Source organism: Triticum aestivum, chromosome 6D, assembly GCF_018294505.1.
Source record: "Triticum aestivum cultivar Chinese Spring chromosome 6D, IWGSC CS RefSeq v2.1, whole genome shotgun sequence".
NCBI classification, from domain to species: domain Eukaryota; kingdom Viridiplantae; phylum Streptophyta; class Magnoliopsida; order Poales; family Poaceae; genus Triticum; species Triticum aestivum.
Genome location: NC_057811.1, coordinates 10,009,559 through 10,081,647, shown reverse-complemented (window position 1 = coordinate 10,081,647; position 72,089 = coordinate 10,009,559). Strand labels below are relative to the sequence as shown.

The 72,089-nt window shown below is 46.7% G+C and overlaps 1 protein-coding gene and 1 pseudogene across 1 annotated transcript; both read right to left on the bottom strand.

The window, feature by feature from the left end:
- Positions 1-32,961: 32,961 nt before the first annotated feature.
- LOC123143033 (transcription termination factor MTERF8, chloroplastic) lies at positions 32,962-35,748 on the bottom strand. Its single transcript, XM_044561795.1, has 2 exons — positions 34,236-35,748; positions 32,962-33,360 (listed from the first exon to the last, which is right to left on the bottom strand). Exon 1 carries the CDS (start codon positions 35,609-35,611, stop codon positions 34,451-34,453), a length of 1,161 nt encoding a protein of 386 aa, XP_044417730.1. The 5' UTR covers positions 35,612-35,748; the 3' UTR covers positions 32,962-33,360; positions 34,236-34,450.
- Positions 35,749-49,112: 13,364 nt separating this feature from the next.
- On the bottom strand, positions 49,113-54,997 carry LOC123143032 (transcription termination factor MTERF4, chloroplastic-like; annotated as a pseudogene).
- Positions 54,998-72,089: the final 17,092 nt, after the last annotated feature.

The window sequence follows — 72,089 nt, the reverse complement described above, 5'->3', positions numbered from 1 at the left end:
TTGTGGGGGAACACCTACGGGTAGGCCCACAACTACGAAAGGCCAACCTAAGGCCCATGCCCATGAAGATTACTGCCCGGGAAGATAAGTCAAACAAGGGGTGTCTCATGAGCTGCTAGTGCCTACAGTCGGCTTCGGTTCCCTAGTCGGGCAAGTGTCCTTAGAACATCTCTAGCAGACCCCTTATATCGCCTCGACCCACAAAATAACCGCCAGTCTACGGTTTCGGGCAAAAAAAGCGACCCAAACAGAAACCTTAAACACGTCCGACCCTTAAAATTCTTTAAGGGGCGCGGTACATTCCTCCCACCGACTTGCAATTACACAGCCCCCCCCCCCCGGCATCGATGCCTTGTTCCAGCGAAAGCGGTTGGCGGGGGGGAGGGGGGAATTTCAGTGCGCACGCTCCACACATCCCCTCCCACAGCCGCCTGCCACCGTCGCCGCCAGCCCGCCCCTTGCGATTCCAGTCATTTCTGCCAGCCGAATCAAGCCGTCGAGCCGCACTACGCCCGGGTCCACTCGCCGGCACCCTAGATCCGCCAAGCTGAGCCGCCCCCGGGTCGCCGCCGCCACGAATCGACTGTCGCGGAGTCATCGCTCGCCCTGTATTCGCCGAGCCGCCCCCGGTGAGCCCCTTTTCCGCCCCTTGTAGCTCGACCGCAGGTGAAATTTCGTTGATGCGAGCTCGGATGCGGGTTTTTTAGATGGCTTTGAGCCTTTGCGAGCAATTTTTGCTCGAGGATTCATCCTTGTCCGATGACTTGGACATAATCAATGCTCGAGCACCATCGGCAGCAGATGGTGGTGGCGGTCCTAGCCGTGAAGGAGGTTGAGGATCGAAACCGCAAGAGACGGCGAGGATCGACCGTCGGCCGTCTTTGCATTGCTCGCAACCGCCATCTCGGGAACATGATGTTGATGCAAGACTACTTCGTCGACAGTCCTACCTATCCGCCGCACCTCTTCCGGAGAAGGTATCGAATGCGCCGATCTCTCTTTGTAAAAATTGTGCAAGCTTGCGAGGCCAATTCTCGGTTTTTTACTCAAAGGAGAAACGCCGCGGGCTTGTTGGGTTTTAGTGCATATCAAAAAAATCTCCACAGCTATGTGGGTGATTGCATATGGCATTCCGGTTGACTATGCCGACGAGTACCTTCGCATTGGCAAAGATACTACAATTGAGTCAGTGCGTAGGTTCCCGTCTTTGGTCATGTCTATCTTCGTGCACCCAACGAGGAAGACACAAAAAAGTTGATGGCAGCAAATGAGAAGCAAGGTTGGCCCGTCATGCTAGGAAGCGTTGATTGCATGCATTGGACTTGGAAAAACTGCCCGAAGGCATGGCATGGGCAATATTGTGGCAAGTCTCGTGATGCAACAATTGTGCTAGAGGCCGTAGCATCCGAGGATTTATGGATTTGGCATTGCTTTTTTTGGTAAATGTCGGGTACTCTCAATGATATCAATGTGTTGCAATGGTCTCATTTGTTTGCTAGACTTGCTAGTGGTGATGCTCCTGCTTACAACTTCACGATGAATGGGCACGAGTCACAAAGGGGTACTATCTTGCAGATAGTATTTACCCTTCTTGGTGTACATTTGTCACGAGCATCAAAAATCCCAAAACTAAGAAGCATATTGAATTTGCAAAGGTACAAGAGGCTTCCCGAAAAGATATTGAAAGAGCCTTCGGGGTTTTGCAATCTAGATTTGCCATTGTTCATGGTCCTTCTCGTTTTTGGGACAAGCAAGCTCTGAGCAACATCATGACATGTTGTGTGATTCTTCACAACATGATCATCGAAGATGAGAGGGACATGAATTTGGAGTTCTTCTACGACAATGTCGGTAGCCGTGTGAAGCCAGTTAGAGACCCTGACCGCATAGAAGCATTCCTTCAGACATACCGACAGATTGAAGATGCAAACACCCACCATCAGCTTCAAGAGGATCTCATTGAGCTTCATTGGCAAAGGCATGGCCAAAGGCATTGAGCACCATTGGCAAAGGCACCGGCCAATTTTACATTCATTTCATTTAATTCATGTGATCAGTATCATTGTTGTATTCAGGACAATTGTTATATTAAATTATTAGTTTTATTCGGTGATTTCAATGATTATTGTAATTTGGATTTATAATATTCACATTTTATGTTATTTGAATTCATAATTATGTGTCAAATTTAGAAGGAAAAAAAACACACGTTTTGCGGGCTCGCGCGGATTGCGGCCGAACCAACCCCGCATAGCAAAACTATAAAAGAGAATATGGCCACGCGAGCACGTAAAACGCGTTTTCTGTAAACTGTAAACGCGCGACAAGGGTCCGCGATATAAAGGATCCGCTGGAGATGGTCTTAGTCGGTTATCCACTTGCCCATAAACAGCCGATCTGGCGGCTCGGCCTCGGTCGACGGCCGTGAAGAAAAAAGTGGTGATCCCGATCGAGCACCTCGTTTTCTTTCCTTCCTAGAGAGCCATAGCCCGATCGAGCCGCGCGTGCAGCACCGTCTCCTATCCTATCTTGCTATAATCCGACTAGGAGACGGACGGGAACCCCATCGTCATCATGGTTAATGGAAGGTGCTGCCGCTCTTGCCTTGCTTTACTACCGACTTGGACTCCGATCGTCGCTCTATCCGCGTACCAATCTCCAATCTCTCTCTGTAGTCTGTATATATACGTCGTCCGGCCTTGCTCCTGCTGTATCCATCCATCGATCAGGTAGGAAGAAGAACAAGGACGATGAGCGATCTCGACTGCGACTGCGACGGCCTGGACTGCGACTGTGACTGCTGCGATTGCGGCTGTGATGTTGGCTTTGGTCCCGTACGTACTAACTCCGACGAGTACTTTCCGTGGAGACGCGTACGTAGGCAGCAGCCGTAGCTAACCAGGCACACAAGAGATAATTCGACGAGACGCACGCGTATGCTCGAAGCTAACGCCTTAAGCAGCTGAATCGATTCTACGCTTGTACACGGCGAGTTGATGGCAAACAGGGCCGTGTCGGTCCTGTGCTTTTTTATTGCTTTTTTTATCTGATTACAGGCATAGAGTACAGCTATATTTATACTAGTACAAAGCTAGCTAACCCAAACCTACTCGGATGACTAAATCGTATCCGTCCCGGACACGACAACGTGGTTAATTCCAACATGTGACTGCTGCAACTTCGACTGCAACTGCTGCGACTGCGACTGTGATTTCGGCGGCTGCCTCTCCATGTGCTTCTCCGTCGACGGCAGCCACAGCGGCGGCCACCGCACCCACCACAGCCACAGCCACAGCGGCGGCCATCGCACCAACGGCAGCCACAGCGGCGGCCATCCCACCAGCGACAGCTGCTTCGGCTCCCTCGGCGATTGCCTCTATGACTGCTTCTCAGCATGCTGCCGTGCTCCTCGCCGGCGTCGGCGTGCGAGGGAGCTCGCGCGGGGATATCCGGCCGGAGCTGTACAGCATCGTGGCGGCGGGCGGGGAGAAGGCCGCACCGCTTCCGCTGGGGGGAGCCGGGGTGGCGGTGCTGCCTCTGCCATACTAAGCGCCGGCAAGGTTCAGGAAGGTCAAGTGCGCCGTGCAACCAATCAGGTTGCCGACGGCAACGCTGGAGGCCACCTGCCCGCTGAAGCTGCCTCCGTCGTCGTTGGCCGCCGCGAAGGTGGCAAGGTTGAAGAAGGTCAAGTGCGCCGTGGTGTGACCAATCATGCATGCATGGCTCCAGCTTGTCAGCCGGCCAACGGTGGTGATGGACGGATCGATGCAGACTCTAGCTCGAGCTCGTTGCTTCAGTAATTTGCTCCAAGTGCTCCCCGCTCTTCATTCTTTTTGTTCACTGAGGCCAGCAGCATGTTGCACTAGGTTTATGAGATATACATTTTTTTCATGTTTAAAGCAGTTGATCTCAATAGCAAAAATATGTGTCGAAATGACCGACCGTTTGACAAATATAAAAGAGAGTTCGTCATGTAATCTTGCCACACATTTAATCCATGTTCAAATATCACGTGTGAATGTTCGTGTCTCCAGAAGTTACTAGAATTACGCATAAGTAAGAACATCGGACCTAGACAAATGAATGTTCAATAGAGAGCTGGCTCCAATTTACCAAACTCAATTTTTATGTCTGTGTGCATATTAACACTGGGATCCAGCAGAGAGAGTCCCCACTAGAAACCATTTCGTACAGCAGGGCGCTTGAGGAAATAATGGTGCTGGGATTTGAACTACGCGGTTTTTTTTCGTGCTGATACTCCTCAATTCCAGTGGGTTTCTGCAATGTTATTACATCGAAAACACAGTATGGGAATGGGATGACTGCCCTCAAAGTTACCGTACTTATAAAAGGATGAACGAATCAAAGGTTCAAACTAACCATGAACGAAAAACAAAACTACGTACTGCTTACATCTTCAGCAAGTGATTTCCAATATTCTGTAGCTGATGGCGTGCGAGCTCGGTCGGGATCAGTCAAAGTATTCTGCAGTTTCAATTCAAATGAGATGCGCGTTTCGAAGATTATTGCATGGCCAAAACAGGTGGTCAGGGTACATATATACAGGGAAGTGGATGATTATTTATCAATACTGCATAGGTCATCCAACTAACAGGGCAGTAACATGTTGAAAAATTGTACAAGGCCCATGTCCTCAAATGTCCACACTCAGACTCACATTTCATATAGGTAAACGATATGAATCTGTCGGTCGACGAACGCGTTGTTTGGCCTCCTCCCGCACTCGCCACGTGTGCGTGGTACCCTGCATCTCGCTCGGATCCCTTCATCCTCAACCACGTGTTTCGCTCCCGAGCTTAGTCCCTTCCTCTTCCCACTCCTGTTCTCCACGCCTCACTAAATCCGGCAGCCACCTGATACTACTAGCCCTGTGCGCCACTACCAGCCCTGTGCGCCACTACTAACATTTTTTTTTACATTTTTTTTAAAAACTAGTAATGGCGCACCACGACCACCGTGCGCCACTACTAACAATTATATTTTTTTTTTCAAAACTAGTTATGGCGCATCCCTAACTAGTGCGCCATTAGTAACCAGGGTTATTAATGGCACATGTTTAGGTGGTGCGCCATTAGTAACCTGAGACCAGCTAGATATTCTGAACAGCCACCTACCACACTCACTTTCCCCACTTCATTCTCTCCACCTCCTCCTCCAAGCTTGTCTCGGCTGCCTCCTCCTCCTCACCTCATTTGCACCATAGATTCACCCAAATTAAGTAGTTAAATTATCTTTTTTTGATAGGTAAGTAAGGGGAAAGCTTTCTTTATATCGTAGATCTATTTTTTTTCTCCCTCCAACAACGTGCACATGCACTTTTTATGACCTAGCCAGATCTACGTATGTTTGTGGTGTTGCAAATATGTTTATGTTTGCAGGTACCGGTATTTGAAATGCGATAGTTGCCAATATTTTGCCGGAATGTTGATTCATTTCCGTTTCGGCGAGAATTTGGCACTATGCATTCTTTTTTGTCCTATTTTTAGGCAAAGTCATGCCAAATTTTTTTTTTTGGTTCTAAAATATCGTTTTGCTCTACCCCGCAGGCGACCATGGTCCGCACGATGACCGAAGGCATCGTGAATAGGTTTTTGAGCTCCGCGAAGGCCAAGATGCTTCAAAAGAACGAGACGGAGATAAGATGTCCGTGTCGAAGATGCAAACTGAAGAGCCTTATTGCGGACCCGGATTCTGGGCAGGTGCGGGACCACCTGCTCTTGCGTGGTTTCATGGATGGCTATCGGTGGCAAGGTGATAAAGATGACTATGAAGTCGTCCATGGGGGCCGGGCAAGAAATGAGGAAGGGCAGCAAGACAACCACCGCGGCGAGGGCGGGTGAGAAGACGAAGAATCTCCAGGACATGATCACGACGGTGATGCTGTACACAGTCATGATCAAGACGAAGGGCATGATCATGAAGATGAAGATGCCGGAGCAGACGATGATGGACCATCGATGGGCTGGGTGCAGGACCCTCATATTCAAGAGCTGCTTCTCAAGCAGATGGATAACGCAAGAGCTGCCGCCCGAGAGAAAGCCAAGCTGGATCAACTGGAGATAGACGTGGTTACTCCATTGTATGAAGGATGCAGGCCCAAGGATACCCGCCTGAAAGTAACGCTCATGGCTCTGGAGATGAAGGTAAAACACAAAATGACCGACGCATGCTTCGACGAGAACATGTCATTCTGGCACGAACGTCTTCCCAAGAGGAACAAGTGCCCGACCAGTTTCGAGGAGGCGAAGAAAATCGTGTGTCCTCTGGATTTACCGCACGTGAAATACCATGTGTGCATGAACAATTGCATCATTTATCGGGACGAGCATGCGGAGTCTACCATATGTCCGGTGTGCGGCGTCACTCGATACAAGAAGAGGAAGAAAGCTCCTCGAAAAGTGGTGTGGTACTTTCCGATCACTCCTCGTCTGCAGCGGTATTTCGCGGACCCTAAGCTAGCAAAGCTCCTGCGTTGGGACGCGGATAGGGAGGAGAAGAAGCGAGAAGATGACGGAAATGATCCGGAAATAAATAAAAAAGACAAGATGCTGAGTCACCCTAAGGATGCGAGCCAGTGGCAAGCGTTGAACTTCGAACACCCAGAATTTGTGGACGATCCAAGGAACATCATGCTGGGCGCGAGCACCGATGGAGTCAATCCGTTTGGCAGCCAGAGAAGCACACATAGCACCTGGCCTGTGTTTGTGTGGATGTAGAACCTTCCCCCTGGTTGTGCATGAAGAGGAAGTACATTCACATGAGTATGCTAATTGAAGGGCCGAAACAACCAGGGAACGACATCAATCTGTATCTGGGGCTGCTGAAAGAGGAGCTAGACACGCTGTGGAAAACGCCAGCCAATACGTGGGACGTCATAGAGAAAAAATATTTCCCTATGAGAGCCGCACTGCTCACGACAGTGCACGACTATCTCGGTTACGGATATATCACGGGGCAGGTGGTCCACGGATTTTCTAGATGCGTCAGGTGCATGGATGACACAACGTATCGTCAGCTAGATAGAGATCCCGGGTCTTCGAAAACCGTGTTCATGGGACATCGAAGGTGGCTTCGCGACGATGACTCATGGAGAAAACGCAAGGATCTGTTCGATGGTGAAACCGGACCCCGAAGACGCCCGCGTATGAGGAGCGGCGAGGAAATAGACGAGCTGTTGAAAAATTGGAAAGATTGCCCACTGCCGAGAAAGAAGCAAAAGGCGCCAGAACCGGGAAAGAAGCGAAAGGCGCCAGAGCCACTGCTGAAGGTATGGAAAACGAGGTCTGTTTTCTGGGACTTGCCGTACTGGAAGATCCACCGTGTACCTCACAGCCTTGATGTCATGCATATCATGAAGAACGTGTGCGAGAGTCTGCTTGGTACCCTGCTCAACATGCCAGAGAGGACCAAAGATGGGCCGAAAGCAAGGGCAGACTTGAAATCAATGGGCATCAGGGAGGAGCTTCACGCTAATGATGATGATGATGATGATGAGGCGAAGCAGGACACGGAAAGTTGTCGCAAAGGCAAAAAGGCCAAGAAGACCGGAAATGACTACCCTCCCGCGTGCTTCACTCTAAGTCAGGAGGAGATCGAGCAGTTTTTCACCTGCCTCGTAGGAGTAAAACTTCCTTGTGGTTACGCGGGGAAGATAAGCAGATACCTAGACTCAGCGAAGCAGAAGTTCAGCGGGATGAAGTCTCACGACTGTCACGTGCTGATGATGCAGATACTTCCAGTTGCAATCCGTGGGATCATGGACGCGCACGTCCGTGAAACGCTATTTGGCCTATGCAACTTTTTCGACGTCATCTCTCGGAAGTTGGTTGGCTTGAGGCAACTCAGAAGGCTACAGGAAGAGATCGTGGTGATACTATGCGAGCTTGAGATGTACTTCCCGCCTGCATTCTTCGATGTTATGGTGCATCTGCTGGTCCATATCGTGGAGGATATCATCCAACTCGGGCCGACGTTCCTGCACAGCATGATGCCGTTCGAAAGGATGAATGGTGCCATCAAAGGATACGTTCGCAACATGTCACGTCTAGAGGGAAGCATAGCCAGGGGCTTTCTGACCGAAGAGTGCATCTCCTATTGCACAAATTATCTAGGCATCGAGAACCCCGTTGGTCTGCCCGTCAACAGGCACCTCGGCAGGCTCGCTGGATGGGGTCACCGCGATGGTCGCCGCGAAATGCATGTCGACTTCGAGGGTCGACTCACCGACTTTGAAAGAGCAAACCTAGTCGCGCTACAACACATAGACGTGGTCGATCCTTGGGTGGTAGAGCACAAAACCTTTATTGAGAAGACGTACAATGACCGAGGCCAACAGAGGACGGACGGAGATATAATCAAAGAGCACAACTCATGTTTCACGCGTTGGTTCAAGGAGAAGCTTCTGTCGTACCCTTTACATGAGGATTCTTCCACGGAAGAAAAACTCATATTCGCCTTGTCACAGGGCGCCGAGCACAACCTGATGACCTATGAGGCGTACGATATCAACGGCTACACATTCTACACCGAGGACAAGGACATGTGGTTATCAGAACTCCGGGGTAACGATGGAATCCTACACCGGTAACGACAGGGACAGATACTACGGAAGGATCGAGGAGATCTGGGAGCTGAGCTACGCTGGAGAGAGGGTCCCGATGTTCCGTGTCAGATGGGCCAAGAGCGTCCTAAAAGAAGACCGGTATTTCACCACCATGGTTATACCCGAAGCCAAATCCAAGACCGCGGGTGCAAACGTCACCGCGAAAAATGAGCCATGGGTACTGGCTTCCCAAGTGGACCAATGCTTCTTCATTACCGACCCGTCAAAGCCCAGTCGTGTTGTCGTGAGGAGAGGCAAAAGGAAGATCATCGGAATGGATGGAATCGCCAATGAGCAAGACTTCGACAAGTACGGCGACCCGAAGATGGAACATGACGACGACGATGAAGTGCCATACACCACAAGAAGAAGCAGGACCACCCTACCTAAAGGACATCCATTCCACAGAAGAACTCCATTTAAGGGCAAGAAGATTGTGAAAAGATAGCTAGCTAAGATCGATTGTATTTAAATCGTAGTCTTCATTTCTCGATTGTAATTCGACATATTGAAATGATATTTCTTTTGTTCTAGTCCTCATGAATATTTATTTATGTTTATTATGGTATTGAATTTCTAACTCACAAAAAGTATTGAATTTGTTAATATTTTTGGAACTCATGAATATTCTTAAATTTCATGGGCACGTTTTGAATTCATGAATATTTTTTCAAATTTGATGATATTTTTTCGTAATCATAAATGTTTTACCAATTCACAAATGAATGCAACTAAAAATCCAAAAAAACAAATTTGATGATATTTTCAAATAACAAATTTGATGATATTTTCAAATAACAAATTTGATGATATTTTTTCATATTCATAAATATTTTCAAATAACAAACTTGATGATATTTAAAAAAAATTATTACTGTTTTTATAAAAAATTATTACTGTTTCATATTCATATTCATTTTCTAAAAAATCATTAGATGCAACAAAATAATAATAATAAAAGAGTTACTTATGGCGCACCGCTGGGTGGTGCGCCATTGCTATCCAAAAAAACGTTACTTGTGGCGCACCGCTAGGTGACGCGCCATTGCTATCCAAAAAAAATTACTTATGGCGCACCGCTAGGTGATGCGCCATTGCTATCCCTCCCCCGACTAAAATCCCCAATCCCCAATCTCACATCTCTCTCAGCCCCCCACACTGCGCGTCGCTGCCCCCGCGCCCCCGCCGCCGCCGCCGCCCCCGCGCCCCCGCCGCCTCCCTCTCCCCATCCTCCCCTTCCTCCCCCTTCCGCCCCCGACCCCACCCCGACGCGTCTCCGTCTCCACGCCGTCGAGCACCGAACCAGGCCGGAGAAGTCCAGCACGAGCGTCTACATCGTCTCCGTCGGATACGTCGACGAACCAGACCGGAGCCGAGCCGAGGAGCACCGCGAACCCGCCACCGAGCCCTTCTTCCACCTCGGATTCCGCCGCCTCTCCTTCAAGTCCGGCCGGCCTGCTGCTCCTAATCCACCGCCGGGCCTTCGTGTGCCTCCGCGGTGAGCTCCCCTCGCTTCCCCTCTTCTGTTTCCCCTCGGCCCGAGCGCTGTAGACCCCTCGCGCATCCATAGTTCAGTATGCGTTCTTGTGCTGCGTTTGGTGAGGTAGAACTAGAAGGGGTTCTTGTTATGCGAGCTTGTCATGCAGAGACGAAATTTCTGAATGCAATTTTGAACTTGTGAGGTGTTGTCACTCAACGTGAAAGCATTGTTCATTCTCTTTATTTAGACTGAACGGTGCTCCAATGATGTTATCTAAGAATTTGTGCGAGACAAAATTTTCTGAATACAAGCAAGTGTATGTTGGGATGAAAGCTTGCACATAATTTAGTGCAAGGGTGTATGTTGGATGAAAGTTTACACATAATGCAGTGCAAGTGTATTACTGAACATTGTAGTTCTTTGGAATATTTATGTCTGAATATTCATCAAAATGGCCATGGTGGAATTTCATTTCACAGTGCAAGAACCCTGTTTCTCACGGCATGTTGTTTGCTCCAGTTTACTGCATAGAAGTGGTGTTGAAATCATTGCCTGGATATTTTATCACTGAATATTTGTACTGAAGCTGACTTGTTGGCTGCATTTTAGATGGCCTTGTATCTCTGAATAGCTGTGAAAGAATGTTGTTTCTCATGGCAAACTGTTCCTTTTTTACTAGCTACAACTAGACGGGGTAATAAGCAACAAGAGGTTAATTGGTTAATTCCAATTCCTGTTGGTTGTAGCAGATGGCTTTGTCAAATCTGAATTTAGCAAGACTGTACATACATGGCTTGTCACTTCTAGCTGTCTGAATGTTGGACAGAGATTCATCTGTTGCTTTGTCCACATTGGACAGAGATTTAAGCAAGTAGCACATTGCCCTGTCCACCTGGGATAATGATTTTGCAGGTACCCCGAGAGGCCCTTGAGTTTGCTAGAATGTCGATTAACTTCCGTTCCGGCAAATTCGGGTACTCCATATGTCCTATTTTCAGCAAAGGTCATGCTGAAATTTTCCGTGAATTTTAGCATGACTTTGCTAAAAATAGGACATATGGGGTACTTGCGACTAATGCATGGGCCGGGGTATCTTAGTATTTATTCTAAGCAGTAGGTCTCTCAAGGATTCTTAAAAGATTTATCCCCTTTTATCAAAATTACTATAGCTGCTGTTCATAACAGGTATAATCTAAGAAAGAAAGTAGCATTGTATACTAAATTAATAACTTATAGGTCAGCAAACCAAGTATATATATATATGGAATGCACTGCACAAGGAGATCCTCCATTTCCCTTTTTCCTGTGATTCCTATGCTTCTTTTCTGGAAGAAGGCCCCATCAGGATCCCCTTGACTCTAGAAAATACTAATGTGGAAACACTTTATAGGCGATGCTTTCTATGCAAGATCCTCCAATTGTTGCAATAGCCATATATTCTAAGCTCTCTCCAGTTTGGAGCTTAATTTTTGTGGGCTCCCTGAAAACAAAACTGCACACAGCAACAATTTTGCAAATAATTGGCTTTTAGGGTGCCTCGGTGTCGATAAGAATCTAAATGATGAAAGCTTAGGCTTTTAGGGTGCCTCGGCGTCGACAAACCCTAAATGATAAAAGCTTAGCTTTTAGGATGCCTCGGCGTCGACCAACCCTAAATGATGAGACCATGATAATTCCTCACAAACCCTAAATGATGAGATCTTGTTCCTTGACAATAACCAACTTTTTGACCAAACTTTTTTCCTATTTAGAGCGAAACATGGCCCACAACGATGAGGCCGGCGGTTCGGGCAAGGCATTCTGGGAGCTGTCCCAGGAGATGGAGGAAGAACCTCACCGCTATGAGGACGCCGCGGAAGACACCGATCCTGACTACACAACCCCTAGTGGCGTCGGGGATGACACCACTGATGGTGCCGCCGAGGATGCCACCACTGATGATGGCAGCGCATGCACAGATGGCAGCCAACCAAAGAGGCAACGGAAGGACCGGCACTCGAACGTGCTCGCCACCGTCAAGGAGGAATTTACTGTTGGGGAACGTAGTAATTTCAAAATTTTCCTACGCACACGCAAGATCATGGTGATGCATAGCAACGAGAGGGGAGAGTGTTGTCCACGTACCCTCGTAGACCGACAGCGGAAGCGTTATCACAACTCGGTTGATGTAGTCGTACGTCTTCACGATCCGACCGATCAAGTACCGAACGTACGGCACCTCCGAGTTCTACACACGTTCAGCTCGATGACGTCCCTCGAACTCCGATCCAGCCGAGTGTTGAGGGAGAGTTTCGTCAGCACGACGGCGTGGTGACGATGATGATGTTCCACCGACGCAGGGCTTCGCCTAAGCTCCGCAACGGTATTATCGAGGTGTAATATGGTGGAGGGGGGCACCGCACACGGCTAAGAGATCTCAAGGATCAATTGTTGTGTCTCTGGGGTGCCCCCCTGCCCCCGTATATAAAGGAGCAAGGGGGAGGCAGCCGGCCAAGGGGAGAGGCGCGCCATAGGGGGGAGTCCTACTCCCACCGGGAGTAGGACTCCTCCTTTCTTGTGGGAGTAGGAGAAGGGAAGGGGGAAGGAGAAAGAAGGAAGGGTGCGCCCCCCTTCCCTAGTCCAATTCGGACCAGACCATGGGGAGGGGTGCGGCCACCTTTTGAGGCCTTTCTCTCCTTTCCCGTATGGCCCATTAAGGCCCAATACGAATTCCCGTAACTCTCCGGTACTCCGAAAAATACCCGAATCACTCGGAACCTTTCCGAAGTCCGAATATAGTCGTCCAATATATCGATCTTTACGTCTCGACCATTTCGAGACTCCTCGTCATATCCCCGATCTCATCCGGGACTCCGAACTCCTTCGGTACATCAAAACTCAATAAAACTGTCATCGTAACGTTAAGCGTGCGGACCCTACGGGTTCGAGAACTATGTAGACATGACCGAGACACGTCTCCGGTCAATAACCAATAGCGGGACCTGGATGCCCATATTGGCTCCCACATATTCTACGAAGATCTTTATCGGTCAGACCGCATAACAACATACGTTGTTCCCTTTGTCACCGGTATGTTACTTGCCCGAGATTTGATCGTCGGTATCTCGATACCTAGTTCAATCTCGTTACCGGCAAGTCTCTTTACTCGTTCCGTAACACATCATCCCGCAACTAACTCATTAGTCACAATGCTTGCAAGGCTTATAGTGATGTGCATTACCGAGTGGGCCCAGAGATACCTCTCCGACAATTGGAGTGACAAATCCTAATCTCGAAATACGCCAACCCAACAAGTACCTTTGGAGACACCTGTAGAGCACCTTTATAATCACCCATTTACGTTGTGACGTTTGGTAGCACACAAAGTGTTCCTCCGGTAAACGGGAGTTGCATAATCTCATAGTCATAGGAACATGTATAAGTCATGAAGAAAGCAATAGCAACATACTAAACGATCGAGTGCTAAGCTAACGGAATGGGTCAAGTCAATCATGTCATTCTCCTAATGAGGTGATCTCGTTAATCAAATGACAACTTATGTCTATGGCTAGGAAACATAACCATCTTTGATTAACGAGCTAGTCAAGTAGAGCATACTAGTGACACTCTGTTTGTCTATGGATTCACACATGTATTATGTTTCCGGTTAATACAATTCTAGCATGAATAATAAACATTTATCATGATATAAGGAAATAAATAATAACTTTATTATTGCCTCTAGGGCATATTTCCTTCAGTCTCCCACTTGCACTAGAGTCAATAATCTAGTTCACATCGCCATGTGATTTAACACCAATAGTTCACATCACCATGTGATTAACACCCATAGTTCACATCGTCATGTGACCAACACCCAAAGGGTTTACTAGAGTCAATAATCTAGTTCACATCGCTATGTGATTAACACCCAAAGAGTACTAAGGTGTGATCATGTTTTGATTGTGAGATAATTTTAGTCAACGGGTCTGTCACATTCAGATCCGTAAGTATTTTGCAAATTTCTATGTCTACAATGCTCTGCACGGAGCTACTCTAGCTAATTGCTCCCACTTTCAATATGTATCTAGACCGAGACTTAGAGTCATCTAGATTTAGTGTCAAAACTTGCATCGACGTAACCCTTTACGACGAACCTTTTGTCACTTCCATAATCGAGAAACATTTCCTTATTCCACTAAGGATAATTTTGACCGCTGTCCAGTGATCTACTCCTAGATCACTATTGTACTCCCTTGCCAAAATCAGTGTAGGGTATACAATAGATCTGGTACACAGCATGGCATACTTTATAGAACCTATGGCCAAGGCATAGGGAATGACTTTCATTCTCTTTCTATCTTCTGCCGTGGTCGGGCTTTGAGTCTTACTCAATTTCACACCTTGTAACACAGGCAAGAACTCTTTCTTTGACTGTTCTATTTTGAACTACTTCAAAATCTTGTTAAGGTATGTACTCATTGAAAAACTTATCAAGCGTCTTCATCTATCTCTATAGATCTTGATGCTTAATATGTAAGCAGCTTCACCGAGGTCTTTCTTTGAAAAACTCCTTTCAAACACTCCTTTATGCTTTGCAGAATAATTCTACATTATTTCTGATCAACAATATGTCATTCACATATACTTATGAGAAATGTTGTAGTGCTCCCACTCACTTTCTTGTAAATACAGGCTTCACCGCAAGTCTGTATAAAACTATATCCTTTGATCAACTTATCAAAGCGTATATTCCAACTCCGAGATGCTTTCACCAGTCCATAGATGGATCGCTGGAGCTTGCATATTTTGTTAGCACCTTTAGGATTGACAAAACCTTCTGCTTGCATCATATACAACTCTTCTTAAATAAATCTATTAAGGAATGTAGTTTTGTTTATCCATTTGCCAGATTTCATAAAATGCGGCAATTGCTAACATGATTCAGATAGACTTTAAGCATAGAGAAACTCTCTCATCGTAGTCAACACCTTGAACTTGTCGAAAAACCTCTAGCTTTGTAGATAGTAACACTACTATCAGCGTCCGTCTTCCTCTTGACGATCCATTTATTCTCAATTGCTTGCCGATCATCGGGCAAGTCAACCAAAGTCCATACTTTGTTCTCATACATGGATCCCATCTCAGATTTCATGGCCTCAAGCCATTTTGCGGAATCTGGGCTCACCATCGCTTCTTCATAGTTCGTAGGTTCGTCATGGTCTAGTAACATAACCTCCAGAACAGGATTACCGTACCACTCTGGTGCGGATCTTACTCTGGTTTACCTACGAGGTTTGGTAGTAACTTGATCTGAAGTTACATGATCATCATCATTAACTTCCTCACTAATTGGTGTAGAAGTCACAGGAACAGATTTCTGTGATGAACTATTTTCCAATAAGGGAGCAGGTACAGTTACCTCATCAAGTTCTACTTTCCTCCCACTAACTTCTTTCGAGAGAAACTCCTTCTCTAGAAAGGATCTGTACTAAGCAACGAATGTCTTGCCTTCGGATCTGTGATAGAAGGTGTACCCAACTGTCTCCTTTGGGTATCCTATGAAGACACATTTCTCCGATTTGGGTTTGAACTTATCAGGATGGAACTTTTTCACATAAGCATCGCAACCCCAAACTTTAAGAAACGACAACTTTGGTTTCTTGCCAAACCACAGTTCATAAGGCGTCGTCTCATCGGATTTTGATGGTGCCCTATTTAACGTGAATGTAGCTGTCTCTAATGCATAACCCCAAAATGATAGTGGTAAATTGGTAAGAGACTTCATAGATTGCACTATATCCAATAAAGTACGTTTATGACGTTCGGACACACCATTATGCTGTGGTGTTCCAGGTGGCGTGAGTAGTGAAACTATTTCACATTGTTTTAACTGAAGGCCAAACTCGTAACTAAAATACTCTTCTCCACGATCAAATCGTAGAAACTTTATTTTCTTGTTACGATGATTTTCGCTTCACTCTGAAATTATATGAACTTTTCAAATGTTTCAGACTTCTGTTTCATTAAGTAGATATACCCATATCTGCTCAAATCATCTGTGAAGGTCAGAAATTAATGATACCCGCTACGAGCCTCAACACTCATCGGATCGCATACATCAGTATGTATGATTTCCAACAAATCTGTTGCTCTCTCCATAGTTCCGGAGAACGGCGTTTTAGTCATCTTGCCCATGAGGCGTGGTTCGCAAGCATCAAGTGATTCATAATCAATTGATTCCAAAATCCCATCAGTATGGAGTTTCTTCACGCGCTTTACACCAATATGACCTAAACGGCAGTGCCACAAATAAGTTGCACTATCATTATTAACTTTGCATCTTTTGGCTTCAATATTATGAATATGTGCATCACTACGATCGAGATCCAACAAACCAATTTCGTTGGTGTGTATGACCATAGAAGGTTTTTTATTCATGTAAACAGAACAACAATTGTTCTCTAACTTAAATGAATAACCGTATTGCAATAAACATGATCAAATCATATTCATGCTCAACGCAAACACCAAATAACACTTATTTAGTTTCAACACTAATCCCGAAAGTACAGAGAGTGTGCGATGATGATCATATCAATCTTGGAACTACTTCCAACAAACATCATCACCTCGCCTTTTACTAGTCTCTGTTTATTCTGCAACTCCCGTTTCGAGTTACTACTCTTAGCAACTGAACCAGTATCAAATACCGAGGGGTTGCTATAAACACTAGTAAAGTACACATCAATAACATGTATATCCAATATACCTTTGTTCACTTTGCCATCCTTCTTATCCACCAAATAGTTGGGGTAGTTCCGCTTCTAGTTGACCAGTCCCTTTGCAGTACAAGCACTTAGTCTCAGGCTTAGGTACAGACTTGGGCTTCTTCACTTGAGTAGCAACTTGCTTGCCGTTCTTTTGAAGTTCCCCTTCTATCCCTTTGCCCTTTTCTTGAAACTAGTGGTCTTGTTAACCATCAACACTTGATGCTCTTTCTTGATTTCTACCTTCGTCGATTTCAGCATCGCGAAGAGCTCGGGAATTACTTTCGTCATCCCTTACATACTATAGTTCATCACGAAGTTCTACTAACTTGGTGATGGTGACTAGAGAATTCTGTCAATCACTATTTTATCTGGAAGATTAACTCCCACTTGATTCAAGCGATTGTAGTACCCAGACAATCTGAGCACATGCTCACTAGTTGAGCGATTCTCCTCCATCTTTTAGCTATAGAACTTGTTGGAGACTTCATATCTCTCAACTCGGGTATTTGCTTGAAATATTAACTTCAACTCCTGGAACATCTTATATGGTCCATGACGTTCAAAACGTCTTTGAAGTCCCGATTCTAAGCCGTTAAGCATGGTGCACTAAACTATCAAGTAGTCATCATATTGAGCTAGCCAAACGTTCATAACGTCCGCATCTGCTCCTGCAAAAGGCCTGTCACCTAGCGGTGCATTAAGGACATAATTTTTCTGTGCAGCAATGAGGATAATCCTCAGATCACGGATCCAATCCGCATCTTTGCTACTAACATCTTTCAACATAATTTTTCTCTAGGAACATATCAAAAATAAACACAGGAAAGCAACAACGCGAGCTATTGATCTATAACATAATTTGCAAAATACTATCAGGACTAAGTTCATGATAAATTTAAGTTCAATTAATCATATTACTTAAGAACTCCTACTTAGATAGACATCCCTCTAATCCTCTAAGTGATCACGTGATCCATAACAACTAAACCATGTCCGATCATCACGTGAGATGGAGTAGTTTCAATGGTGAACATCACTATGCTGATCATATCTACTATATGATTCACGCTCGACCTTTCGGTCTCCGTGTTCCGAGGCCATATCTGTTATATGCTAGGCTCGTCAAGTTTAACCTGAGTATTCCGCGTGTGCAACTGTTTTGCACCCGTTGTATTTGAACGTAGAGCCTATCACACCCGATCATCACGTGGTGTCTCAGCACGAAGAACTTTCGCAACGGTGCATACTCAGGGAGAACACTTATACTTTGATAATTTAGTGAAGGATCATCTTATAATGCTACCATCAAACAAAGCAAGATAAGATGCATAAAGGATTAACATCACATGCAATCAATATAAGTGATATGATATGGCCATCATCATCTTGTGCTTGTGATCTCCATCTCCGAAGCATCGTGCTTGTGATCTCCATCTCCGAAGCACAGTCATGATCACCATCGTCACCGGCGCGACACCTTGATCTCCATCGTAGCATCGTTGTCGTCTCGCCAACTTATTGCTTTTACGACTATCGCTACCGCTTAGTGATAAAGTAAAACTATTACATGGCGATTGCATCTCATACAATAAAGCGACAACCATATGGCTCCTGCCAGTTGCCGATAACTCGGTTACAAAACATGATCATCTCATACAATAAAATATAGCATCATGTCTTGACCATATCACATCACAACATGCCCTGCAAAAACAAGTTAGATGTCCTCTACTTTGTTGTTGCAAGTTTTACGTGGCTGCTACGGGCTTAGCAAGAACCGTTCTTACCTACGCATCAAAAACCACAACGATAGTTTGTCAAGTTGGTGATGTTTTAACCTTCGCAAGGACCGGGCGTGGCCACACTCAGTTCAACTAAAGTGAGAGAGACAGACACCCGCCGGTCACCTTTAAGCAACGAGTGCTCGCAACGGTGAAACCAGTCTCGCGTAAGCGTACGCGTAATGTCGGTCCGGGCCGCTTCATCTCACAACACCGCTGAACCAAAGTATGACATGCTGGTAAGCAGTATGACTTATATCGCCCACAACTCACTTGTGTTCTACTCGTGCATAGTATCAACGCATAAAACCAGGCTCGGATGCCACTGTTGGGGAACGTAGTAATTTCAAAATTTTCCTACGCACACGCAAGATCATGGTGATGCATAGCAACGAGAGGGGAGAGTGTTGTCCACGTACCCTCGTAGACCGACAGCGGAAGCGTTATCACAACGCGGTTGATGTAGTCGTACGTCTTCACGATCCGACCGATCAAGTACCGAACGTACGGCACCTCCGACTTCTACACACGTTCAGCTCGATGACGTCCCTCGAACTCCTATCCAGCCGAGTGTTGAGGGAGAGTTTTGTCAGCACGACGGCGTGGTGACGATGATGATGTTCCACCGGCGCAGGGCTTCGCCTAAGCTCCGCAACGGTATTATCGAGGTGTAATATGGTGGAGGGGGGCACCACACACGGCTAAGAGATCTCAAGGATCAATTGTTGTGTCTCTGGGGTGCCCCCCTGCCCCCGTATATAAAGGAGCAAGGGAGGAGGAGGCCGGCCCTAGGAGGGGGCGCACCAAGTGTGGAGTCCTACTAGGACTCCTTAGTCCTAGTAGGATTCCACCTCCCATATGGAATAGGAAAAGAGGAAGGGAAAAAGAGAAGGAAGGAAGGGAGTGCCCCCCTTCCCTAGTCCAATTCGGACCAGACCAAGGGGAGGGGTGCGGCCACCCTTGAGGCCCTTTTCCTTCTTTCCCGTATGGCCCAATAAGGCCCAATACGTATTCCCGTAACTCTCCGGTACTCCGAAAAATACCCGAATCAATCGGAACTTTTCCGAAGTCCGAATATAGTCGTCCAATATATCGATCTTTACGTCTCGACCATTTCGAGACTCCTCGTCATATCCCCGATCTCATACAGGACTCCGAACTCCTTCGGTACATCAAAACTCAATAAAACTGTCATCGTAACGTTAAGCGTGCGGACCCTACGGGTTCGAGAACTATGTAGACATGACCGAGACACGTCTCCGGTCAATAACCAATAGCGGGACCTGGATGCCCATATTGGCTCCCACATATTCTACGAAGATCTTTATCGGTCAGACCACATAACAACATACGTTGTTCCCTTTGTCACTGGTATGTTACTTGCCCGAGATTTGATCGTCGGTATCTCGATACCTAGTTCAATCTCGTTACCGGCAAGTCTCTTTACTCGTTCCGTAACACATCATCCCGCAACTAACTCATTAGTCACAATGCTTGCAAGGCTTATAGTGATGTGCATTACCGAGTGGGCCCAGAGATACCTCTCCGACAATTGGAGTGACAAATCCTAATCTCGAAATACGCCAACCCAACAAGTACCTTTGGAGACACCTGTAGAGCACCTTTATAATCACCCATTTACGTTGTGATGTTTGGTAGCACACAAAGTGTTCCTCCGGTAAATGGGAGTTGCATAATCTCATAGTCATAGGAACATGTATAAGTCATGAAGAAAGCAATAGCAACATACTAAACGATCGAGTGCTAAGCTAACGGAATGGGTCAAGTCAATCACGTCATTCTCCTAATGAGGTGATCTCGTTAATCAAATGACAACTTATGTCTATGGCTAGGAAACATAACCATCTTTGATTAACGAGCTAGTCAAGTAGAGGCATACTAGTGACACTCTGTTTGTCTATGTATTCACACAAGTATTATGTTTCCGGTTAATACAATTCTAGCATGAATAATAAACATTTATCATGATATAAGGAAATAAATAATAACTTTATTATTGCCTCTAGGGCATATTTCCTTCATTTACTGAAGTGTCCTCCGAGGGGCATCCAACGGCGCCCAAAGAAATAGTCAAGGGGTACGCGGGACAGCTCGGGTGCATTCTCCGGAGCACCGTCTCGATCAACACCGAGAACCTAAGGCATCGTGACCGAGGGAATTTGTGCAACCTCCTCTTCACGAAGCTGCACAAACGATACAAGTTCCCCGGTGACGTCGCAAACACACGCCTCTCAGGGAATAAAGTGAATAGTGTCGCCCTCACGAAGATGAGCACGGCCCTGGCTACTTGGAGAGCCGCGGTGAAGAAAATGATTGACAAAGGTGATAGTTATGAGAAGATCAAGGAGAAAAATCCTTCCATCAGCGAAGCTGACTACCTGGAGTTCAAGATCAAGTGCGAGAGCAACGCAACCGTGGAATCAAGTCAGTGGGGAAAAGAGATGCGGGACTTGAACTTAGGGGTCCACAAACTCGGTCCCGGCGGTTACAGAGTGGCGGAACCTATATGGGACAAGGAGGACACGGAGCGTGCCGAGCAATGCCTACCGCCCCTCTTCGAGAAATACCGTGACAAGCAGACCAGGAACTATGTCAGGGCCCGGTACAAGATTGACCCGGTAACCAAGGAGCTTACCACGGATCCGAAGACCAAGGCGCTTGAGCTTGTTCTGGTAAGGAATACCCGCCCTCCCCCGCGTAATTAGCTCCATATGGTTGCATTCTAATTAATGAAGCCAAATTTCTAAATGGTTCATGTTCCTTCCGTAGGACATTGAAAGCAGTAGTGTGGGGTCGTCTCAGAGCTCCCCTTTCGACACCCCTTTAAATAGGGCGTTGAACGTAATGAAAAACATGGATAAGCTCAGTAAGCCATCGTCAGCTGGTCGTGTGGCCGGCAAAGGCTTGTCCACGAAATGGTCGGAGTACTATACCGCTGGGCGAAAGGAGAGAAAGACCAGCTCGGAAAGCCAGGAGCGCGAGGTTCAAAAACTCAAGGCACAAGTGGCGCGGATTCCGGAGATGGTCGAAGAGCAAGTGCGAGACCAACTGGGAGCGACGATCACCGCCATTGTGCCTACCTTGATCTCGGGGCTGCAGGCGTGGATTGCGGGTGGCCAATAGGGGCCGCCCCCGATTCCCAGCTTCACGGGCAGCAACTCGCGCAACGCGCCGGCGGCGCCATTGGTGTCTCCGGCGGAGGCGGCATTGGTGTCTCCCGCGGCGGCGCCGGCATTGCAGCTTAATGCATCCGGGCGTGGGAATAATACGCCGGCCGGCACCTCGGCAGCAAGCGGCCCCTCCGTCACTTGCACGCCCGCTGTTGGCGGTGCCTCAACATTAGCCGAGCTCGACGCCATCACGGTAACTAATTAAGCCTCTCGGCCGATGACTTCATCTCCTTGCCTTTGACTGGGTGCATCCCTGACGCCCTACATGTTTTCGCAGGGCGCCGTCGACGTTCCATGCACTCTCCTGCACTTCGTGAACGGCGAGTTGGTCGATGTCACCAAGGGCAGAATCGTTCAACCGGGCAGCCGCGTGTTCCACGGTAATCAGATGCCACCCACCGTTTATAGGGTTCAACTGGTTCGGGTGCTGCCGGGCTTCGACGACATGTTACCTCCGTATCGACCCCATGGGGCCGACGAAGATGATGTGATGACCCTCAGCGCCTGCATAAGCTGGCCCATGCTTTGGCCGAAGAGCCAGATTCGTTTGGGTGCGGGGGACACCACCCCACAGACAACACCGCCAGTCGTGTCGGCGCCAAGCCATGGCAAGACCCCCGCAATGCTGCCGGACATGCATATGGCACAGGATCCGGACATGCATATGGCACAGGATCCGGACGACGACGACGACGATGGTACATTTACCAACGTTGATAAGTACTTCAACGAACATGGGTACGGTGACGAATTCTTGGGGCCTCCTTCTCAAGAACCCAACCCTGCAAAAGAAGATCGCGATCTAGCTAGTACCGCGGAGAAATCCAATTGCAACAGGCGTCGTCTAGCGTTCAGTTCTCAGGAGACGCCTCCAGCTGCCGCCTTCACCGAGCCTCAGATAGCCGAGGTGCGAAATATTATCAGCCCCAACACACTCAAGAAGGTGGTCTCTGAGCAGAACTCGATCCCATTACAGCAGAAGAAGAAGGGACGGAAAATAAAGACCAACAAGGGTGCGAGCCAGCCGGCACCGAGTACGATCCATGCTCAGGACGGGCCACCTTCACCTAAGGATATCTCGAGGAGGGTGCATGTGGCGGGTAGGCTGATGCTACCGACTAATCTGCTCAATGCTGCAACCGGTGCTATGCGGATTCTGCGTGACAGTGTTCTTTCTTTGGAGAAGCTGCGTCTCTGAGAGAATGATGTGGCATACCAGGTTTTCGTGGCCAAGGTGCCAGAGGGCAAGGGCTTTGTGGATAGCGCCATCGGGGGTATGATCGTCCTGCGGTTTGATGACATCTTCGCTATGTTTAACCTTCATCCGCTGCACTACACCTTCGTTCGGCTATTTTCGCTGAGTATGGAGATGCGGATCATTAGAGACAAGACCCTGGACATCGTGATAGTCGGCCCCTTCTACATGCGTGCCAAGATCTTGGGCAGCGCTGGGGACCGGCAAGTCGCGAGTTCATACCTCAAAGGCGTCATTCTGGCAAACCCGGATAAGGATAACTTCCTCGTGTCTTACTTTCCCGAGTAAGTCATCCCCTCACCGCCCCGTAACATATGATTTCTTAGATTTCGATCGTTCTTTTTTTTCTAACATTCCGTGTTTTGTGCAGTGACACACATTGCACACTCATCCTCTTAAGCCCGAACTATTGCATGGCCACGTATTTCGACTCGGACCATCAGTCGAAGAAAGACTACACAAATATCAAGAAAGTTCTTGATGATGTTCTCCCCGGCTACGCCAGATCTGGAGGCACCTCCAAGAGGCCAATTCGTAGGTACGGCAAGCACGTGTTCACCCACGTAATGACGTTCCCCTGCGTCAAGCAGCCGCCTGGCGGTCAGAAGGATGCCTACTACGCCCTCCATCACATGCGGGCGATCGTACGGGACCGTAATCACCTTCTGCTTCCAAATAGTCTTAAAGATTGGGCCGCACGCTTGTCGGCAATCCAGGACGCGGACCTCAGACAAGAATGCTTTCACATCTAGTCGGAGTTTGCGGAAATCATCCATCAAGATGTCCTTCGTACCTCGGGGCAGTTCTACCTCAGATATCAACCGTCCAACAGTGAGATAGAAGCAACGCTACAAATGCAGGCTGACAACGCCCGCGATTTCATGACCATCACGAAAGACGGCGGCTTCATCCACGCTCCGGTCCCTGAGTCGAGTCGAAAGTAGTGATGCTATGTAGTTCTGAAATATCGATTAGCACATGTTGTAATTAAACTTTAATGAACTTGTATGTCTCTTTGGTTTGGATAGTCATTCAACTTATATGTAATCGATGCTATTTATTAGTAGGACCATGAATCGTGCTATTAATGTGTTGCTTTTCTCTTCCGATCCTTAATTTTGTTGCATACTTATATATTGCTTATGTATTGTCTGTGAATTGCATAGAGATGTCGTCGTATGTCGTGTACAAGGGTAAGGTTCCTGGAGTCTACGACGACTGGGAGGAGTGTCGGAGACAGGTTCACCGTTTCAGCGGTAACAGTTACAAAGGGTACACCACTAGGACGGAGGCGGAAGCTAGATACGCGCGCTATCTAGCGGGAGAGAGGAGGGAGCGGAGGAGGAACCGGATGAAGACCAGTTTCATCACGATGATGCTCATCGTGATGACCGTAGCTCTCTTCTATGTGATGGTAGTTTAGATGATTGATATCGACTTGTAATGTGAAGACAAACTCGCTACTCGCGGTTTCGAGACTTGTAATGTTCTAACTTTGTTCGGTATTTTGAATTCGGAGACTAGCTAATATGATGAATTGTATTCGGAGACTAATCTTCTATTGTATTTGATGAATCTGCTGTTTATATGTTTTGCTGTCTATATTCTGTGCAGTAATATATTTTGTAACCTGTGCAAATATCAGAAAAGAAAAAAAATTCTAATATTCATACTAGTGGCGCACCATGCAGCACATTAGTGGCGCACTGCTATAAAAAATACTAGTGGCGCATTATCTGTCAGTGCGCCATTAGTAACCCAGAGCACAAGGTAAATATGGCCCCTGGGAGGCATACTAATGGCGCACCTGGGGACATACTAATGGCGCACTGCCTGGTGCGCCACTACTCTCTGGTATACTAATGCGCCATTAGTATTAGTTACTAATGGCGTGATGATAGTGGCGCACCTGTAGTGCGCCATTAATGGCCAAAACAGGTGCGCCACTAATAAGCCTTTTCCTAGTAGTGTGATCCACCTTTCTCCTCCTGCTTCCATAAGGCTGGTGCTATTTTGATGAATAGTTAGTGATAATATCATGGTGGAATTAAGGTAAAGAAAAATATAGTTCAATTCAGAACCAAGAAAGAATATATACAGCATTGTAATCAGTCTATAACCGCTCAACTTTGGCGTGCTGGCATGGTTGGAGCAGCAAGTCTGATGAAACTCAATGGCAAAAATAATGTAGAAAATAGGCAACCATTTGACAAAAAATGGAGCTTTTCATTTATTTACTTATCACTGCTCGTAACATTGTTTACATGAATGTTTGCGTCCTTGAAAGTTATTGTTGCCACTTGCCAGTGAGTTGACCCATAAGCAAACAAAAACCCCTCCAAACAGAATTGGACTATGAAGAGTTTATCTCCTACCGCATAAAGTGCTCAGAACGTCAAGAGATTTGCTACCACAGCCTGACAATCACACAGAAAACGCATAAACTTCTAAGCATACTTACAACTACGATGAGCAATAAGTCTTAAGAAAATCGGCACATAGCCAAATGAATGTTTACTTCTCATGAGCAAGTACAGATCCCTCTTACATTCTCAATGGGCTTCAGAACTCCAAATTAAAGGAATGCTAATATAGCAAGGGAGGATGGTCTGTAAGAACACCACCACAGTGACCTGTGATAGCAAACATAAATGATAATCCCACTATATGCCTACAACGTATCTCTTGAAGTAGTTGCCCAGATTTTTCTTTTACAACACTGGAAATAAATCCCATTGAGTGGAAGCTAGCTCTTGCATCTATTACTGCCTAACTCTGGTTTGCATACAAGAATAGCCAGCAAACTTTTACACCGCACATCAATCGCAGATTGGATACCAAGCTAAGAGCAACTCTAGCAGACCCCGCAAAACGCCGGCCCGCAAAACGCGTTTGCAGTTCGCGCAAAACCGCTTTTGCGGGCCGGCGCGGGCTAGCACAGATGCAGACCCCTCAAACGGACCCGTAAAAAAGTATATTCGCGGAATATGCTTTTTTACGGGTCGGCTTCTGCGGGTTCTGCTCGGGCAACACCGCGACGACCCGCAAACAGAAGAACTGCAAGTCTCAAATTTGTCATAGGGTTTCACAAACAAGTTCAAATTCAAATGACATAAACAGTTTGCGCGCAACTAAAAGCGAAGTTCATTACGCAAAAGAGGGAATGCAAAGGTATGCGCCCATGTCGGCATCATCTTGGGGGTCGATCTTCACTCCGCACCATGGAGTCCATCTTGAAGTTCATCGGCGCCACCGTAGCCACCTCCGTCGCTTGTTCCAACTCCCGCACCGAAATCATCCACATTGCCACCATATGGAGCAGAGAAAACATCACCGGAACTGGCAGACGGACCGGCCGAGGCGACCATTCTCCTCTTCAAGATCTCTCTCCTTGCCATATCATGCCATGTTTTGGTGACGTCGTTCATGTCATTGTGGTTCATTGACATAATCTTTTTCTCTTCGGCGAGCAACAATGACAGCGATTTGTTTTCAGAGGCGCGTGCTTTTCTCTCCTCAATGGCAGCTTTGCGCAGCCCCTCTTCCTTGAGCATTTGCCATTTTTCTTGCTTCTCTTTTGCCTTCTTCTCGGCCAACACTTTCTTGATCTCCAACGACTTCAACAACATCAACTCATTTGATTGCACCATGGCATCAATCTTCTCCCTCAAGCTCGATGCTTCTTGCTCTCTCTTTATCTTCTCTCTAGTCTTCTTGTCGCCATCGGGCTTGTTCAAATTTCTTGGGCCATCATCATCCTCATCTTCATCCATGTTTGTAAGTGAGCCTCTCTTTGGTGGGGATCTTTGTCGATCAACTTCCACTTGTCGCACTTTTGGAGCAAGTCCCAACAATGCTCTAATTTGAAGAATTTGCCTTCCGAAGCTTCCATGTCCTTGTATCTATGTTGAGCAATCTTGTCCTACACAATATGAACAAGGTGATGCAATCATTTCTCATGATACATTATGATGATGCACAACTTGAACAAAGGCAAAGCAAACTCACATAGTCGGACTCCACGGTGCCACTTGGAGGTGCATTGCGTACTTGCTCCAAGCAAGCTGCCGAACGGCTGCACATAGGCTTGATGTTCTCCCAACGACCTTGAAGCGACCGAAATGTGCATGGAGTCTTATTGGGGTAGTTTTTCATAATGCGGAAGTATTGATCTTCAATCCTTTGCCAATATCTCTTGGAGGTTTGATTAGTACCCGTGCATGCATCAAGAGACACCGCACTCCATGCTTTGATCAAAGCTTGATCTTCCAAGATCGTGTAGTTCTTCGATCTTTGGCTTTTCCCAGTTTTTGCTTGTGAATGCTCAAACGCTTCCGCTTCGATCTCCTCCAACTCGTCCGCACAACCATGATCGTCCACGCCGCCCTCCGCTTCATTGTAGTCGAATGGTTCGAAAGGGGCTTGATCAATGTCAACCGCGTTCGTGTCCAACAAGTTCACGAATTCAGTTGTTGCATTGTTCGAACCACCACTATAGCGAACGATAACAAGTCACGAGCTATCGAGAACAATGGCGAAAAATGAAAGAGAATAGCCGAAGACCGAAGAGATATACCTTCCGGCCATTTCGTCGAACACCTCGCTCGCGGTGGGAGCGGCACCGCTGAACGGCATCGCCGGAGCACCTCCTTGCGGGGGGGGGGGGGGGTGTGAGAGGTTGAAGAAGATGGCTTCCTTGAAGTCGGAACCTTCCTCCGCTTTGCGCCCACGGCCTTGCCGGCCTTCTCCGCCGGCGGCCGGGATCGCACTGCGGCGTTGACGCCCGGAGCGCGGGCCATCGCGGTGGGGGCAGCCGGATTCCCGCCCTGCACAACCACGTTGTCCTGCCGCTTGCGGGCAGGCGCGGCGTGTGCTTGGGCGGCGGCAGCGGGGCCAACATGGCCGGCGACGAGATCCGCCCGAGGGGAAGGGGCGTGCGCGACCTCGACGGTGACGGGGGACGGCATGGGGTCATCCATGGCGGCGAGGGACGGCCGGCGAGCAGCAGCCGGAGCTTGCAGAGGGGGGGCAATGGTGGCGGAGGGTGCAGGGAGCGGGAAAGGGCGCGCGGAAATGTTCCTCCCGCCAAATCTCGCGCCGGATAGGGGTCGAGCTCGGGTCGGCCTCCCAACCCGTGAAGATAAAGGTTGGGGAGGAGATTTGCTGCACCCCGCAAAAAAATTTGCGGGCCGGCGCGGGATGCGGGGTCTGATCGTGCAGATTTTCTGACCCCGACCCGCAATTTGGCGGTTATTTTGCGGGCCAGGGCGTTTTGCGGGGTCTGCTAGAGAGTTGCTCTAAATAGAGTAAATGTTCTAAGCATTAGCTGGGCATAAATCATGATATAGGTATATAACAAAGATTCTACCTGTTACCCCGCTGAACTCCTTTTCAACCTAACACACATGAGGCTGTCCTATGCTTTCTTCCATTCACCAAATACCTACACATGAAAAGAAGCTCTAGTAAGACCATTTCCATAGAGCGAAGCACAGGTACGCTTCGCATGGAGCACAATTATTTCTTTCATTCCTATCGTCGGAGCATCAATCCCTCATTGTGCCATGGTGACATCATCGCCGTTGTTTCAAAAGGCTCAATACCAATCATGTATAAGTATCCCAAAAAGCCAGAAAATCTAGAAACCCCACGAGTAATTTGCAGCATCTATCAATCAGGATTTGTGGACCCTAAGTGCTTACACGTTTAACTATAATTGAACGCAACTTATTTAATTTTTGTGCTGATGTATGAATGAGCCCCCTCTCTTGTTCTAGAGTTTGAGATCTATTTTTATTTTCACTTCTTTCATATTTAGTTGGAACTTTCTGATTTTGTTTCCTCTGAATGGTTGCCACACGTGCGAAACCACGGTCGATTCATCTGAAATATTCTTGCAATGGTTTGAGGGATGAGAGGCAACATATGCATGGTTTCTATCTAAAGGTCGATTAGTTTATTTTTGCAGTTCTAAGAACAAACTTGGGCTAGACGTTAGTTGAATTATTAACATACTACTCTTTCCTACTTTGTCACAATGTCAATGTGATTTATGTGCACTCGTTTCATGAAAAGTAAATGCATGTTCCACCAACCTTCACTTGTTTGAATAACGTTGTGGCCTTTATATATACTGTTATATGATCACATGAATGGGTAGCAAGCTGGGGCTTCTCACTTTACTTCTACATATTGGCAACACTAGCTTTAGTCTACCATCAAATAGGTGAAACTCAGGTAAAAGAGATAAGGGAATGATGACAGAGGAATAAAAAAGACAAAAACCAACGGGAACAGGAGACATCGGGAAGCATGGAAGATCCAACAATTGTAAAATAGCTATGATGGAACCAGTGGTGGCGCCAAGAACTGGCCAAGGCTCAGGCCACCCCGGGGAACCCTTGTTTACTGTAGCATTGTAGCTACAATAAATGCTAGTCAAGGAAGGACTTGGGCCTCACGCCCCTGGCCACGACCCGGGCTGTCTGGAACGTGTCTCTGATGTTGGATGGAACTGTCATTGTTTATGTTCTTCATGAAGACGATGTGCACTTTCTCTACTTTTTATTAGCACGGTGTAACACCCCAAAATTTTTGATTTGGTTTTTATCAAATTTCTTTATTTAAAAGGAGGTTATTCAAAAAAAAAATCTTAAAGACTCTTCTTCTCAAAATTTTCTTTTATGAAAAATATTCTTTATGGGTTCTTTCCAACTTTGATTTTTGGTCTTGAAGATTTCTTCTTGTGTTGGCTCAACACAAATAAAGAAAATTTGGAAGGTTTTTATAATGACTTTTTATTAAAAAGAATTTCCTATAAATTTTTGGGTTTATTCTTCCCCTTTCAAAAATTACCTCTTGCCATGATCTAAGTTGAAATCTCCCTCCCAAAAGCCATCTTCCCACTTTGTGTCAAGTCAAGCTTCAAATCCAGCAAGTTTCACTCCCCCTTGAATTTTATTTCTATTTATTTTAAATCAAAAATCTTTTCTGTCTTTTATTTTGGACCTTAGTGATTTACAAAGGAACTACTAGGTTTCCTTTGAGTTTTAAACCCAAATAAATTTCTCTGGCTAGTCCTTAGAACCCTCAACCAAGATCCATCAAGATCCACTGGTCCACAGTTCAAATTTTTCAAAATTTGGTTACTACAAGTTTGGACCAGATTTGCCAATTTTGGTGAAATTCATACTTTTTCTTTTCCAAAAATTCTGAGAAAAATCATGCAGCCTCCAGATGCATCAAGAGACCTCCCCACCAAGTTTCAGCTCAAGGAAAATTTTCCACGTGCCCAAAACATATCGTCGAACAGCTAGTGTGCACTGTTTCTGTCATATTCAGAAAATTCAGTGTGCAGTTCAGACGACAGTGTCGTTTTCTTCATAGCGCGGCGTCAATCTCGCCAGTGCCCGCGCTGGCCTCTTGCTCACTGCTCCCTTTTCTTATCCACCGCGCCGCACGATCGTCTGGACGGGCGCGAGCGTCGGCGGTGAGCTGGTAGGAGGAACACCGCCCCCGTGATCGGCGACAGCAACGCCCGCTGCGGCCGTCAGGGAAGCTCAGCGGGGAACGGCGCCGTCCAGCACCGCCCACACCACCAGAAGACCCCGCGTGTCCGTCCACTCGCCTGTGCGTGCTGCAGCACAGTCGCCGTGGCCTGAGTGGCGCAGAGCGCGCCCACTGCTGCCGACGAGCCCGTGAGGCCGTTCCGTCAAGGGCCTGGAGTATCGCCCAAGTCCCATGACGTCCAGCAAGGCGTGCCACAGTACCCAGCAGCCGGCCGTACCCGCGCCCAGCGGCCCCGGTACGGCCCACATCCGGCGGCCCCCACTGCCGTCTCCTAGACACAGACACCGGGCCCCCGCGGCCGTGTAACATTACCATTGTAACCCCGGGGGGCGGCCTATAAGACCCCCAGGTGTCCCTCCATACAAAGGGTCGATCCTGAGCACACGCAGACACACCCACGTCGAGGAGGCAACGCATGAACTGGCATGTCTTCCTTCCTCCCCACAACAGCTCAAGGAGCAAACCTGTATCGACTTCATATAACCAGATTCGACGGGACTAGGGGTGTTATCTCTCCGGAGAGCCCTGAACCTGGGTATGTCTTGTGTCTCACATCCGCGCGTATCAATCTCGCCTCTGGAGCCCGCCGGTGCCCTTGTGTTTGTCCCCCTCTTTAGCCATCCTAAGGCATCTGCCATGAGATCACCACGACAGTTGACGCCCATCATGGGGCAGCTCGCGGCACCGGCTGTAGTCACGTTCCAGACAAGGCTCTTCACCGACTCCGGCGAGCGCATCATGCATGGCTTGGTCCCCGCACTCGGCGCGGCGCCGGCCGGCTTCGCTGGCTCGTTCGTCGTCCTCGTCGGCGCGCTGCGCGTCTTCGTCACGCTCGCCCCCGACGAGTACCCCAGTGAGGTGCTCGACGTCACCGACTCGCCCGTCCCCGTCGGCCGCGACATCTCCAGCGACGTGGCGGATCTCTGCACCCGCGTAGAGGTGCTCACCACCGGCTCCACTTCCTCTTCGTCTAGCGTTGCGAAGAAGGCTGCCGCGGCCAAGGCTGCCGCGGCCAAGGCCGCAGCCGCTCGCGCCAGCACGGCCGACCTGCTGCGCGCAGCGCTGCAGAACCTCAGCATCCCCATCACCACTGACGTCGACGCCACCCAGGCCAGGGCCCGGCTCGACGAGGAGCGCGTGCGCCTGCTAGACGAGGCCACGACGCTTGCTGCTACGTAGCGCCAGCTGGAGTCCACCCAGCGGGAGCGCGACGCCGCGTACGGCTTCACCCTGGCTGTGGCCGAGCCCAGCCGGGTCGCCGAGGGGCGGACACGCTGGGCGTGGTCCCGCCAGTCTACGATACCCTCGTCAAGAACATGTGCGCCGCAACTTTGACAAACAAACACATCACCTTCAGAGAATCTCCGACATGAACCTGGTCATTCAGATTCTGGTTTATATGTTTGCTGCTACGTACAAGCCACATTCAGATTCAGGTTTTCCATATTCCTAGGATCCACAACTTTAGGGCTCATGAGTGTGTGTGCAGCCAATGTTATTAATCTCATAGATTCTCACAAGAGATAGCCCAAAACTGGCTTGCTGTAACAGCGCTCCGTTGATCTCTTCTACCCTCATGAAGCCAAGGTACCACCTCTGAATTATGCCCGGAAATTATAACATTTGTCTCTATAGAGAATAGATGAAAAATGAATAAATCATGGAAGAGAGATTGCTTGCTTAAGATCCATTCCATTGCCTCGTATTTGTAACTCCACTAGTAGTGTTACTAGTATTCTTAATAGAACCATAGTGTTTAGAAGCAAGAGAGAAAGAAATCAGCCATTCTTCCTCATCACCAAAATGCAACCTAAAATTCTTCCTCTTATTTTATGGTGTCAGATATGCACACACGTCACACCACGTCTAGAGAAAAATATTGCACAAACAAATTCCAAAAATTAGAATGATACAATAGATTGTTAGATACTACTAAGCGTACGCTTTACACTTAGTTATCTGTATGAAAATATGCCTATTTTAATAGACTAAATTGGACATTTATGAAAATGACACAATAGCTTTTCGCTAAAAACCATCTAACGATTTCTCAACATAATTAGATAACCCGGTCCGGGTGATCTGGAAAAATAAGAACTCGTGTCATACAGATGCAGCTGTGACAATGGAATATATAGATAAAACAGTTGTGGCCCTGAAGAGTCTGGCATAATAACTCTGAATCATACATAAAAGTTAGCCAACTTCAGCTCCGATTCGAGTTAACTTTGTTCCCGACAGATGTTTTGAACAACTACTATAGCTTCACACTTGAATTGGGTATAATAAGTTTCAGAGTTCACACAAGGAGGCCGAAAGATTCAGAGTTAACGTTCAGCTCTGCTTCAAATTCAGAGTTCAGACTACAAAATTTACATAACGCTTACTGTTTACATGCATAAGTGGCTCATTCAAATTGTTTACATCCAAGTGAAGATCCAACAACATGTACAAATTGATTAAAGCACCAGATGCTACTAGTTTATTGAAATCTACAGTACAATACTAGAAGGATTACTTAACTTGCAAAATTCAAAAAAGAGACATCATCAAGGCATACTTGTCACTGAAGCTTCAGGGCATCATCAACTAACAGAGCCTTCAAAATCATGTATAGAGCACAGCAAGCCATAGCCGCCATGTTTCATCTTGTTTCCTGGAAGAAGAAAGAAAAAACACCATGTACATCCAGTTTCAGCACATCTTCACCTGGAAGAAAGAAAGCCCTCTGCTTTTCAGCACCATACCAAAAGACTAACTTAATGTCACTATCACCAAATTCTAACCTGCAGGCACGAATTTGTCACAATACCCAATATTCTTAACAAGACAAGCTAAATCGTTTGATAAAGTCAGGTTAGCAATTGTAGGTTAGTTGCATACTACAAGCATGCATGTCAAACAGGACTATATATGCGCATTCTTAGCGCAGGCAGGAATTTGGCACAAATGTCATAGCTGCGAAAATATCATAGGGTTCCTTGGTGTGAATGACATTGTTGGGTAACTGAGGAAGTACTTCTTGTGGCTCATGTCCTACCTCTCGAGAATTATCTCAAAGATCTATGCAGAAATTGCCACAGCGGCAAAAGGCCACAGCTTCTGATGACTCCATAAAAATTTGTATCTAGTTTCGGCTCCATCACACCAAAACAGTAAATACAAATGAAAAACTGAAAAAACCATGATGACACAACAAAACAGGGGACAAGGTTATCTTGTGGCACTGCGTCACAAATTTGAGGAATATACGACTAATCCAAGAGGAAACAATTCAAACAAGAGGAAACAGATTATGCTAAAGCAAGGTGAATTAACCCTGGGCCCTACATAAGAAACACTAACACCAGGGGACAGCATTCCCTCCACCTGCTTCCAAAAGGACTATTTACCTAGTTTGGGAAGGGCCTCAGATTTATCCTCAAATTATCCACTATGAATTGCAAAAACAGTAATAGAACATTAGGAATGCATCACCCACAAATGAAGGAGACCTTACCTTGGCTCATTATCTCAATGCACAGGCAACTAAATTGAAAACTGAAATTTTAGTGCATTGCAGAATGGCCTGATCTCACACTTACTTAGTTCCAATACATGTGTTTAAAACATGAATGAGGACGAAAAAGTTTCCATAACCAATCCATGGTTTCTTCTCGGCTGAGTGGTGACATTACATATCAGTATCCAGGGATCAAATTATCAGCTTGATCACTCGTTAACAACCACCAACCCAGCATCTAACAGACATACAGCAGCGGACAACCAGCACACGGTTACATCAGAGCCCGTTCTTGGCTTATGTGAATCTGAAATTAGTGGGCACCTCCCCTTTGCAAGCAGCATCATAGTCTTTTTCAAGGTCTTGTGCAGCTTCCTTATGAGGGTGTATGAACATCTTGTTGAATGCCTTCCCGGACTCCTTGAAAACAGTAAAGTAGCTCGGGTCACGCTTGAGCAATCCATTTTCCTTGAGAAACTTTACGACATAGTACCGGGGTCTGATCCGGCCCTCCAAGCTGTAAGTGAGCATTGCCGGACGATAAGCAATGTATGCCGGTTCCAACCCCACCTCAGAGATGAGGAACTCGGACCTGCGCTGCAGCGATTCCTTATCCCTCGTCAGCAACGTTGGAGCCTTAGAAATAGCAATGGCGACCTCGGCATCTGACCACATGAACGTCTTCTTCAAGAGTTCCACTTTGGCGGTGAGCTTCTCCTGGCTGAGGAATGCGACAGCATGCAAGGCCTGTCTGAACATCCGAGAGCCACATGGCACACCTATACCTTGGGCGCATGCCACCATTGCCCGGAGGCGTTCCAGGTTGGTGGCGAGCAGCCATCGCGAATGGATGCACAGCTTGGCAATATCGCAAACACCTAACCCGCACTCCAGGAGGAAGGCGACGTTGGGCTTGAGAACCCTGTCGAGGTCGCATCCGAGGAGATTGGGGCTTTTCTGGACTACCCGGAGGAGGTCGTCGTAGGAGCCGAAGAGGGACAGGAAGTAGGATAGCCTTGAGGCGACAGATGTACGGCGGAAGGACTCACCGGCGAGCGAGACGAGGCGCGCGATCTCAGCACGCGAGAGGCCGAGGCCGGTGAGCTCCGCGACGTTGGGGGCCAGAGTTTTCTCCACTTTGGCGCAGAGGAACTTGGGGTCCTTGGCGACGAGGGCGGCGACATCGGCCCCGGAGAGGCCGAGGTCGGCGAGGAAGGCGAGGACGGCGTCGGGATTGGAGGGGGACTTGAGGTGGGAGAGCTTGGTGGAGGCCTTGGCGGCCTGTGGTCGGGTGAGGCCGCAGGTGGCGACGAGGTACTCCTCCACGGCGAAGCTACTAGGGTTGGGGGAAACGGCGGGCGCGGCGGCGGAGATGAGGCGGCCGAGAGGGAGGGAGATGGTGGAGAGGGAGGAAGAAGGGAGCAGCTGGGTGAGGACATACTTGTGGAGGCGGAGCATGGTGTACTGCTGTGGGCGCCGACGGCGAGGGAACGGCGGTGGTGCGAGAGAGATTTGCGTGGTGTGATCTGCTCGGACCTTGCTGAAGCTGAGCAAGTGGCCCCACTCGTCAGACAGTGTCTCTCGACTCTCACATCTGATCTGATAATGAGCTGGGCTGGGCTGGGCTGGAGCAGCACATACGTAAATATGTATGTGTTGCACTTGTTTACAGCACATACGTTGCACTTGAATTTCCCTCCTATTCTATTGTAAAAGGAAAATAAACAATCCTACACTCCGTAAAGACGAGTTCTTGTTGTTGTTGTTGCTGTACAAAAATAATTGAGTTTTTTTTTCCTTTTCTCTTTCGATCTAAATAGAGTAGGAAGGTACCTTTGTAATATGTTGTGGTCACTTGCCAGTGACTTATAAAATGTCTTACATTTGTTTACAGAGAATGAGCATTGATCCGGTACCAAATTGAGGCAAACTCTAAATACTAGGTATGATCCGGTGGCGCCGGCGGCGAGGGAACGACTGGTGCGAGCGGAGCAGAGAGACAGAGTGGTGATGGTTTGCGTGGTCTTGATGCTGACCAAATGACCCCACCCGTCAGCCTCTAAAAATGAGCCCACATCTAATAATGGGTTGGGCTGTGGAGCGACTAACTCGTCCATCTCTTTCTTTGTCTCAATTTCTTTTAAGGAAAAGGTTCATTTTAAACCTTGAACTTGTAGAGCTTAGCTAAATCGAACTTCCGACTCTGAATCCTAGTCGTTGGCACCCTAAACATATCAACCCCGTTCTAAATCAAACCCAGGAGCTGTTTTTCACGTAAAAAAAATACAAAGTTGAAAAATGTTCAACATATATTTAAGAGAATTGACCATGTATTGTAAATGCTCATTGTATATTCGTAAATATACATCAAAGTAGATACATAATGTTCATGTGTTTAAAAAGGAAATCCGATAAGAAAATAGAGAAAATGAAAAAGAAATAAAGAAAAAATAATAAGTAAATTAAAAAGCCTATGGAAATTCTAAATTAAAAAAGAAACAAAAAATGATATTATATATTACAGAAAAAGAAAACCAAAAGAGAAGAAAATATCTAAACACTAGACCATTGCCGGAACGACATTTAAAAAAAGCTTAAGTTTGCTATGCAAGCGGGCACGAGTAGTTACTGTGTGGCCCGCATGAGACTAGTGGTGGTTTTTAGAATTCATGAACATCTTTCAAACTTTTGAATATTTTCAAAGAAAAAATAAGAAATCTAATTCAAATTCACAAATAATTTTTGACTTCACGAACATGTTTTGAGTTTGTGATTATTTGTTCAACTTCACAAACAATCTACAAACTCATGAATTTTTTAGAACACTTCTTAAATTTGCTAACATTTTTTGAGTTTGTGATATTTTTCCAAATTCATGAACAGTTTTTAATATTCAAAACATTTTTGGAGTTCACGAATTTTCTTCAAATGCAAGAAACCTTTTCAATTTTTTAGTTCGTGAACATTTTTCCAAACTCCTGAAGATTTTTCAAATTTGAGAATCTTTTTATTTCAGAAAAAGATTCTAGTTACATGAGTGAGTTAAGAAAAAAAAACGAGCACTAAACATGGCGGCGCCTAGTTACTTGCTCGCTGCGTCCCTGCAGAACAGCGCACGACACTTTCAAAGGGTTGCTCTGGGTCGCTCTTCCATCAGGCCAATCAAGATTGTCAAGTGCTTTTCGCCGGCACGATTGTGAATTTCATAGGTGCGATCTCATTGCTTCGGAAACAAGGTACGATTGCTATTTGAATCTCAATAGCCTCTAGAGAAAGAACAGTACTGGTACATCATTACTGATGAAATTGTTTCGGCTGCCATTAGAGAAAAAGTATCAGACCTCGCCAAGAGATCCAGAAACAACTTTCACCTACTATAGAGAGCTTGTTCACCACGCTGTAGGTCAGGAATGAAGATTCGGAATACAGAACTTTCAGCTCCAACCTGAACATAGATCAAACATGTCTTCAGCAAGAGGAAGCATGGAGCTTAATGTGCGAAATAATCAAAGCAAGAGGAGCCAACAAAGAATCTGTCGGGGCACATCAATGAGTGATCTAGATAGTCTTATATTAGTTTACAGAGGATGTACATAGCAAGCAACCGATCACCAGGAAGGAAGCAAGCAGAATGCATTAAAACTTCCTCGGCATATCAATGCAAAACATGAAAGAGCATGGAAAACCATTAAGCATGGTTACTGATTCCGGATTAAACTCATGAATTTTGGTTCTTAGACCTCGCTCTAATAATTAAAAAAATTGAAGAACGAAATTTCCAATAAACCCACTCGCTGAGAAATTAGCGCTTAATGGTTTCTTGTTGTACAATGGTGCATCGAAGGGGATCAGTTTGTAGTAATGGGTATCATAAATGTTTCCTCATACCAAATGATTTCGACAATTAAATCTGAAGTGATGGGTATAAGTATCTACAATGGACGGGTTCTTGGCTTGAGTCAAGTTTGATCTTCGAGCAGCTAGCTAAAAACTACCCCCTCCGTCCCATAATATAAGAGCGTTTTCGACATTATAGTATTTTAAAACCATGTAAAAAAACAGGATGCATATGCAGCAGCGCCATCCAGGGCACATCCGTAACCTCCAGGGGAAATACCTTCAGGCGTTTAATCTCTGCCATCTTCAAGACTTTATCCATCCTTTTAATCCCTGTCAAATCATAGTGTGCACAGAGCCCAACGCGGCAGAAATCACATATTTGACCTGAGAGCGAAATCAAATCACAAACTGACCTGCTTTCGAAAAAATTTCACTCTGCTGACCCTTTCGTGTGGCGCCCGACAGCTAGGCGCCGCACACTACTATGCAGCGCCTCTGCCTTAGGCGTCGCACCTCCTGCCAGCCCGGCAGCCCTGGTCCAGTTGCGGCCCCACAGACAGCACTGCAGCGCCTAAGCCTTAGGCGCCACACTTGTAATGTGCAGCGCCCGTCTCTTAGGCGCTGCACAGTCTGTGTTCCACTTAGGCTGGCCCCACCCTCTCTCCCCTCCCACCCCCACCCCACACACCCCCACCCCACCCAAACCCTTAGACTTGCGCCCCTCCTCTCTTCCCCTCTCCCCCCTCTCAAATCCTTCTCAAATCTTGCAAATCCGGAGTATTTGACCATGGAATTCGAAGCCAACCCCTCCCTTAAGGTAATCTCCTCCGATCCCCTCGTTTTCATCCATAGGAATTGTCACATTTGCTCAAATCTTGCTACTTTGGGGAAACCCTAGTTTTGGCTTGGATTTGCAAATTTGTGTTGAATGATGTTATGTTTCTTTGCTAATTTGGTATGGTTAGGCTTTCATAGTATGCTAGGGTTAGGGTTATGTGTGTTTGATGTTGGTGTTCGGGTTATGCTATGGTTAGGATTGTGGTTATTGTTAAGTGGGGGTTATGGTTATTAATTCATATATATGTTATGGCATATGTATTTTGTGCAAATATTTTTGTTAAGTACTTACTTGATATATGTGTGTTTTTGATTATTGTAGGGATGGGGAGAACATGTGTTTATGTTCATCATGTGGATAAAGAGGCCTTTTTGAAAGGCAATGTTGAGCCGGACCCGGATGAGCTTGACATGGTGTTTGAGAGTAGTCCTAGCTATGCGGAGCTCTTGGACCAAGTGAGGAAGGATTTGAATTGGATGGACCCAAGTGACGTTGTTGAGTTCGAGGGAAGGCATAATGTTGGTTTTGGAATGCACATCCGTTGGAAGACAATGCGTGTGAACTCCGAGCAACGTTGGGTTGCATACAAGGAGACGGTTGCTGAATCTCTAGACAAGGCTCTTGAGTTATTTGCCTCCAAGAAGGTTGAGTCTACTTTGTATTTGGACTTGAACCGTAACCCCTCCCCCTTGGTTGCTAGCACTCCCCCACCCATTAACCAAGATCAAATGAGTGAACCTCATTTCATGCAACAAGATTGGCCAACATTGAGCCCAACTCCAAACAACCAAAATGAAGCTTTTGAAGAGGAGAATGATGAGTACGAGGAGGATGACAACGAAGTTGATCTCCATGACAACAATGTGGGTGATCTCGACCAATATCATGTGCAAGAGACAATGGACCAATCCATCCCTTTTTCCCGTGCATATGCATCAGACTCGGATGACGATGGTCCCGATGAAGAAGTTGATGAGGAGGGGTTCACGCCGAAGGAGGCCCAAGCATTCAAGAAGGTATTCGGGCGGGATCACAAGACACCATAGTTCAAGGATCTTAGTCTCGCGGATGAAGCCGTTGTGGATGGTAGCAAATGCATATCTCTTGGAGCTAGGCCAAGTTCTCACCGTGATTTGGAAGACGGCAAGAACGGGATATATCCCGGTTGTGAGTTTGAATCCTTCTTGGAATTGAAGATGTGGTTTGACAACTATTTGGTTACACATTATCGTCCACATAAAGTGGCCAACTCGGACGTCAATGTGCGTTACACGGTCAAATGTCAAGTGCCAAGATGTCCATGGATTGTGCGTGCGAGGCCATGGAAAGGAGGTCCCACTTGGCGCATAGTGAGTTGTCTACCAACTCACATGTGCCGGCACAAGAATGCGGATGGCGAGCTTGTGTACCAACAACACAGACAACTCACGTCCGAGTTCATTGCTTACAGGTTATCCAACCAAATATCCACACTTCCAATAATGAGTATCAAGAGTGTCATTGACCTTGTGAAAGTCATCTTTCATTACAAGGTGAAGTACGGCAAGGCATGGAAGGCGAAGCAAGCCGCATTCAAGATGCTGTATGGCAATTGGGAGGAAGCATACAACCGACTCCCTAGGTTGTTGTTAGCTATGACCGCCACAAACCCAGGCATGGTTCACGTGGTTGAGCCTCATGGGCACCAAACATTGATTCATAACGGGAGGACCGTCCGAGTATTTGGCCGTGCATTTTGGGCCTTTGAGCAATGCGTGAAGGCTTTTGAGCATTGTCGGCCCGTCATCGCCATTGATGGCACGTTCTTGACCGGACAATACAAGGGCACTTTATTGGTTGCAATAGCAAGTGATGCCAATAACCGGGTGTTTCCTTTGGCTTTCGCTTTGGTTGAGGTGGAGAACAATGATAACTGGGAGTGGTTCTTGCGTCAATTGAGAACAAGGGTATTACCGGCTGAAAGGGAAATTTGTGTCATATCGGATCGCCATCCAGGAATTATAAACGCGGTGGTGGTTGACATTCCCGGACATACAAAGTTGCACCATCGATGGTGCATGAGGCACTTTTGTGCAAACTTCTATAGGGCATGTGGTATCAAGGAGTTGGTCGATGATCTTCAAGATTGTGTCTCGCTTTCACCAACAAGCGGTTTGCCACATTGTTCAATGCATTGCTCAGACACAAGAAACTTGACCCCGGTGGTCTTGAATTTCTCAATAAGAACATTGTCGAAAGGAATATGTGGGCACGTGCTTTCGATGAAGATGGCCGGAGGTACGGTCAAATGACAAGCAATATGGCAGAATGCTTCAATAAGGTGCTCAAGGGTGTACGTGCATTACCCGTGACGGCAATAGTTCAATACACATTTGACAAGATGAATGGATACTTTTTAAAGTACTCAATGGAGACGGATAAGCAGATTGCTGGTGAGAACAAGGATAAGCACAAGTACTATTTCCACCAAAGGTTGAAGAATGGTTGGACTTTCAATCACGAAAGGCAGACTCCCAAGAAGCTGTACTATATGACGACAACGAGCGGAAGTATGAGGTGAAAGAGCCTGGAGGAACCACAAACGATGGCCACCAACACGGAGGCCGCGCTTTCAAGGTCTCCCTAACACGGTGTGATTGCAGCTGCATGAGGCCATCGTTGCTTCATCTCCCATGCTCGCACTTGTTAAATGCATCCCGTGTTAGGAATGTGGACGTCAATCACCCTCTTACCGTGAGGGAGTCCGAGTTCTCAATCATGACGGTAAAGAATACATGGGCTCCCCGGTTTCAGCCATACTTGGACCAATCACAATGGCCGGAGTATCATGGAGTTCAACTATGGCCGGACCCGGAATTGAAGGTCGTTAGACGGGGAAGACGTAAGACAAAGCGTCTTAGAGGTGACATGGACGGATGGGGCCGTGGTGGCGGTGGAGAATACGGCACCGACCAATTCCAAGAGCCTCGTGAGCAATCCCGTTGTGGGGACTGTAGTCATCGGGGACACAACACAAGAACTTGTCCCAAACCAAGAAAAAGATCAAAGAAAAATGATGCAAGCACAAGCCAAGCAAATGATAGCCAACCAAGTCAACCAAGGATTAGCCAACCAAGTCAAACAAGCCAACGAGGAACTAGGCAACAAAGAGGGAGTCAACTAGGTCTTAGAAGAGGCCGTGGTGGTGGTAGAGGCCGTGGTGATGGCCTAGGCCGTGGGGATGGTCTTGGCCGTGGTGAAGGCCTAGGCCATGGTGATGGTCTTGGCCGTGGTGAAGGCCTAGGCCGTGGTGAGGGTCTTGGCCATGGTGGTGGGAGAGGCCGTGGTGAAGGCCTAGGCCGTGGTGACGGTCTTGGCCGTGGTGGTGGTAGAGCCCGTGGTGATGGTCTAGGCCGTGGTGGCGGTAGAGGCTGTGGTGGTGGTCTAGGCCATGGTGGTGGTAGAGGCCGTGGTGGTGATCTTGGCCTTGGCGGCGGCCGTGGTGGAGGAATGTTCACTTGGCTCAATGAACCATTGCCGTATGTGACTTACTATGATCTTGTTCTTTTGGCTCAATGCTTGTGTTGTCATTTTGCATTGTGTGACTAACTATTATATTGCCATTTTCATAGGTATGGAAACAATGAAGGGGGTGGAGGACACGGAGGGGGAAGGTGAGCTCCCTTGGTGGTCGGAGGAGGGAGAAGAAGAAGAAGAGAGGAAGAAGAAGGGACAAGGACCGTGACCTTCTTATGAACCAAAATGTGTGCTACTATGTGCTATGAGACGTAAATGACTATGTCTTTTGGCTCAATGTTTGTGTATGACTATGTGATTGGACTACTCTATTGCTATGTGTGTATGAATATGTGATTTGGACTACTATATGTGCTATGTCTTCTTTCTGTGTTTTGGACTACTACATGTGATTTGGATATGGTTATGTGCCATCTATGTGAATCACAAAACATAAAAAGCACTTGGTATTTGAAAACAGCAGATAGTGCAGCGCCTAAGGGTAAGGCGCCCCACTACTCAGTGCAGCGCCTCTCCCTTAGGCGCCGCATACTGACTTAGCAAATTTTTGGGTGCAAAAGCTACTGGAACGCTTCTGTTGCTCTTTGGACTGGCATGTCCAGGTGTGCAGCGCCCATGGGAGAGGCGCCACACACCACCGTGCAGCGCCTCTCCCTTAGGCGCTGCACGGCTGGGCATGCCAGTCCAGAGAGCAACAGAAGCGTTCCAGTAGCTTTTCGACCCAAAAAATTGCTAAGTCAGTGTGCAGCGCCTCTCCCTTAGGCGCTGCACACTGACTTAGCAATTTTTTGGGTCGAAAAGCTACTGGAACACTTCTGTTGCTCTCTGGACTGGGATGTCCAGCCGTGCAGCGCCTAAGGGCAAGGCGCTGCACTGTGGTGTGTGGCGCCTTACCCTTGGGCGCTGCACATCTGGACATCTATTAGGCTGCACTCACCCCCCTTCCACCCATCCCCACCCCACACACCCCCACCCCCACACAAACCCGAAGCTCAGTGCCTCCCCTCTACCCTCCTCTCTCCCCCTCTCAAATCCTTCTCAGATCCGGAGTATTTGACCGTGGATTTCGAAGCCAACCCCTCCCTTAAGGTAATCTCCTCCGATCCCCTCGTTTTCATCCATAGGAATTGTCACATTTGCTCAAATCTTGCTACTTTGGGGAAACCCTAGTTTTGGCTTGGATTTGCAAATTTGTGTTGAATGATGTTATGTTTCTTTGCTAATTTGGTATGGTTAGGCTTTCATAGTACGCTAGGGTTAGGGTTATGTGTGTTTGATGTTGGTGTTAGGGTTATGCTATGGTTAGGATTGTGGTTATTGTTAAGTGGGGGTTAGGGTTAACCAAGAATTCTCGATTTTGTAGGCATGGCTTCATCCGGTTCCACCGTGTGCTAACCAAGAAGACATGCCGAACAAGTGGGAGGACGCATCTTTGGACAAGGTGAAGGAGAAAGATGTCAACATCCCGCCATGTTGGTGTGGAGATGTTTGCAAGGTGAAGGTGTCCACCGACCGAAATAAATTATGGACGGAAGGGCGGAGATATTTTGTATGCCCGAACTATGCTTATGATCGTGCACTTCCAACTAACGCCTATGACCAACCACCGGTAAGCTCGAGAAGTAAAATGTTACTATCAAATGTGTGTCAACACTAACAAAAATTTTGTATGCAGTCACCGCCTCCTCTATGCAAGTACTTCACGTGGATAGATCTTGAAGTGCCAGAAGATGTCAAAAAGGACCAATACCAAGATTGTCTTAGGCGGCAACGGCGGTTCGAAGAATCGTTTCGAAGAGGCTTGGAGGAAGAGCGTCGTCAGAAGGAGAGGATGGAGCGGAAGAAACGAGAGGAGGAGAGGGCACGCCAAGCGAAACTTGCTCGTGAGGAGGAGAGGGCAAGAAAGCTTGCAAAGGCTCGCGAGGCGCAAGAGAAGGACTCGGCCCGTGACAAGAAGGGGAAATGGCCTCGCTCGACTCAGTAGGGACTTCGCTTCGGTGCACTCGTCGTCAACTATCTTCTAATGAATGTGTCGTGAACTTGTGAGGGCATGTGAGATGTTGGTGAACTATCTTCTAGGGCAAGCTGCCATTTGTCATTTGTAATGAATGTGTCGTGAACCATGTCGTAGTAACGTTTGAATTGTCTTAAGTTATGAACTCATCGGCATAAAATTTGTGTTTGTTCAAATTGCTGTGATGCTGCAGTCATTGTAAGTATTATGATGTTCCGGTGAAATGAATGTGTTGTAAACTCTGTTTTTCCAGTAAACAGCCGTGCAGCGCCCAGAACACAGGCGCTGCACTATACTATGCAGCGCCCAAGGGATAGGCGTCACACAGTACAGTGCAGCGCCTGGCTCTTGGGCGCTGCACTATGACTTGGTAATTTTCGTGGATGGTCAGTGTTGAAAGCCTTCTGTGGCCCTCTGGATAGCCATGGCCAGGTCGGCAACGCCTATGAGACGGGCGCTGCACTGTACTGTGCAGCGCCTAGGCGTTGGGCGCTGCATAGTATATTGCAGCACCTGTCTGTTGGGCGCTGCAGTGCTGTTAACTACCAAACTACAGAAATAGATGCCATTTTGGCCTCATGCAGCACTGACATAACTTGCTTCAACATAAATAAAATTACTGTAGACTGCACATACTGAACAAAGACAACTAATAACTTGAGCATCACATCATTTAGGACAATTCAACATTACTACTAGTTCGCAAACACAAATACCACACTAGTAAGAGTTCACCAACATATAACATAACCTCACAAGTTCATCGACCTAATGAAACGGCTACAAGAGCACTAACAAACACAAGCACTAATGCCTTTCGCGCGTGTTCCTGGTGCCACGCCTGCAGGTAATCTTCTTCTTCCTGGGTGGACGAGGCTCCTCTTCCTGCACTTCCTCCTCCGCCTCCGCCTCCACCTCATCATCCAAGCTAGCCATCCGCGAGGTCCCTACGACCACCTTTGGGTTGCCTCTGTTGTCAAAGTCGTTGGGCGTGTACCGGCGTCTGGGCTGCCTAGGCTTGAACACATATGGAGCCCGGAGTTGAGCGTCCGCCAAAGTCATGTCATCATCAAGCTCATGGCCCTATCACACAATCAAACAATATGGTGAAGACCGGCGTCGTAATCAAGTGAGAATCACATCTAAAGGATTAGGTCATACCTCTTGGGTGACCACGCCATCATCATCCAGATAAGCATATGAGGAACTCACATCGTCCCCCTGATGGTGAGATGAGGGGTCTGATGGTGTACCAGACCTAGAGGCAGATGGTTCATCAAATTCGGGATCACGACAACTGAGAAGATTCAATAACCGCCTTAACTTCTTGGCCTGACGCTGTAACATGAACAAGTGTGGAAGATATCAAACTCCGCAACATAGAGTGGCTCTCATAGTGAATGCGATATGTACCTTGAGGAATGCTCGTAGTGAACCATCATCATTGCCTTTTCCAACCAGTGTGTTCTCAAGAATAGACTGGCTCTCATCAGCTGCTTTCTTGATCTCGGTGCGCTGCGGATGAGAAAGAATGAACACGTTAGCCATTCAAACATGTGCAATACGGCCAACGGGAAAGTAAAGAAGGAACACTTTACCACATAGTTAATCACCGGAACAGCAGGGACTCCTTGCCCTACCCTGACATCTCTGTTGTACTTCCCCTTTGATAGATCCTCAAAGTTTACGGGTTCTTCAAGAATATCCTCATTATATGTCGGCGGGCATATCTCAACTCGAGTATTTTCAAGAAGCCATCGTATGTAGTTATCAAAAGCAAGTGGGTTATGCTCACGAAGCTGGGCGCGTGCACTGCTACGAGCTTGCTCCATGCAAAGCTGGAAGCGGGTAACATACGAAGCATGATGCTTGTCCCAGTCCTTTATCTTCCGCTGCCTTCTCCTGTCCAACCTGCATGGTACAATACCAAACATTAGCAAAATCAAGAAGGACTGACGATGCTTAGTCAATACTGAAAGAACATGCGGTGCCCCCATGTTTGGTTTTGGTAATTGATGACAATCTCTATGGACTAATGGTTGCCTTGAGTTATATTTGAAGGATTTGTCCATAGGCATTTCTTGAAGTCCATGTGTTGGTTTCAAGGAGTTTATGTGGTGACCAAGGTGTTATTAAGGAATTATCCAAAGATTGGTCATGTGAGAGTTGAGCTTATTGCAAGCATGTCTTGGAGAAGAAGATTGTGTGATCATTCATGTTTACCTTCAAGACATCATCCAAATGAAGAGAGTTGGAAAGAGTCAAGGTTGATCAAGACTAAGTCAAGAGTGAATCAAGTTGATCAACACACAAAGCGCACAAGATGTATCGAGAGGGATCAAGCGATCCCATGGTGTGGTGAGCATTGTCAATTACGCTTTGTGTACTAACCCATGATCTTCGTGAGAGTTCTTTGTGGGGTTAGGTTGCGGTGTGCAAGTTCAAGTGAAGCATCATGAAGAGATCAAATGCTTGAAGCTTGTCGTCCATTGTGGTGACAATGGACTTGTGAAGATGTTGCGGTGTGCAAGTTCAAGTGAAGCATCATGAAGAGATCAAATGCTTGAAGCTTGCCGTCCATTGTGGTGACAATGGACTTGTGAAGATGTGCGGAAGAGTGGCTCACCCATAGTGGAGCATGGGGGAGCAATCAACTAGTCTTCATCGAGCCAACGCAACCAAGAAAGGTGGTCCAACTTGAGGGAGTCAAGATCGTCATCATCTAGCTTAAGTGGACCATGTGCAAGGCAAAGGTTTGCTCTTGATAGGTTTTCTATTTTACCGGTCTCATGATGGTAGGTGGGAGACCGGGTTATAGGATCGATTGCCGTACTATCAAGGGGGGCTCTCGATGAGTAGCTTGATCGTATCGTTCATAGAGAGCTCAAACCATTGCATCCTTGCATCATCTTTATTGGTTCTTGTTTGGTTCTTCTCTTTGTGAGTTTTGGAGCTTATGGTCATCTTGATGACAAGCTCGAGTTCATCGAAAATGGAGTTCACTCGCATCTTCTATGATGTTTTCGATGTTGGAGGTTATGCCGGTTCTTCTCGGTTGGAGGTTTCACTCCTCTATTTGTTGGCATACCTCCCCTGCCTCTTCTTACTATCACCAAGCTTGAGTTTGCTCAATTCGGAGCTCATATGCAGAAGTTATGGCAGTTTTGGTTTCCTAGCAGTAGTACCGCGGGCCGGAGCGGTAGTACCGCTTGGGTGCTACAAGCGGTAGTACCGCTCCTGAGCGGTAGTACCGCTGGTAGCCCCCAGCCATAGTACCGCTGCGGTCTCGTGCTAGTACCGCCTCGATTCAAGGGGTCTTTTTTCGTGTCGGGTTTTACGGTACTGGCCACGGCAGTGGGGGCCGTTGTACCGCTCGTATGCGGTAGTACCGCCCTGCCACCGCGGTAGTACCGCTCTGGGCCCAGCGGCAGTACCGCGAGGGGGAGCGGTAGTACCGCTTATAGGGGCAAGCGGTAGTACCGCTGGCCAAGCGGTAGTACCGCTCTCTGCGGGGCTGAAGTGGGGGTAACGGTTGGATTGTTCCCCCACTATATAAGGGGGTCTTCTTCCCCAATGAACTTTATCTCTTGAGCTCGTGTTCTTCCCCCATTGTTGACCTTCTTCGAGCTTGCTAACTCTCAATCCCTCCATGGATTCTTGCTAGTTTTTGAGGGAAAAGAGAGAGGAGATCTAGATCCACATTTCCACCAATCACTTTCTCCTCTATGTGAGGGGAACCCATTGGATCTAGATCTTGGAGTTCTTGGTGTTCTCCTTCTTGTTCTTCCTCTCATTTTCCTCCCTAGCATTAGTTGCTTCGGTGGGATTTGAGAGAGAAGGACTTGGGCACTCCATGTGCCCTTGCCATTGCATTTGGTGCATCGGTTTGAGTTCTCCACGGAGATACGTGGAAGTTACAAGTTGAGAAGCTTATTACTCTTGGGTGCTTGGTGCCCTTGAGCTTGTTCCTCTTGGGTGCTTGGGCGCCCTAGACGGTTGGTGGTGTTCGGAGCTCAATCATTGTGGTGTAAAGCTCCGGGCAAGCGTCGGGGTCTCCAATTAGGTTGTGGAGATCGCCCCGAGCAATTTGACGGGTTCCGGTTGAGGGATTGGAGATCGAATCCGGGCCTCAAAACTTCAGATCTGAGAGGAGGGTGTGGGGGGGATCCGAAGGGGGCGCCGCCGCCGCCGCTCTCTGTAAACAAAGCAACTTCCTCAGAGGGGGAAGAACTGCTGGGAGGGGCTGGCCCGATGCGGCTTAAGTCAATGTGCAGCGCTCAAGCAATAGGCGCTGCACTTTACACAGTGTGGCGCCCAAGCCTTAGGCGCTGCAGTGCTGTCTGTGGGGCCGCAACTGGACCAGGGCTGCCACGCTGGCAGGAGGTGCAATGCCCAAGGGAAGGGCGCTGCATAATAGTGTGCGGCGCCTCACTGTCGGGCGTCACACGAAAGGGTCAACAGAGTGAATTTTTTTAAGAGCAGGTCAGTTTATGATTTGATTTCGCCCTCAGGTCAAATATGTGATTTCTGCCGCCCAACGCAGCAATGGTGCTATGATGTACGCTTCACTAGCTGGGCTCTGAACCAACACCCAACATTGGACTGCAAAGCGATAAACACAGAGAGCTGTTGGTCTCTTGGGATCACGCAGGAGCAGGACATGTGAATAGCATTTTTTTTCTCCACATCTTCTCTCAGACTTAGAAGTCCTAACAGAGAAAGATATGCATCTTCGTCCCCAGCGTACGTGGTGAACTGAAAAATTAGCATTTTTAATGCATTGAATAATTGCCTGGTCTCATAATTTCTCCATTCCAACATGTGGTGTCACCATGAGATGGGGATGAAAACGTTCAAATCCGTGCCATACTGCCATCAAGGAACAAAAGTATCAGTTTCATCAGGACCTAGCAACAACCAAAGGAACGAAAGAGGACTTTGATGTGGTTGTAGTTTGGACTATCTTGTGCTTGCTCTTCTCTCTGATTATTTATTTAGTTGAACTGAATCCCCGTCCGTGGCACCATACCTGTCCATGTTCAACCCAGCCCCTGTTTATTAGACTCATCAATTTATAGCCATGACCAATCCCTGAATGAATCTCTGATTATAAGGCAAAGCTTTTCGTGTAAAGTTGAGTTGGTATACAACCTTGCTGAGTTTGCTCTGGAAACAGAATTACCAGTACTACATCATCCCCCAGTTGATGCTCTTCTCCTGGTCATCCTGACGGTTGTGGTGGTCTCGTCGTGCTCATCATGCCTCTTCTGTGAGTTTTTTCATCTCTGCTCCATAGAGATAATTGATATAATTTTCGGGAGTATTTCAGGAGCCGTAACTCATCATCAACTGTCAGCACATTGCCTTCATGTAATAAGTTCACTAGTGGGATTATTTATCTACTCTAAACGAATATGCATAAATGTTGGAGAAATAGATCCCAGAAATAAGAATGGTGCAAATCAGATAGCATTTGCACTTGTATTTCGTCACGTGCCTCATATACTTCCAGTGAACCTGTACAAAAAATATGCACATTTTAATATACTAAAGGCAATGAACCTGTACGAAAATATGCGCATTTTAATATACTAAATTAGACATTTATGAAGAAGACACAAGAGCTTTTCGCTCAAAGTCCTCTAATCACTGATGTAGTTTAAGGTAAGTGATTTCTCAACATAATTTGTTAAGCCCAGTCCCAATGTTCAGAAAACGTAAGAGCTCGTGGCATACAGATGCCGCTATGATAATACAAAATACTGATAAAATAGTTGTGGCTCGGAAGCGTCTGAAGCAAATCACACATAGAACTTGGCCATATTATTAGGTTCTTGCAGCCAAATATGAAACATGCCACTGTTGAAAGGTACTGTTAAAAAAAACTTTGTTGTAAGATCTCTGTTTTTCAGAATTAACTTGGCTCCTGAAAGATTTTTAAACACACACTTACTATGTAGCTTCACACTTGACTTGGGCATGATAAGTTTCAGAGTTCACACATGAAGTCTGAAAGATTCAGGGCTAACGTTCAGCTCTAAATCAAATTCAGAGTTCAGAGTACAAAATATACATAACGCTTACTGTTTACATGCATGCATGACTCAGTTCAAATTGTTTACATCCAAGTGAAGATCCAACGAAATATACAAAATTGATTAAAGCACCAGATGCTACTAGTTTATCCAAATCTGTAGTACAATACTAGAAGGATTACTTAAATTGCAAGACTTCAGAAAGAGAAAAGTAGGAGCTTACCTGAATAAAACTCATGCCATCATCAGAAGATGTCACTGAAGCTTCAGGGCATCATCAATTTACAGAGCCTTCAGAATCATGTATAGTACATAAAAGCCATTGCCGACATGTTTCATCTCGTTTCCTGGAAGAAGAAAAAAGCACCATCCACATTCAGTAAATCAGTATGCTCCTATTGTCCAGTTAATTTTTGCTTGAGGAAGAACTCCACATTTTCTGACCTTGTTGTAATTAAGTCACTCCATCGATCGATCCATTCACCTCGTCTATATATCATTAGTCTTGTTTCTATAATTCCAACAAGCACCAGAGAAGGGAAACACAACTGATCTTCAAATCACATCTCTTCGCCCGTAATAGCATGAACCATCTCCTTTGTCTTGCTGCAAGCACACACTTGAGATATCATTTCTTCCAACATCTACAGGCTCACATCAGGAACAAGCAAATGTGCACTATCCTCGCATAAGTTGGTTCATACACTGAGGCACGTAGTAATTCCTATGTTTGAATTTCTGCAAGGTTCTATACAACATGGCATCCCATCCGCCTTTTTTATTTTCCTACTCCGATTTCCTATATATAAATTTACGAAAAAAGGTACATAATATCCACTTTACTACCCTAAAAAAATATGTCAAGGGATGATGATGCCCACATTATCTATATATATAAAGTGCTAATATGGAATCAAAGCTAAATGACATAGCAGAAATTAACATGGTAATGTCATAACCCTTTTCAAGGTTACCATAACATAAGTTGCCTTATTGTATGAAATGCCCTCTGCTTTTCAGCACCATAGCATACAACATCAATTTGCTCCTCCGGTACGAATAGCCGACTACCAGAGCATTTGAACCATCTGTTACATAGTGTTATATAGTAGGCTGTGAACAGAAATGCTACTGGCCCCTACTACTCAGCAATTTAGTAGTCCAACCAAAAATACATGAGACAAATAAACAAAAATAAATAAACAGATAAAATTACTAGTAAAGAATGGCATGCTTTCAGAACAGTTAATATCTTATAAACAAAGCTACTACAGGAAGGATGAAGATTTTCAGCTTAGAAGAGCTATGGCAAGAAACCAACAAACTAGAACAAAACTGCATCCTCTGCAGTGATCAACAAACTGCGGCCAACTGGCCATCAACAAATCCAAAATTGTTTCCCACGGAAAAATTAGTCCAAAATTTTCATCTGAAGGAAAGTTTGAGGTTTTTTATCATCTTCGTGGCCAGAGTGAGAACATTCTTTCATGGAAAGATAGATTGAGGATTGCATTGAAAACTGTGATGGTCATTTGAGAATGTAAAGATAAAGAGTGTGCAGCAATATTACTCACCGATACTTCAAAACAGTTGTAGGATGCAATGATCTCAAAGGACAAGTTCACAGCAATGCAATGCTTTCTTGTCTACTAAATGGCATAATGAACACACCAAGACTCACAAACCAAATTATCAGTTTCATCTCCCCTAAATAAATATCAGTGTCATCCTGAATTAGCACCGCCAAATGAGCATGTAACAGTCTAACAGACATACAATAGATTATACTCCCTCCGTTCCATATTACTTGTCGCTGATTTAGTACAAAGTTGTCCTAAATCAGCGACGAGTAATATGGAACGGAGGGAGTAGATAGCAGCCAACCACCATTCAGTTAGGCCAACAACACTGAATCAGGAATGAATAGCCTAATACGGAGAGTGAAAATTTTGTTCTGCCATATGCAGTTAGCAATTTTCCTTTTTTTTCGAGAAAATGCAAAGGGGGCTTGCGTTTCATTTCATTGGAAAGAGGGGTTTAAAGTTACAGTCCTCCGAGACCAGTCTTGGTTTAGGCAAATCTGAATCTAGTCGGCACTTCACCTTTCTCATAATCTTCAGTGAGGTGTGGTGCAGCTTCCTTGTGAGGGCATATGAACTTCTCCACAGATTCCTTCCCGGTCACCTTGACTGTGTAATAGTAATCCCGGCTGCAACCTAGCAATCCATTTTCCTTAAGAAACTTTACAACATAGTATCGGGGTCTTAGCCAGCCCTTCAGACTTAAAGTGAGCAATTTCAGGCTTAAATTACCTATGCGTCTGCAGTGTGCCCCGAAGCGAGACCAGCCTTCTGCCTCGTTTAGGCGGCCTGCACCTGAAACTAATGTCAGCATATCTTCTCCTACTAGAAAGAAAGCAACGTATAAATTCATTAACTTGAAGACTTTGAGTTCGGGTGGATTAGATTCAAACAATGTTTCCAGGTAAATGTCACCTATTCGACAAGTGCAGCCTGTGTGACATGTCTTCTCTTGTTGGCATACAGAATTAGACACACGGTCCCTGGTAGACAAGCTTTTAAAATAACCGGCGACTGCTACCTGAAAGAACGAATGGGATCAGGTAATCACGAGAACTGAGTCTAATGAAAGAATTATGACTATGACGGGTATCTTCCCCTTTGTTTCAGACAGTGCAAACAGGTCACAGAGAGCCCCAGAAAGAGCAATTGATGTTACTGATGAGCCCTTTAAGGCAAAGCTGTATATAGATTGTATGTACAAAGGAGGCAAGGATCAAGCCCTCTGGAATTCTACTGATATGTTGTACCATGCATGTAATGGAATTAAACCTAGTCATGCTACAAGAACCATTATCACATCCTGTGCTTCCCAGGTATTTTTCCTTGTGCTACCAGATGAAGAGCGAATAGCCCTATCACCTCAACCATAACATGTGTTTGTGTGCGGACAGGAACGGCACAAATAAAAGAAAGAGTTCAGTCCTAGTATGTGTGGATACATAGGGTTTTCCTTGCGGGATTGGAGGTTGGAAACACAAATATATTCATGTACTCTCATTTTGAGGGATTGGAGGTGATGCTTTCATGTCTACTTAATGACAAACATCATAACATCAACACCAAGGTGTTCATGAATTAAACTATCAATTCTTTAGGTATTAGCAACGACCAAACCAGCATGTGGAAGACATAGTACAGCAGAAAACTAATATCTGTTTAGGCAGAAGCAGAATGCACTAATGTGAATTGCCAGCTTACTAAGAATAGTGAAAAGTCTGTCATGACATACACAGCTACCAATTTCCATAGCCCTTCCTTGCTTCATGTAAATCTGAATCTAGCCGGCAATTCCCCTCTGCAAGCTGCTACATAGTCTCCAGCAAGGTATGGTGCAGCATCCTTGTGAGGGCATATGAACTTCTCCATGAATACCTTCTCAGTCATCTTGACTGCATAATAGTAATCTCGGCCATGATCTAGCAATCCATTTTCCTTAAGAAAAGTTACAACGTAGTATCGGGGCCTTAGCCGCCCCTCCAGGCTGTACGCGAGCATTAGCGGGCGATGAGCAATGTATGCCGGTTCCAACCCCAAATCAGAGATCAGGAACTCTGACCTTCTCTGCAGAAACTCCTTAGTCCTATTCAGCACCGTTGGAGCCTTAGAAACAGCAATGGCCACCTCAGCATCCGTCCACCTGAACGTGTTCTTCAAGTACTCCACCCTGGCTGCGATCTTGTCCTCGTTGGGAAATGCAACAGCGTGCAGCGCATGCCTGAACATCGCAGAACCACAGGGCACACCTATGTTTTCGGCGCATGCCACCATGGCCTGGAGGCGCTCCGGGTTGGCGGCGAGAAGCCATGGTTGACTGATGCATAGCTTGGCAATATCACAAGCACCTAGCCCGCACTCCCGCAGCAACGCGACGTTGGGCTTGACCACATCATCGAGGTTAGCCGAGTGAAGGTAGAAGTTCTTCTTGAGGGCTCGGAGGAGATTCTCAAAGGACCCAAAGAGAGGCATGTAGTACTGCAGCTTGGAGACGATGATCTATAGCGGAAGCTGTAACGGGAGAGCGAGGCGAGGCGCGCGATGTCGGAACGCGATAAGCCGAGGCCAGAGAGCCCGGCGACGACGGGCGCCAGGGTTCTCTCCACGCTGGCGCAGAGGAACTGCGGGTCCTTGGCGACGAGGGCGGCGACATCGGCGTCAGAGAGGCCGAGGCCGGCGAGGAAGGCGAGCACGGCGTCGGGATTGGCGGGGGACTTGAGGTGGGAGAGCTTGGCGGAGGCCTTGAGGGCCTGTGGTCGGGTGAGGCCGCAGGTGGAGACGAGGTACTCCTCCACGGCGAAGCTAGGGTTTGGGGAGATGGCGGGCGCGGCGGCGGAGATGAGGCGATGGAGAGGGGATACGGGAGAGGCGGAGAGAGACGAGAGGACCTGGGCGAGGACGCCGCGACGGAGCCGGAGCATGGCGGCGGCGGCGAGGGGATGGTGCGAGACGGAGAGAGTGGTGAGGGTTCGCGTTGGTGCTGCCTGCGGTGTCTGCTCCACCGTTGAGGAGCCTTGGATGGGCTGGGCTGGGCTGAGTTAGGCTAGAGAGACACATTTGGATCCGCTCAAATGCCCTAAAGAAAAAAAAAGGAACCACCCCGGGAAAACAACTCAACCAAGTGCCAAGCGGTGGCTGTTCCCGATGATTGATTCATTATCACACGAGGCATTTGTTAAGCTTTCGGTCACCTTATGGACCATATGATGGTCGCGGAGGAAAGTGATACACAAAAAGGTTTTTCAAAGTCCTTCGACCACTCACGAGTTCATTGAAAGGTTCATGATGCAGAACATTCCATGGTCATCCCCATGGATACTACCTCGACTATCCAAGCTCCGAGTGGACCCATGACAAGATCAAGAGCTCGTGCTATTCAATCTGAGGTGACATCACTCCTACTTGAGTTTTCCTCTCCTTCGAGTGAGACATGGCTACTGCCTAAGTCCGAGACGCTATGTGTGATCAGGTACAACACACAAGCCACGGAACCGAGAGCTGAAGAAGAAGAGACAGGCGTCAACTCTCTGGTTAGCCCGGAACCCGGCTCGGACCTTCCGGCCCCTGGACGCCAGCCCAGCTCCTCCCACGCCAACTCTCTGGTTAGGCCGGACCCTCCCCGGAACTTCCGGCCCTGCCTGCGCGCAGTGACTTGGGCCGAGGCCCGTGTACCCTTTCGCCCCTGAGACTATATATACTCTTCTCCTACCTACGTTTTAGGGTCAGTGTTCTGATAGCTCATATGTGAGATAGAGCATCGCTCATCCATTCGGATCTACTCCTCCGAGAGAGACCGTCACCTCTTCGGAGAAGATCCACTTGGATTCAAGACCCCTAACGGGAAGACCTTCAAGACCTCCTCATGGAGAAGATCGTGCCCATTGTATCATCCCTTGTTGATCGTGGATCTTGTATCTCTTTTGTGTTTCGAGAATCTAGCACATGTGTGACCGGATCTTGTTGGTTTGAGTGTTTCCCCTCATTTCCCCTCGTGATTCTCTTGTGTTTTCCCCTTGTGTTCCTCGTGTTCTTCGCGGGATCCGCTCCTTTCGTGAAAGATCTAACATCTAGGGTTCTACCCTACATCATCTTGGTATCATGAGCCACGTTGATCACGATTTCGGAGCCTCCCTCTTTGTTTTCTAGCCTAATTTTGTTGTGATTCGTCCCAGTTTTGAAAATCCCCACAAAAATAGCCCTCCCAATTTTTTTGTGATTTGTTGGTGTGATGAAGTTTTGTTGGATTTGATCCGTGAATTTTGTGTGTGGCACGTAGATCTAGCTTCCCCACCCTTCCTCCCCCCTAAAAATTGTCTTTTCCTCCTCGGATTTGGGTTTTTCCCGAAGTTTCTCCGCCCAAATCCACGATCCCCAATTTCCTGCTCTTGCAGAATCGCGACCACCGGAACTTCCGGCCACGCCCGGACCTTCCAGCCCCACCCGGAACCTCCGGCGGATACCGGACCTTCCGTCTTGCCCGGAACTTCCGGCCTAGATAGAAAGTCTGCGCATCTTCAACGACTTCCGCTACTTCGACATCTTCGACTACGGTGCAGCGGCATCTTCGCCAACGTACTGAAGACCGTGCACTACGACATCGACAACAATCACATCATTTTGACACTCTCGACCGTAAGCAAGGACGGTAACTTTGACGACATCTTTGTCTAGGCCTTGCCATTGCATTGATAACCCCCCATAGCCTTCCTTTTGCGTCGCTTACCCATCGAAACTAGCCTTTGAGTATTGCCGGCAACGTCACTTGTGCACATTAGTGATCATACTTCCCGTTACATACATACCATATCATCTTGGTACTTATCTTGGTGTCATCTTTTGTGTCACAAAGTTGTCATCGCATACACAATTGCTATCTTGGTTCGCGAAGTTTTGCATGAGAAGAGAGCTCCAAAGAGAAAGAGCCAAACAAGCTTTTAAGCAAAAAGAGCAAAGATAAGCAAAGAGCTTTTAAGCAAGAACCATAGCATCATACAACATTAAGATTGTCATACTCGATCATCTTGGATCATATCATCGGAATACCATACATATAGCGTACTTGGGATAGAAGTCGTTACATTTTTGCTTAGTAGGTTGTGCACAAGTTTCGTATCCGCCTATTGTGCAATCGTGCTAGCGTCTCTCTTGAGTTGTGCAGCAAGAGCATTTTCGTGGATTCCACATTTTGGCTCATTCCTTGGTTGCACGACCCCATTTATCTATTTGCGTATGTATTTCCGTGTACCATATCTTGCTATTGGTCTACTTGTTGCATGGCAAATTTGCGAATCTTTTCCAACATTATTGAGTCTCACTAACAATTGCATCAAATTTTGTGCCACCATCCTAACCAAGCCCCACCATAAGCTTTTATTTGTGTAGGTGTGAGAACCGACAAGAATTGGTACCAATTGTGCTATTTCCTTGTTACACATTTGAGTGATCATTGATCCATCTTCGGTCAAGGTACATTTGGTATAAGTTCTTCTCTTTCTCCCACTCACATATTTGCTTGAAATGATGGATAGGCCTAGTTCTTCAACCAACCCACTCTTCCTTGAGCAAGACGACGACCCGAACAACTACGTCACCAAGCTTCACCTATTTGGCACACAATGAGCTTTGCATCAAGAGCAACAAGCAATGAGCGACTGCATCGACAACCTCACCACCGACTTGTGACTCTCCGAGCAACGTACAAGAGACTACTTCGACAACAAGCTCGACGACCACAAACAAGATAATGACGCAAGAATGGATGAGATTCGGGCTTTGTTGCTCAACCGCTCTTCTTCCACTTCGTCTTACTCAAGACGGAGCCGCTCAAGTCGACACTCCGACGACACCATCTTTGGCTCAAGTACTCCGACATCGAACACTCTTCGACGAGCCGCGCACCAAGACCGTCAAGCAAATCGCAATCCTCTACACGACTACGATTCTCAAGAGCAAGTTCACGCGCAAGAACATCGACACCATCAAAACCAAGCTACTTTCGCGCAAGCACAAGAACGGCAACGTCAACGCCAACAACAAGAGGAAGAGCGAGCACGGCAACACCAAGATGCACAAGATGCCGAGGCACAACGCCAAGAACAACAACTACGTGAAGCTCAAGCACTTGAGGTGCAACGTGCCCTCCGAGATTCAAGTCAAGCCGTCGCCGTGCGCAACCGGCAAGCTCATGAGCAATAAGAAGCACTTCGCGATGAAGTTCAAGAACGAATATATCAATCACGAGTGCATCATCAAGTTCCTCAAGCTCCTCCACAAGCTCGATAAGCTCCTCCACAAGCTCGACAAGAACATCAAGTTCACCAAGAGCAAGAGGACAATGCAAATCCTCCAAGACAAGAGCAAGTTGAGGGAGACAATCCTCCTCGTCAAGGACGTCATCATCCCCGACCCCAACACAATGAAGAGCAACGCTACGGCAAGCTAAAGTTCACCATGCCCAAGTTTTCCGGAAGCAATGATCCCGAAGAGTACCTATCATGGGCATTGAAGGTTGACAAAATCTTCCGTTTGCACAACTATGAGGAAGAGAAGAAGATCGCGATGGCATCCCTTGAGTTTCAAGACTACGTCCTCATTTGGTGGGAACAAGTCATCGAGCGCCGTGAGGCAAGAGGTGAACCACCCATCACAACTTGGGCGCAAATGAAGGATGTCATGAGAGCATGTTTTGTCCCAACCTACTACAACCGCGACCTCTTCAAGAAACTCCAACTCCTCAAGCAAGGAACCAAGAGCGTTGAAGAATACTACATGGAAATGGAGATTGCCATGATACGAGCCAATGTCACGGAAGATGATGAGCAAACTATGGCACATTTCTTGAATGGACTCAATCATCCTATCAAGAAGATCGCCGACTTCCAACCATACTCGAACCTCATCGAGCTAGTGCACCAAGCTACCAAGGCGGAAAGTCAAGTGCAAGATGACTTCAAGTATGCCAAGTTCTCATCCAAGAGCTACGGCTTCTCCAACACCCAAGCTTCAATGACTCCAACACATTCTACCTCAACCAAAGCTACCCCAAGCAACGTCGACAAGTCAAGTTACAAGAAAACTTCGACAACCTCAAGTCATCCTCCTACTACAAGCAACTTCAAGCCGAGAGCTTCATCATCATCTACTCCGACCAATGAGACCATCAAGGCAAGTTCTTTCAAATGCTTCACATGCGGCGGCCGAGGTCACAAGTCCTTTGAGTGTACCAACGAGCGCACCATGATATTCAACGACGGTGGTACATACGACTCCATGAGTGAAGGAGAAATGGAAACACTTGAGCAAGTGGCCATGCACTGGAAAGTGAACGAAGATGAAGATGGTCAAGTCTTTTGTGACGAAGATTCAAGCCCCGCTCTTGTTGTCCCCAAGGTCTTGACTCTTCAACATCAACAAGATGAGGACCAAAGATGCCATATCTTCCACACCAAGGCCGGCATCAATGGAAGATCCGTCAAGGTCATCATCGATGGAGGGAGTTGCCATAACTTAGCAAGTGAAGAGCTATGCTCCAAGCTCCAATTGGTCAAGATGAAGCACCCACAACCATACAAAGTTCAATGGCTAAGCGACTCCGACACTATCCAAGTCGAGCATATGGTACAAGTTTCCTTCAAGATCGGAGCTTACGAAGACACTTTGGAGTGTGATGTCGTTTCGATGTCCGTTTGCCACCTCCTTCTTGGACGACCATGGAAATTTGACCGAGGCGTCATCCGCAACAGGCGTAAAAATCACTATAGCTTCAAGATGAAAGGAAAGGAGTACATGTTACGACCTATGTCTCCAAGCCAAGTGATCGTCGACAAGCAAGCCACCCATCGTGGAGAGAATAGTGAGAGAGTGAACCACCCAAAAGAGACACTACAAAAAAATACACTTCCGTGATGATACGTGTTTGTCACAGTAGGTCGCGTTTTTTTTTCATGCATGTACGTCCATGACAAATTTATGACAGAATCAAGATAGTCATACCTGTGTTGTCGTAGAAGTGTTCCATGACATTACCAAAATTATCATCACGGAAGTGTCCACTTCCATGACGATAAATCGCGCGTCACAAAAGTGCTTTCGTCAAGGGTGACCGACACGTGGCATCCACCGTAACGGAACGCCGTTAAGCTATCGGGTCGGGTTTTGGATCCGATAACCCGTTAACAGCCCCGACCAATGGGGATTTTCCACGTGTAAAATCATCATTGGCTGGAGGAAACACGTGTCGGCTCATCGTTGGGACAGATGTCATCCACTCATTGGACAGAAGGCGCCTATGATACGTCGACACGTGGCACGGCCCAACAGAGGCCCATTCCTGTGAAAAGGCCGGCCCGTTTGACTTGGTCAAAAGGTGGCGGGCCGGCCCATGGAAAGCCTGTTAACGGCCTGTTCGCATATAGCCCATTTACAGCCCGCTAACCCAAGGCCCGTTACGCCCTATCCGAATTAGGCCCAGTAGCGTCATCTGGGCCATCCAATATGATTCCAGCCCGTTTTCACTTCTGGCCCATGTATGGCCCATGACGTCTTTCGGCCCATATGAGGCCCTATGTAACTCTTGGCCTATTAACGGCCCGTGGTGAAACTGGCCCGTAATGAACAGTGTATCACTTTACACCCATTAACGGCCCGTGGTGAAACTGGCCCGTAATGAACAGTGTATCACTTTATACCCATTAACGGCCCGTTATTCCGTTGGGCCGTTTCCAGCCCATGTTATCTTTTGGCCTTCTCAGAGCCCATTTATTCTTGGGCTCATTTCCAGCATTCGTTTACTTACGGCCCGTTACTGTCATTTTCTGCTTGTGGGCCAAATTCAGCCCGTGGTTACAGTCGGCCCGTTTGTGGTCCGTTAATACGTTGGGCCGTTTTCATAGCGTCATCAAATACGGCCTATTAACGATGGCCCGTTATGGTCGGCCCATGAACGGACGATTCCAACTCTAGCCCGTTTACGGCCATAATGCGGCCTGTTATTGGCCCATGTTTGGCCAATCGATCATACGGCCCGTATAAGGCCCATTGATGATACGGCCCGTAGAAGGCCCATTGTTTCTACGGCCCGTAGAAGGCCTATTGTTTCTATGCCCGTAGAAGGCCTACTGTTTCTACGGCCCGTAGAAGGCCCATTGTTTCTACGGCCCGTAGGAGGCCCAGTGTCACTACAGTAAATATTAGCCCATGGTTATTGTGGCCTAGTTTTAAAAAATAGGTTATTGCAGCCACTAGCAAACCGCGGAAAAAGAACAGCACTGACTACAAGCAAACAAATAAACAAGACAACAAGGAAATAAATAAGCAAGCAACTTATGCTAGGCTATCACGGCTATTACACATATTACATCCACTGGGCATCAAAGTTCGCCACCAGTGATCATAAAGCGCAACGAAGAAGCAGATTAAAACTGGGCACCATTGCAGCGTAACAAAATAATACTGAACCGAGACCACTTCCAAGACAGTTCAAGAAAGGTTAGCCTTGCGGGGGAACTGCTGCGCAAGCTGCTGAGCAAGGCTGTGAGACCGGCCTAGCATGTCGGTCATAGCTTCCAGGTGTAGCTGTTTAGCGATGAGGTTCTCATTGGTGTTCTCCGCAATCTTTCTTAGAGATAGGACTTCAAGTCGAAGTTGAGTTGCAGAATGCCTTTCTGCTAGAACTTGGGACTGAAGAAGTCGAACTGATTCAGACAACGAATTCTGTGAGCTTGTCTGACTGTTAGTCTCAAGTAACTTGAACACTGCATCAAGACAAGACTTTGGGGTTGTCTCGCTATCTTCAAGATGTTTTGCCTTCTTTGCTGCAATATATGTTGGGTTTGTCTCACAGCCTTCAGCAGACTTGTGCATGCCATCAGGCATATCACCCTGAAACAAAGCAGAGAGATGACAGGTTTTGCACGTGTATAAACAAAGATGATAACTGTTCTGTCAATTCTATCCAATTTCAAATTAGAAAATAAAGAGTAAGTTCAAAATATCAATAGCATAATTTGGCATTGTTCATAATGCGGGGAGCTTCACCACACTACTGGATTACCATGTCAACATAACAAGCATAGATGAAGGGCAAAGAAAATCATTGTATCTATTTTGGATAATGTGCATGGCATGTTGTTCATATCATCAGCCACATCAGTAAGATAAAACAGGAGATGACAAGGTGCAAACGTGGGCTGCTTCACCACACACTGGATTATAGATCCACAAAAACAAGCATACATATAGGGAGTATTAAGTAATGTGCATGGTATGAATAAGGAATTTGGTTTTACAAGTAAAACTTAGAACTTACGGTTCTTACGAACATGCATTTTGGTAGAAACAGCAAACTAAACAGCAGTAAACGATAGGGAGTATGAGCAAATTAAACAGCAGTTGAGGATAAAGGCTTTAGAAGGACTGACTTACATTAACAGTTAACACCGGCTTTATAATGCCCTTCTCCATGTCAAGGGAAGGATAACTCAAGAATTTCAGCACAGAATCTTCTTCATAAGCATTGCCTGTACTCTACATTTTGTAGAGAGTAATTATAGATATGATAATACTGGAAGGGATAGAGGATAATGAAGATAAGATGCAGATTGATGCTACATAATCAACTACCAATCCCTGGAAGTACAAGCGTTACAGGACAAAATGTACTGACAAGAGCAATGGGCTACACTTCTGCACTGGCATTGTCTGTGTATTCTACTTGTTGGTAAGATTAAATATAGATCTGATCTTTTTTAGTAAATGGTGGGCGAGGGAGATAAGATGCAGAATGCTACAAAATGAACCAATCCCTCTTCCCATAATACAAGAGTGTTTTGAACACTGGTGTACTGTACAAAACGTTCTTATATTATGGGACGGAGGGAGTAGCTGTTAATGTAAGTACAGTGATAGACCACGTTCAGTCCTTACAAGAGGACTGCAGAGCTAAACCTCTTCAAAAGCATTGGGTTGATTCTAAATTTATGTAAGAGTCCATACGGATCTTATAATGTCCACCAAATGGACGATTACGAGGCTAACATGTGCAGTGATGCTACATAATCAAACAGCTATGAAAGTAAGTATGGTCATACAGGGCAAGAGGTACTCACAAGAGCAATGCAGTGTGCAGTATAGTTGCGAGATTCTGTGGTCCCTTGAGAACGAATGTTCTTCTGCTAACAGTTTTCGTACAAGTGAGACATTAAGGCAAATGCAGAAATGTAGTTCAAATTGTGATGTGATATCATAGACAGTACCTTACGCTGCAGCCGAGACCAATGTGTAACAAGATTATTCCAGTCACCGTCGGATAAATGTAGCACCGGAGACTTTACAGAAATTTCGTTCAGAGGCTTGCCATCGAAGTGCGCTTGCCTCAGGTAGGAACGATACTTCATCAACGAGTGCTTGAAAAGCGCAACCAACCCTTGCTCGTCATCACAATCCAGTTTGCTCCTCGCCTATTTAAAAGAATGAAATCTTGTGTCTTCTGTCAGCAGAAACATATGCAGTAATGACCATGAATAACATTAGTACATTACTTACGCGTAAGTTGCGGAGGAAGACTGGAAATTGTTCTGTGTCTGCGGTATAATCTTTCCATGAAGGAAAGATGCGCACAAAGTTCCTGACAACAACATAAGCTTCGTCTTCTAAACTGGGAAGAAATGGAACAGGGGTCCTATTTGCTGCAATTGGGGCTCTCTCTGGTTCGAAAAGGGATTTGGCAACTGGATTTGGTGTACTCTTTGCTGGAATGGGGGTTTTGCGTCGTACAGCTGGTGCTATGTCAACTGGCATAATCATACTGTTTGCTGCAGTTGGGGTCTGCTGAGTTGGGGCATCAGAAATGACCAGTGTAGTAGGGCTAGAGTCTGCTAGAGTTGGGGTATTTTGTGGGTCAGGTGATATTGCAACTACACCTAATGGGCTATTTGATTTATCAGGTGCCACTACCTTTTCCAAATACTTTGCTTGTGCTCCTCCACGATCAGCAATCGCCCTCTTCCTTTTGAACGTCTGATACACAAGAACAACATTTGAATGGATAAATATGGTATGATGACAGATGGAATATGTACTGAAAATGGATAGGCAGGGCGTATTCACATACACGATGTGTAAACTAAGCTAATGGCAGTTCAACAAAGTAGAAGCAATGCAAAGCATCAGTTGCAAGATATGTGCGAGCAATGTAACCTTGGAAAGTTAGAGCAAGTACCTTGATGGGTGAATAAGATAGGGCATCTTCCTCTGACTCCTCCACTAGGGAGCTACATTGACTTAGGTCTCCCTCTAGCTCAGAATCACTGTTAGGATCATATTCTGAGCATGAATCTGTAGGTGGAGAGCGTTTGCATTGCATTGCATCCAGACTTGATTTCAGTCCCTTAATGCCAAGTTTGACAGCCATGGCATTGTTCTGCTTTATTCTTTTCATGCGCGCAAGCTCATAATCATTATGATGCTGTTCAGAATCTGAGATTCATGAAAACATAAAAAGTAGTCAGATTATCTATGGAATGCATTGCGGATTCAACTCGGAGAGTGTCTCCCTATAAACCCCTGCATATGCAAAGTTCACCTCCCCAACCGTGCTGACCAGACCACACACAGAAATACAAACCCCTTATGTCTCTATAACAGGCAGGCACACATTTCAAAACTGAAGTAGGAACATTAGAATCATATGAAATTCGTATTTGAACAAATAAACTAAGCAATTATGAGTGGCGTAATGTTTAGCTTCAAGGGTGGAGTGTTGGTAGTGCGACACAAAGCAAGTAGGCAGATTGTATTCCATGTAAAAGATCGAAACCTATGTAAAAGCTGGAAATGACACTTTCTTTCTATACAATGCAGTGTTCGTTACCCACACATGATGGAAGAGATCACATAGAGAAATACTATTCACTCATGTCTACGGTTCCAGTATTTAGAAACAGGGTGGTCCACCCTAAAAGAATATTGACAACAAATATGACAAGGCAAGCATAGATGTAGTGAATCAATCATTTACTTGTGAGCTTACTAGGACAAGTATGCAGAATTGTAACTGCAGTAAGAGACCGTCCAAAATCTGAATGAAGAAGTTTGTCTAGCACTTATTGTTTGCAACTAATCGACGTGAATAATTGGATATTATATCGAATGAGTAAGAAAGACAAGTAAAATTGTCAACAAACCTGGCTTGCAGTAGTAATCTGGGTCAATGTCACTACGACCAACAATCCAAAATGACTAGTTTCTGTTCCGAGGGCCGGAATTTTGAAAACCCTGTGAACTTTAGAGGTACTAAAGATTACCGAAATACATCTGAACCATTAAGTGTAGGTAGCACTGAGCACACAACAAACCCTAATGACAGTCCTGCCTAATGAGTAATGAATCAATTAGAAAATGGGTGATGAGGAGTGGCTGCTGAGTGTTGAGGACGTATCTCAGGATAAATCGGGTTGGCTTGGTGGGTGCTGCACGCCTGAGCCCTGAACGGACTGGGAAGGTAGGCACGGCGGCGCGCCCGGGCAGCGGTGACGCTGTTGGGCGAGCGGCTCCTGGCCTCCTGTTAGTCCGGCGTCTCCTCCTAGAGTCATGCCGTCCGGGGACGGCAAGTCGCCGGCGAGGCAGGCGGCTGGGGGCGAGTAGAGATCGGAAGCGCGCAGCAGAACAGAGGGGAATCGGGGCCTGGGACGACCCAAAATCCCAGGGTGGGCCGGCCCACCGTGGGCACCCTGTAGAGATACACACCCGAGCGGCGAACATGCATTTTCGAAACTAATTTAGGAACATTTAGCTGACCAATTAAACAACTCTGTTTTAATAATATCAGATTCGTATTTGAACAACTAAGCTTGTTTAGCTTGATGGGTGGAGCAGTGTTATTATGACACGAAGCACGTATTCTGATCGTATAGTGATCATAAAAGGGGGAAACTCTAAGCATATTTTTTTAGCAAAAGAGGGTTTCCCCTCCGATTTCTATTAAAGAAACCACCACGGAACCAACATGATCAATTAAACCCTAAGCATGATCAATTAAACCGTATTATGGCTGTGCCATGGCAGATTTGAAGCTGCAAACCGGAGAAATGATATTTAGCATCCATTGTTTGCTTCGAACTAAGAACTAAATTCTAAGAGCTGAAAAGAAAGTAGAGTAACCAAGTTAAGATCTATTTTCTGGTTGAGATCAAAAAGTTGAGGAGATATGAAGTACCACCTCTCTTGCGGCGCCGTGTAGGCATCGGGGGTGCGATGGCTGTCGGTGGCGTTGAAGCAGATCTGCGACGGTAGACGGGTGCATCGGGGATAAGTCCCGTTGCGGTGGAAGAGAAGGTCGTGTGAGCGGCCCCGGCAAAGAGGACGACGGCGCCGATGAAGCGAGAGGACGCGATGCAAGGCTATTGGTCCGTCGCCGTGGATGAGAAACGTCCATCTCTAGCAGTGGACGACGCGGTCTTGGTAGGCGCTCCGGCATGGTGGAGGACGGTGGCGATGGATGTGGTGGAGGACGGCGGCGATGGATGGGGTGGCGGACGGAGGCTGGTGTGGGGATGGGGTGTTCTAGCGCGGACGGTGTATGAATGGGAAAATGGAGGGAGAGGTACGGGGAACCATGTTTTTGGGACGCGCCTGTCTGAAATATGGGAAAGTTACGAACTTAGCCCCCGTTTAAAATTTGGACGTCTCGTCGGTTGGGGATAGGACGGTAATCTCGCATCTCGCCAATATTTGCCCAGAGCGATTTCGGGCGAGGAGAGGGTGGTTGGCGCCCATGGTTGGCGCCCACGGTGTATGAACGGGGCTGACAGGTAGGGCGGTTGTGTCACGTCTGAGTGAAGTTACAAACCTGCCCCTATTGAAAATATTTGCCTACATCGATTTCGGCCGAGTCGAGTTTGTTTTGCCGCCCACCGTGTATGAATGGGGAATGGAGGGAGAAACAGAGGTCTTTCGGACGAGCTTGAATCAAATGAGTTTTGCCGCCCATGTTTGACGCCCACCGTGTCGGAATGGGCTCAGAGGCGGTCGTGTCACGTCTAATTGAAGTTACTAACCTACCCCTATTTAGAGCAGTGGAAATCGGGCCGATGGATTGTCCGTGTAATGGGTAGACAGTAATTTCCATCTCCCAAACACTTGGCTTCGGGCAGCCGACGTGGGAGTGGACATTTTGCTGCTTCTTTCGAATTTTGGGACAATAAGCATCCACGTTTACCCTGGCAACTAAATTCGAATCCATTTTGTATTCCTATATGAATCTTTATAAATCATTCTATGTGTTTTTATATATCTTCAAAAGGACGACAAAGATGTATTCCACTGTCATATATGAATATGGTTTACAAATGCCGATACTCAAATTCAGAAACTAGAATCCAGTTTAAGGTGAATTCGAATATTTGGAACACTTCATGTCCAACTCAAATGTCACACGCAGCATAATGTGTACTCCCATTTAGATATGTACACAAGCGATGTATCAAGATTCAAATACCGAGTCAATCAACCAAGAATGTACAGAACTAACAGACATATAAACACTTATAGAGTATATGGATCAATAATATCAACTAACATACATAAGCCAGGCCGCTGTACTTTTTTTGGCTACAACAGCATCCTTTTTTAGCCAGCATCTTGGCCCTTTCCGATGCGTGCCACTTATGGTCCATCTATACTACTACTATTGCTGAATGCACATTCAGCCCGATTGGCATATTTGTAGGTCTGGCACAGCAATCCAAATGAAATGTCTCCGAGTCTTATCAATTAATACAGACTTGTGCTCAAATAAAATTACAAACCAAAAAACAAAAAAACAATTATTACATGATCTCTAAAACAAATGGTTTGATTGATTACATGAACAGACAACACAAAGGTTATTCAACTATGGAAAGAACATTTCACCTATGATTTACCAAGTAGGAATTTAATTTCCTTTTTTCCTTCAGGACCTTAACAATCTGGTCAGTCTCAGCTTGCTTCGTTTTGAAATCCACCAAATATTTAATGGTTGTCTTGAGTACTGCTTGTGATTGTGCTGTTTGCTTCCTCAACATGTCAACTTCATCTCTAAGTGCAGAAGCAGAATCTCTTTCTACCACTAGTTTAGCCTCTAGAGCATCAGCAGTTGGCAATTCATAATGCACGATTGGGCCGGTGCCACTGCTGTGGGATGATGCAACGTCCATGGGGACCTCGCTCTTTGATCTTGGGCTAACCTGTTTTGCCATTAAAGTTCCGATTGGATTCAGAAAAGTTGAAGTTAGCAAAACATCTCAACTGGGAGTTATAACAGCAAACCAGTTAAACAAACAAGGAATTAAAGAGTTTCAATTGGATGCTGAAAAGTAGTTATTAACATCATTGTAACCCGCTGTTGCAGCAGCAAAGCAGTTAAACAAACAAGTAGATATTTAAGTTAAGGCAAACAGGTAATTCTTAACAGTAAGTATCAAACACATAGATAGGCGCAGTCTACAATATGATTAACAGGCTGTGCCATTATGTAATCAGTAGCAAACTAAATTAAGCCAAGCAACGTAATTGAACAATTTTGCAATAAGTGGCTAACTAAAATTCCGAGAAGCAGGTAACTGAACTTACGCTAGTTCTTTGTACAGGCACACTGCAACTTCTTTTTCGCTTACAAGGTTGTACGAAGGAGTCCATGGCATCAATTGCTTGGATACGCAGTCCCAATACTTCTTTCTTCCCACACTGCATGGGTAAGTCGAATGGTTAATCTGGTAAGATGGTGCGTCCTTGATATGTTATATGAGGACGTGTAGTCAGACTAGTTGTAGCCAAACACATCACACTGGCTTTTACTGTATATTTCATGTGATTACTTTTGGCATATCGAGATCTAAGCAATCTACAATAGGATGAAAAGACTGGCATCCTTCACATTATTGGCGAACTCAGTTCATAGAAACAAGCAATTCAACCATTCTGTGGGTAAATCAAAAGCGCCACTGGAATATTTTTCACTATCCAATCATACACGCAAAAAGGGGCGACGCCACCATAGGGGCTGGTATGGGCGGCCGCCTCAGGTGGCTGGAAAGTGTGCACCTAGTTTGAGTCGTCCAGGTTGGCCCACGCTAGTTTTGTTCGTCCCAACGCACGAGCAGGCAATGTAAAAAATGAAGAAAAATGTTTCAATTTGGATGGGCCAATAACATAAGTGCAAGGCAGGCCCTATAGCAGGCTCGCGGCCCAAACGAGCGCCTCCCATATCGATCGACAGCAGGAAAAATCCCAATTCATTCGCTCCAGCCTCCAGTCTGGTTCGCTCCTAACCTAGCCGCCGCTGGACAGACCGACACAGCACTTCCTCGCGCCCTCGTTGGAGGGCGGTCGCCGGGCTTCAAGCGAACGGAAGGACAAGAAGATGAAGATCCAACCCTGGGTGTAGCCTGCGTGGGAGGCAGCGGCGGCAGCACGGGCATGGCATCGAGCTTGCGCAAACGGACAGTCGCAGCTTGCAAGAGTAGCATGCGCAACGAGCAGGTACATCACATCCCTGATTATATCTAATTCAACTCTTCAATTTCTGGCCAATAGTTAAACCTGACGGTGTTGTAAAACTGCTTGTATGTAGGGAATCTATGAGAAAATGAAACCAATTTCTACTTATTTTATAACTCCCCCAATCAATACTGAACTGACTGAATCTGATGTATCTAATCAAGTTTCCGGTGCAAACATACAAGCTCATGTTGTTCTTGAGCCTGAAGTGTCTAATGAACAGACTGCTAATGAAGGATTTGATGCAAACATTTTACATGCTCCTGGTGATGAACATATAGTGTCTAATGAGGGATCTAATGCAAGCATTTTGCAAGCTCATTGAAGGATTTAGTGTCTAATGATGATCTACTATGTTGAGAGAGACAGAGATTTGCAGGCATTGATGACAAGCAAATTATAGTGCATTTTCATAGCTTGAGGAAACGTCGAGGCCATCTACCAGAAAGTCCCCGTATCATGACAACATAGCATAAATACTTTTCTAATCTGTTGTTTGAAACTATTGCCATACTTGTGCAGGATAGATATATTGATATGCAGTTTGCGCACTGGTTATACGTGCAATTACACTTCGATATTTTCAGCCAGAGAACGAATAATTCAAGCAGGTACAGACCATGTTTGTAGTCCTTGTACACCATGTTGCATTTTGTGTTTTTTGGTGCTTGCATCATTTAGTGTTTATAATCTGAACTACTTTGGATCATTAGCTGGTTTTCAAAGTGCATGTAGCTTCACATTTCTCAAGTTATGTTGATTTCCGGAGTGCAAGTGCCTTCGTATTTTTTAAGTTAAATGTTCGCCCCTGGTAACTTGAATTCGTGGATCAGCCACTGCACACAAATCATACACGAATGCCAGTACGAATTAAATGAAATGCAGGGACTTACGCTAGCTCGTTGTACAGGCTCACTGCAGCTCTGCTTGCGCTTGGGATGTTCCATGTACAAGTCCATGTTACCACTTGCTTGGATGTGCAGGCCTTGTGCTCCTTGCATCCCCCTCTGCATTTTTGACACGGCGAATGGTTGATCAAATAAGAGGAATCGACCTTGATGTTGTACCGGAGGACAGATACTTACAAGGTTATACGGGTGTGCAGGATGTGTACCAGATCCCGTAGCGCCGTCATGCTTCGCTAAAAAATGGATTTGCTTGTTTCAGATGATATCTCCAGAAGAAATAAGAGTTAAAGTCAGAGTTGCATAGGCGTGTAAGCTAAGAGAGCAGTGAAAGGATATCCAAACATCGTCGGAACAGTGCACAAGGGAGTGATGTGTGGATACCTAGTTCGGGCCGGCGTTTGGGCATGCTCGCCTAGCTAGAGTGCGGGTCACTTCAGAGCCGTTGAGGGTGATGCGCTGGCGTTGGCTGGCCGCGCACGGATGCAGATCTTGAGTGGCAGCGGAGCGCTACGATGCGGTGGACGAGACCGTTGGTGAAGCCCCAACGGCCTCGGGGGGCGGAGGTGCGACGATGTGCTCGGTGAAGTAGCCCCGGTGAGCTGGGAGACGGCGTCGGTGAAGCGCACCTGATGCGGTGGAACTCGGTGTCTGTGAGGCACGTCGGTTGCGGCGGCCGACGTTGTCGGTGGACCACCCGGTGCGGTGGACGAGGGCGTAGATGAGGTAGCTCCGGTGCGGTGGTGAAGCGCGACCGTCGTCTTCGTCGTCGTCGTCCGGCACAGAGGTGGGGAACGGTGGGGAAAGAGACGAGACGAGGGGCGATTCGAGGGTTGGCGGCGAATTAGGGATTTGAGCAATCTGGGCGCGGAAGGGGACGGTGGAGAAGAGAGATTTTGCAGGGCTGGAATTGGGGCCGCCAGATATTTCAATCCGAAACGTGGAAGCGCGAACTTATATTGTCGTCGTCCTTTTTTGGGGGGGAGGGGGGTGGGTGGCTGGGTGCTACGCGTCCGTCCGACACACGCGACCACCCCGACAGGACTATGCTTCGGTGCCTTAAGGCACCTGCCTTTGTGTCCATGACATGTGGGCCCAACAGGTGGCTGGCCCACATGTCAGTGACCCAAAGGCAGTTGCCTTTAAGGCACCGAAGCAGCGTCCACCCCGACACGACCCTGGTCTGCCTGGTGCGCCTACATTTGAGAATGCAAACGAATCTTCTTTCATTTGCAAACGAATCTGTATGTATTACCATGCCCGTGTTTTCCTTGCAATAATTAGTCATTCGAAACGAGATACTCCATCCGTTCACTTTTGTAAGTTGTTTCAGACAACTTAAAATGAACTTTTTTGCACATTGTCTGAAATGTCTTCAAGGTCTTATAAAAGTGAACAGAGGGAGTACTATAAAATAATTAATGAGGAGTTATTTGAAAAAAAAATCAAAACGGTACGCACGCTAACGTGGATTAGAGTGTGTGTCACGTAATTAGTTATTTGAATTAGAGTGTGTGTCACGTAGTTAGTTATTTGAATTAGAGTGTGTGTCATGTAGCGATCTCCAATTCTAACGTGGATTTCGTATTTCACTGTATCCACGCTACTTTTTTAATACAAATTCATATGTATATGATGAACACCATGGTAGTGAGAAAACTTTTGGATGGATTCAA

What these genes read in the sequence shown, in the direction of transcription:
- LOC123143033 (XM_044561795.1), bottom strand. Translation starts at nt 35,611, where the DNA reads ATGCTCCGCCTCCACAAGTATGTCCTCACCCAGCTGCTCCCTTCTTCC.